Raw genomic sequence first — 71,256 nt, 5'->3', positions numbered from 1 at the left:
AATCAGTCGGAATGTGGAAGCATATATGGATGATATCGTTGTCAAGTCACGAAAAGGTTCCGACCTGCTCGCTGATCTCGCCGAAACATTTGCCAACCTCAGAAGATATGATATCAAGCTCAATCCATCAAAGTGCACATTTGGAGTTCCTGGTGGCAAGTTACTCGGTTTTCTCGTTTCCGAACGGGGAATCGACGCTAACCCAGAGAAGATTGGCACTATTCTCCGAATGAAACGCCCTGTGCGAGTGCACGATGTCCAGAAGCTTACTGGATGCTTGGCCGCATTAAGTCGATTCATCTCACGACTCGGTGAAAAGGCATTGCCTCTTTACCGACTGATGAAGAAGACAGACAAGTTCGAGTGGACTCCAGAAGCTGATGCAGCGTTTGCCGAGCTAAAAGCTCTGCTCTCCACCCAGCCGGTGCTTGCTGCTCCAATCAGCAAAGAGCCTCTGTTGCTCTATATCGCAGCCACAGGACAAGTCGTCAGTACTGTGCTTACGGTCGAGCGGGAAGAAGAAGGAAAAGCTCTCAAAGTTCAGCGCCCAGTGTATTATTTGTCTGAAGTCTTGACTCCATCCAAGCAGAGATATCCTCATTATCAGAAGCTTGTGTATGGAATATACATGACCACAAAGAAGGTTGCTCATTATTTTTCTGATCATTCCATCACAGTCGTCAGCGACGCTCCACTATCAGAGATTTTGCACAACAGAGATGCAACTGGTCGAGTGGCCAAATGGGCGATTGAACTTCTTCCCCTTGATATCAAGTTTGAGGCAAAGAAAGCCATTAAGTCCCAGGCAATAGCAGATTTCCTCGCCGAGTGGATTGAACAACAGCAGCCGACTGAAGTTCACTCGGAGCATTGGACCATGTTCTTTGATGGCTCTAAGATGTTGAATGGTTCCGGTGCTGGGGTTGTCCTGGTTTCCCCCAGAGGAGATAAGCTCAGATATGTGCTCCAGATTCACTTTGATTCCTCCAACAATGAGGCAGAATATGAGGCCCTCTTATATGGGTTGCGCATGGCCATTTCACTCGGCGTCCGTCGCCTGATGGTCTATGGCGACTCGGATTTAGTGGTCAACCAGGTGATGAAAGAGTGGGACGTGAGAAGCCCAGCCATGACTGGATACTGCAGTGCAGTGAGGAAGCTGGAAAAGAAGTTCGAGGGGTTGGAGCTCCATCATATACCCCGACTGAAAAATCAAGCAGCTGATGATCTAGCAAAGATAGGTTCCAAGAGAGAAGCCATTCCGAGTGGTGTGTTCTTGGAGCATATACACACTCCGTCAGTCAAAGAAGATCCTTTCACCGAAGAAACTCCACAGCCCAAGAGTGCCACAGATCCGACTGAAGTTGAAGTCCCAGCGGTGGTCGACTTGATCATGGAGGTTTTGGTGGTCATTCCCGACTGGACAGTTCCGTATGTCGCATATATCCTGAGAAAAGAGCTTCCGGAGGATGAGGAAGAGGCTCGACAGATCGTCCGTCGATCTAAGGCCTTTACCGTAATCAAAGGACAATTATACAGAGAAAGCGCGACTGGAGTTGGTCAGAAGTGCATAACACCAGAAGAAGGTCGACTCATCCTCAATGATATTCACTCGGGGACCTGTGGTCATCATGCGTCCTCTCGGACCATCGTGGCCAAAGCATACCGAGCCGGATTTTACTGGCCAAAGGCGAATGAGATGGCAAAAGAGATAGTGGATAAGTGCGAGGGATGTCAGTTCTACTCGAATATGTCGCACAAGCCTGCGTCGGCTCTGAAGACCATCCCACTCGTCTGGCCTTTCGCAGTATGGGGACTGGACATGGTCGGTCCTTTGAGAACAGGACGAAGTGGCTTCACGCATGTACTGGTGGCAGTCGACAAGTTCACCAAGTGGATCGAGGCTAAACCAATCAAGAACCTTGACACCGGTACTGCTGTTAGCTTCATCAGGGAACTAATATTCAGATATGGAGTCCCGCACAGCATCATTACGGATAATGGGTCGAACTTTGACTCGGAGGAATTCAGAGATTTCTGCAACTCCCAAGGCACACGGGTCGACTACGCTTCAGTCGCCCATCCGCAGTCGAATGGACAAGCAGAGCGAGCTAATGGACTGATTCTTAAGGGATTGAAGCCTCGACTGATGCGTGATCTCAAACACGCGGCTGGAGCTTGGGTCGACGAACTTCCCTCAGTGCTTTGGGGGCTGCGGACCACACCTAATCGGTCGACCGGAAGAACTCCATTCTTCTTGGTCTACGGAGCTGAAGCAGTCTTGCCGAGTGATCTTCTCCACAATGCTCCTCGAGTTGAAATCTACAACGAAGCAGAGGCTGAACAAGCGCGGCAGGACGCAGTCGACCTTTTAGAGGAAGAAAGGGAGATGGCTCTGATCCGGTCGACCATCTACCAACAAGATTTGCGTCGTTTCCACGCCAGAAATGTGAGAGGTCGAGCCTTCCAGGAAGGAGATTTAGTTCTCCGAGTGGATCAGCACAAACCACACAAGCTTGCTCCTTCTTGGGAAGGCCCCTTCATCGTCACCAAGGTTCTCCACAACGGGGCGTACCGTCTTTACAACGTCGAGCATAATATCGACGAGCCCCGAGCTTGGAACGCGGAGCTACTCCGCCCATTTTATACTTAAGTTTTATCACTCGGATGAGTTGCAATAAAGTACTTCTGTAGTTCATGGACCTCAAAATAATAGTGTCATAGTTCCTCCAAAATTTCTGTCACTTTTTATTTTTGTCCAATAAAATTCCCCCTCAGTGGGTGACTTAGCCGCGAATCCGTTTCGCCTAAGTTTGCAAAAATCCTACCGAGTGGTGAGCCAGACTCCCACTCGGAGGCTTAGCTGCGAATCCGTTTCGCCTAAGTTATCAAAATCCTACCGAGTGGTAAGCCAGACTTTCACTCGGGGGCTTAGCTGCAGCCCTGTGCTCGCCTAAGTTACAAAAATCCTACCGAGTGAAGAGCGACCCTCTCACTCGGGGGCTTAGCTGCAGTCCAAGCACTCGCCTAAGTTATCAAAATCCTACCGAGTGAAGAGCAAACCTCTCACTCGGAGGCTTAGCTGCAGCCCTGTGCTCGCCTAAGTTACAAAAATCCTACCGAGTGAAGAGCGACCCTCTCACTCGGAGGCTTAGCTGCAGTCCAAGCACTCGCCTAAGTTATAAAAATCCTACCGAGTGAAGAGCAAACCTCCCACTCGGAGGCTTAGCTGCGAATCCGTTTCGCCTAAGTTATCAAAATCCTACCGAGTGGTAGGGCCAGACTTTCACTCGGGGGCTTAGCTGCAGCCCTGTGCTCGCCTAAGTTACAAAATCCTACCGAGTGAAGAGCGACCCTCTCACTCGGGGGGCTTAGCTGCAGTCCAAGCACTCGCCTAAGTTATCAAATCCTACCGAGTGAAGAGCAAACCTCTCACTCGGGGGCTTAGCTGCACGCCCTGTGCTCGCCTAAGTACAAAAATCCTACCGAGTGAAGAGCGACCCTCTCACTCGGGGGCTTAGCTGCAGTCCCAAGCACTCGCCTAAGTTTACAAAAATCCTACCGAGTGAAGAGCGACCCTCTCACTCGGAGGCTTAGCTGTAGTCCAAGCACTCGCCAAGTTATCAAAATCCTACCGAGTGAAGAGCAAACTCTGCACTCGGGGGCTTAGCTGCAGCCCTGTGCTCGCCTAAGTTACAAAAATCCTACAAGTGAAGAGCGACCCTCTCACTCGGGGGCTTTAGCTGCAGTCCAAGCACTCGCCTAAGTTATCAAAATCCTAACCGAGTGAAGAGTAAACCTCTCACTCGGGGGCTTAGCTGCAGCCCAGTGCTCGCCTAAGTTATAGAAATCCTACCGAGTGGTAAGCCGGGCTTCCACTCGGAGGCTTAGCCGCAGCCCAGTGCTCGCCTAAGTGGACTAAAGAATAAGTCGATTGCAGTAAAGGCGCCTTGCTTTGAACCTGCAAAAGACATTTCGAGCCAAAGGCAATCGTATTCAAGCACCAAATTCAAGTTTGAATCGATATCTAAAGGAACCGAAAGTGCTCAGGCGTTAAGCCTGTTAAGGTTTATCGGTTACAATTCCACTCGGCATACCGAGGCAAATTTAAAGCGTCGAGCCAGAAGAAGTTTTTTACCCCTCCTGTGGAGGGCTGGAAGGTGCAACGAATTCATCAAGGTCAATTCCGTCGGCGATCCGAGTGGCAGCTGCAAGGAAAGTTTCCATAAAGGACCTGAAGTCGTGTTTCTTGGTGTTGGCCACCCGAAGAGCCGCCAGCTTCTCTTCTCGCGCATCTTTACAGTGGACTCGGGCCAGACACAGAGCAACATCTGCACCACACCGAGCCGAGGACTTCTTCCATTCCTGCACTCGACCAGGGATCGTGTTCAAGCGGGCCATCAGCGACTCAAGGTCATTCTGAAGTGTCTCCTCAGGCCAGAGCGTCGAGTCGATGCGAGATGTGGCGGCCTTCAGCCTTGCGAGATAGTCCACGACAGCTGCAACACGAGACTCCAGTCGGAAAACATCCATGGCAACTTCGTCGTTCACCGGAGAATTGACGGGGTCGAGGTTTGGCTCCAGCCGGCTAGTTTCTTCTTCAAAGTTTTGACAAAATTCTGCAAGGATGATCACTAAGTCAAGGGGATGGTCGAATGGAAAAACCACAATTGGAAATGTTTGCCGAGCATAGAGGTTTACCTTCAAGCATAAGAAACAGCTTCTTGGCAAGACCACTCAGGAAGGCCTCCAGATCAGTTTTCTTCCCAGTCAACTTACTGACTTGGTCGGTCAGGGCAGCTTTATCAGTTTTTAGTCGACTGACCTCCTTGTTGGCGATCCCAAGAGCAGCTTTCAGATTGGTATTGTCTTGTTCAAGCTTGGTGACTGAAGCTAACTTCTCGTCAGCAAGCTTGATCTTCTCAGCTAGTTCGAGGTCTTTCTTCTGTTGGGCCTCCCTTACCTTACCTGCAAGTTACAGCAAGATCAGATTTTGAAACAAGCAAGGGGAAAAGCAGTCGTCAGGGTCTCACCAAACATACCTTCGGTCTCCTCCTTTGCCTTCGTCAGCTTCTCCTGAACCAGCTTCAAGCTCAGCTCGAGTTGAGTGTGCTTGTTTTCCAGCTCAGAGTAGCGAGCCACAAGATCACAGGAGTTCTGCGAAGAACCAATCGACTAAATGTCAAATATAATTCACTTCCGAGTGAAAAAGGAAAAAACACACGTTTCTAAGACTACAGCCGAATACAAGCATTCGACCGTAGTCTCGGGGACTACACCCAGTGGGTGCACTCAGCGTGCCCCCACTAATCCTGTTGAAGACAAAGTCGACCAGTCGACCTCAAAAAAAAAGAGAGATGTATTCTTTAAGACTGTAATCAACTGCAAGCAGTCGACCACAGTCTCGGGGACTACACCCAGTGGGTGCACTCAGCGTGCCCCCACCGGTTTGTGAAATCCAGTCGACATAGTCGACTGACAGAAAGATTGACATCATAAAGCCTAAGGCCGACTGCCAGCAGTCGACCTTAGCCTTGGGGACTACACCCAGCGGGTGCACTCAGCGTGCCCCCGCTAACACGGAGTTTAATCGACACACCCAGTGGGTGACTACTATAAATTCCGGAAAGGAAAAGTTTTTGGTAGCATATCCAACAGAACAAACGGTGGTCGACTGACCTGAACATTGCTTTGGAGGGCAGAACTGGCGTCATAAGCTGCCTGGCTCGCATCCCGGATGGTCTTCAACTGCTCCATCATGATTCCCGCCTGGCGTATCGCCTCCTTCGCCGCGCCAGCTTGGTCCTCTGGGACGTGGTGCGTCGTGAAGAGGGAGGGCTGCTGAGCACTCGTCAATGGATCTGCGAAGGACACCGTGTGTCGAGTGGTGTTCTCTTCCTCCGCAATCAGAATCTCAGGCGCCGTCACATCCTGGGGCACCTTGCTGGCGGACGCTTTCCTACTCCTCCTGCGCTTCAGCGGTTCCTCATCCTCATCATCATCAGGGAGATTGATAACAGCATTGGGTGGAGCTACGGAGAAGAATCAGGATCAGAGATCGCGAGTCAGTCGACTAAGAACGGCGTTAAGAATACAGTACCTGGTTTCGAAGTTGCTGCGTCCTCCATCTCATGGTCATCAGCCCGGGCTGAGGTTTCAGAAGTAGCAGCACTGCAACTCCAAAGGATCAGTCGACTAACTTCAGCGTCGACCAGAGACAAAGTTCACACAAAATAAGAAGACTTAAGCAGCACGATTACCCTGATATGGTGGGGATGGACACCTTCATCTTCGGCAGGAGCTTGATCGGCTTCGACGAGGCCGCCCTGGGCTGCTTCGGCGCCTTTTCAGTCGGCACCGGAGAGGTGGTCCGAGGGCGCTTGGTCGACTGAACAACGGTCGCAACCCCCTTGCCACGTTCAGTCGAAGGGTCGTGGACAAGCTTCGACCGCCTTTCTGAGCGCGGTGGTACGACCTCCTCCTCCTCTTCTTCCTCGTCTTCAACGTCATCTTCATCACCGTCATCATCATCATCGTCGTCATCATCCTCTGCAACGTCCGAGTCCCATTCCTCCTCTTCCTGGCTCTCGCCCCCACTCGCCTCACCCTCCTCAGTCGGAGCTTGTGCCCCATTGGGCATCGAGTACAGCTCGGTGAGAGCCTAGCAGATATCAAGACAAGGATCAGTCGACCAGTCGGCAGGATAAACAGAAATGAATGCGACAAGAACACAGTGGAGAGCAGAGCAAGCGTACCTTGTTTGGATCGCTGTTGTGGTCGAGTGGAGGAATCCTTCTGGCTCCGCGTGGGTTATCCTTGTTTCCGGTAACGGCTACCATCCATCTTTCCAGAGTGACATCGTCGACTGCTTCTGGATGGACTCGAGTCTCGTCTTCAGTCCCACAGTACAACCACATGCAGTGGCTCCGGAACTGAAGGGGCTGGATGCGACGCCTAAGGAAGACCTCCAGGAGATCCATGCCCGTCACTCCCTCCCGAACCAACTGCACCACGCGCTCCATCAACATCTTCACGTCAGCTTTCTCCTCCGGAATCAACTTCAGAGAGGAGGGCTTGTTCACTCGGTCCATGGTAAACTGAGGGAGTCCACTCGACTGCCCCGGCGTCGACTGGTCCTGGCAGTAGAACCAGGTCGACTGCCAGCCTCTGACTGACTCGGGAAAGGTCATGGGCGGGAAGGTGCTCTTATTCCTCACCTGGATCCCCAGACCCCCACACATTTGGACGACTCGGGTTCTTTCATCGCCTGGGCTCGCCTTCTTCACGGTCTGAGAGCGACACGTGAATATATGCTTGAACAAACCCCAGTGCGGTCGACAGCCCAGGAAACCCTCACACATGGACACGAACGCGGCAAGATAGGCGATAGAATTTGGGGTAAAGTGGTGGAGCTGCGCTCCAAAGAAGTTCAAGAAGCCACGGAAGAAAATACTCGGCGGCAAAGAAAATCCACGATCAACATGGGTGGCCAAGAGCACACACTCACCCTCTTCTGGCTGGGGCTGCCACTCCTTCCCCGGAAGCCTCGCAGCTCCATGAGGGATCAAGCCCTCGTTGGCCATGTCGAGGAGGTCTTTTCTGTGATGGTCGACTGGATCCAGTCTCCTTGGACCCAGCCCTTCGGCAGGCGGGATCTGGACGAAGACCCGCCGCGGCTGGTAGATCTCCCCTTCGCCTTCTCCGACGCCGACGCCTTCTTCGCACGTTCCAGCGCCGCCGTCTTCTCCTTGGCCATGGTTGCCGGCGAGATGCGCGAGGGGAAGTTGTGCGGGGGCGAGAGCGAGCGCGCTGGACGGGGACGAAGGGAGCAGAGAGAGAGAGAATGCTGAGGCACAGTACAGAAATCCTCGCCGGGCGCATTTATAAGGTCCCTTCCGAGTGGATGACAGGTGGGCCCGGTCGATCTAATCATATCCAGGAACAGTTATGCAGACGGGATACGTGGCGAAGAAAGCGGCGCGGAGATCGAGGCGTCTATGTCCCGTCCCATCCGAACGCCGCGGTCCGCTCCGCTTCGCGCGCGTCCCCAAATTTCGCATCCCGCGGAATCCGCGAACAGCAGATCAGTCTGTCAGACGCGGGGTTTCCCGCGATCCGTCGCTCGGAGATCGTCGAAGCCCGAAAGATCACTCGACGAAAGAAGAGAATGGATCGAGTCGACTGAAGACAAGTTGCTCACTATCGACGAAGAGATTCTTTGGTCCAGAACAACGCACGACCAGAGCGCAAAGGTTAATCGGAAACGACATCAACTCCTTCCTCACTCAAAGCCTCAATCCATTCGGGGGCTAATGATGGGGTCATGTACCTAGGGTAGGGTCATGGACCTGATCTAAGTACCTTACCCAAGGACACCTTTAGAAGAGGTCGCCTTCCAGTCGACCAACGAAGGACTCACTCGACTGACTTGAAGGACTCGGCCACGAAGGCTCACTCGACCATCAGGAGGTCAAGAGGCACTCTGCACTGCAACGGCCTGTAATTAAGTAGGCTTTATGATAGTAAAGACACTTTATGTGGGGCGTTTCCAGTAACGCCCCAGACTTAACTCACCTTAAACCCTCTCCTGCGTGGGCTGGCTGGGGTCCTGGCACACTCTATATAAGCCACCCCCCTCCATAGGTAGAGGGGTTCAGCACCTTGTAACTCATATACTCATAATCCACTCGACCGCCTCCGGGCTTCGAGACGTAGGGCTATTACTTCTTCCGAGAAGGGCCTGAACTCGTACATCCCTTGTGTTTACAACCTCTTCATAGCTAGGACCTTGCCTCTCCATACCTACCCCCCACTCTACTGTCAGGCTTAGAACCACGACAACATGCAACTCGATAGGACCGATATGGTTAGGGTTAGGGCATAACGTAATCTCGGTGAGACTGATTACACAAACTCAATGGGACCGATTTTGGTAATAAGCTAATGAGAGAGTTGGTCAGGCAAACTCGATGAGACCGATTACACAAACTCGGTAGGAACGATTTTGGTAATAAGTTAACCAGAGAGTTTGCATTGTAATCTCGGTAGTACCGATTGCTCAAACTCGGTGAGACCGATTTTGGTAATGGACATACACAGAGAGATTACAATCCCATCTCAGTGAGACCGAGATCCCTATCGGTGAGACCGATTTGCCTAGGGTTTGTGGCAGTGGCTATGACATCTGAACTCGGTGGCGCCGGATAGAAAGAATCGGTGGGGCCGAGTTAGACTTTTTGTTTAGGACATATGTGGATGTGGGAAAGTAGTTGAGGGCTTTGGAGCATATCACTAAGCACTTTGAGCAAGCAAGCCATTAAGCACACCTCATCCCCTCTTGATAGTATTGGCTTTTCCTATAGACTCAATGTGATCTTGGATCACTAAAATAGAATATGTAGAGTCTTGATCTTGGAGCTTGAGCCAATCCTTCGTCCTTAGCATCTTGAAGGGGTTCCACATCCTTTTAGTCCATGCCACTCCATTGTTGAACTTGTCTGAAACATACTAGGTAAAAGTGTTAGTCCAACAAGAGATATGTTGACATTAATTACCAAAACCACCCAGGGTGCACTTGTGCTTTCAATCTCCCCCTTTTTGGTAATTGATGACAACATACATCAAAGCTTTAAATAAAGATATAAAGAATACCGAGTAAAGCTTTGGAAAGACATGTAACATGCATAGGCTCCCCCTACATGTGTGCAATCATGTGAATATGGAATATAGGAGCATGTGAATGCATAAGCATGACAGAGAAGGCAATGTGTTACATGTATCTTGGCTATATGCATCAGAGCAAATGATGTGAATATGGGAAATGTACCTTCATGCTCATGAGTCCTTCTTGCAAATAGTATGTACATCAGCAAGAATTCCTCATGCACATGACTCTGATGCATATACTTACCTTGTGGTCTTGAGTTGGCTTAGGATGGAACGAACCTGTGAAAATAAGGTTAGATAACACAGATGCACTTACTAACCAGAGCAAACAAAAAGAACCACAGGAGTACCAAGACTGGGATGACATGTTGAGAGTGAGTACCAAGTACCACATTGAATATAGACATGTCCCCAAAGGTAAAGATGTGCAATGAATTTAAGGAATTTCTTTCCCTTAGATGTCTTGCTCCCCTGAATCATAGACATGGGATACTGGGAGAAGATAGGGAACAGAAAATCAGAGCAAATGCAAAATCAGAGCTCATATGAAATAGGCACATATGAACATGTCTTTCCTCTCAAGAAGACATGTGGCATCTCTCCTCTTGAACACCAAGCATCTGGGATCCTTGAGGATTACTCTCTTCTTGGGTATTCTCTCCCCCTAGAGATATCTCTCTCCCCCTGTTGAAGTATATCTCTCCCCCTATGGAAGTGATTAAGCTTTGATGTGATCTCTCTCTCGCCCTTTGACATCAATTTCCAAGAAGGGTGTTCTGGAATTTGTCGTGAATGGGTTTGGTCCTTGAGTCACAGCACAAAGCAATGATAAAAATATGATCCTTGTAGAGGACAAGATTCATTGAGTGGAGCTGGATCAAAAGTAATGCGGGAATAAGTGGCAAAATGTTTTTCCTGTTGTGAAATCAGTGGCACCGAGTTGGATGCTTCGGTTGTACCGAAAGGATTCGGACGGACCAAGGGCATCAAATCGGTGAGACCGAGTTCATCACAGAGAAAACATTTTGTCACCTCAGCTCACTAGACAAGTAAGATCTCACAAGGATTTGCAAGGAATTAACTGAAAGATTTGCAATGAATTGGATTCAGGGAATGCAGAACAGAACAGAAAGAAAAGAAATCTAGATGAAGTTTTTTTTGGAAAGGGGAAATAAATATGCATGAAACAAATGCAAGAGCACAGAAAAAGAACATGCGAGAACTTCATCTAGAAATGGTCGGCGACAAAGTCACCTATGTTAGAGTATATTGACTTAGGAGTCAAGTGAGATCACTTGATCATAGGTCATACTCATCGTTTAAGCTCAAAATGGGGTTACCATTTTTCATTTAAGAATCTTGATGTATTCACATCTGAGAGGACCACGATGTCGACTAGAGGGGGGGTGAATAGGCGTTTTAAAATCTTTTACGGATTTGGCTATATCCTAATGCGGAAACAAACTAAGCGGATACTTTTCAATCACAAATCCTAAATATACTAGGCTCACTAAGTGCACCAACAACTTAGCATAAACAAGATGGGAACAACGAGGATATGAGTAAGCACAAGTAAGTCACACAAACTTACTCAATGTATATCACGAGATATGGAAACGAATAATACACACAACCACAAGTAAGCAATACAAGCTTACACAAATTGTATCACAATATATGGGATTGAATGATACAAGCAAACTCAAGTAAGTTACACAAACTTACTTGAGCAATATCGCAATATATGGAAGTGTATGACACAAGTTAGAAATTCACACTAATCACAAAGTATATCAATAGTAGCAAGTATGAATTGTGGAATATGAAGTGTAGGCCTAAATAATCTCTACAAGGAAATGGCCAACACAATATAATGAACCACCACAATATAATGAGGACAACAAGATATAGTGAATGCACGGTCAAATGACCAAAGTAAACCACAAGTAAGGAGTTAGGGTTAGGGATAACCAAAGTCACGGAGACGAGGATGTATCCCGATGTTCACTTCCTTGGAGGGAAGCTAGTCACCGTTAGAGAGGTGGATGTTACCACGAAGGCACACCAACGCCACGAAGGCTCACCCTATTCTCCTTGAGATATCACCACGAAGGCGATTCCCAACCACTAGTGGTAGACCTTGAGGCGGCCTCCAAACCTTCACAAACTTTCTGGGGGACAAATCACAAGTTGATTCCTCACCAGAGCACTCCTACCGCCTAGGAGTCTCCAACCTCCAAGAGTAACAAGATCAAGGGGGAAATGCTCAAGACTTGCTCAAATCACAAATTGCTTTGGTCAAAAGAGAGAGGAGGAGTGGTTGTATGCTTGGATGAAATCTCTCTCAAGAACGCTCACAAATCTCTTCGGGGTGTAGCACGAGAAGGCTCAAATCCCTCTCTCTCAAATCCCACCAAAAGCAACTAATGCTATGGAGGGATGGGAGAGGAGAGGAACAATGGAGGAGGTCAACCAATGAACCCTAGATCCATGGGATAGTTTTCCCCCAAATGGATTGGAGTTTTGAGGCTTGGGGGATGTGGATAGAGCTCAAAAGAATGGGGAAATCTCAAATCCAAAAAGCTCTGACTCGATGGGGAAGAAGGGTGCCTTATATAGTGCCCCACCAAATCAGCCCGTTACGCACAGAGAAACGCAGCCCGGAACTTCTGGGCAAGCCCGGAACTTCCGGGCCCCCTATTAGGCACATATGTGCAAACTTTCTGGTTAGCCCAAAACTTGGCCCGGAATTTGCCCGGAACTTCTGGCCCCGGAACTTCCGGGAGTCCCGGAACTTCTGGGCTCCCTTTGGACCAGATCTTTGCAAACTCTCTGGTTAACCCGGAACTTTCCCCAGAACTTGCCCGGAACTTCCGGCCCCCGGAACTTCCGGGCTGCCCGGAACTTCGGTCCCCGCAGAAAACAGCCAGCATACCAAAAGTAAAACATGCATAACTTTTTCATACGAACTCCGATTTTGATGATCTTGGGCTCGTTTTGAAGCTATGGAAAAACCCCAGGTCCTCACATAGAGAACCATCCAAGATCAACCAAAATGGAGGATGCCAAATATGCAAAGGTGGTATCATATATTTGTGAAACCTATTTGGCTTTGGATTTTGTTTGGTATATAGGATAGGAGTGGAATTGTGTAAAGAAGATGTTGACTTGAGCAAATCCATCACAAACCCCTTTGATCCCCTCTTAATAGTGCGGGATCCCTATAACTCAAGAATCATAAAAGAGCTACACTACATAGCTATCGAGAATCCATTCTTGAGTGTATATGTTTCTTTTTGGTGGTCATCACTCCACAACACTAACGTCAAAGGAACTAATACCTTTGACACGAGCCGGTCACTTGAGCTTGATGTTGATGTTTCTTCTTGGCTCAAGATGAAGGCAAGACATTGGTGAAGTCTTCAAGTCTCTCCCCCATACACAATGTGGGGAAGCTTTGCTTTGTATTCATCTTCACTTGTCCATCATGTGATCATCCACAAGCTTCAAGCATGTAACCCTTTGGGATGGTTATCTTGAACTTGCCCTTGTCAACTATGATCACCAATACTTGATGTCATCCTCTCATAGACACTTGAAATCTCTTTCTCGATGCGAGCCCATGAGAATCACCTAACCTTTCGCTCATGTGTTGACCATTTAGAGTTCGATCTTTGAGTTTCATCTTGGTCAACCTATATCTCTACTCCATGTTTAATCTTGACGTCTTGAAGGGTATATTGAATTCTTCACTCGAATAGCTTGCTTGAATACTTGATCAATCATGACTCACACATGAGTCCATTATGATCATATCTCTGAGCCACTCCTTAAGATACTCCAATGAACTTCATGTTGATCATCTCAATGTAATTGTTGCTTCAAAGGAGTTGTCTTCCATTATTCTTCAATCACATTCCAATGGGACTAACCTTCAAATATATATCTCAATGCAAACATTAGTCCATAAGGATTGTCATTAATTACCAAAACCACACATGGGGACTACATGTACTTTCAACATCTTGTCGAGTTGCTTTGACTCATGACTTGGAGTAAAGCTTCTCTAAGATGGAATAACATACCTTGGGTGGTGGTGTTGATCATGATCATGTAGTTGAACTTGTGTGGGTTGCTCAAGGTTGATGTAGCTCATCAAGAGTTGGGAGCACCACTTGGAATTTGAGTTCATCTTCCTACATGGGTTAGTTTTTGCAAGGAAGAGCACTTGTGTATCCAAAATGACAATCATGAAAATCAACATAGAATTTGTCAAAGGATATGTTTGAATGATTTTGTGCTTCCTTGTCTTCAACCACCGTTGTGTAGAGACTTGGCGATGTACAGATTGCTCAAGATGTGAGTGAGTTACAATCTCATGGAATTAGATTCATCCAAGTACCTACATGGGTTAGATAACATGCAAGGTGCAAATATATCCAAGCCATAAGATTATCATCATAAGAGAAATATCAAGGATTAGTCATAAGCTCATGTCTTGCATGTATCCAATAGAGTTCCTACTCCAAGTTTGAAGCATCAATGATGTTCAGTTCACCTCTTAACCTGCAAAACACTCTCTCGTCAAGTGGTTTAGTGAATATATCCGCTAATTGCTTTTTGGTGCGAACATGCTTAAGATTAATGTCACCCTTAGCAACATGATCTCGAATGAAATGATGACGAACTTCAATGTGTTTAGTTCAAGAGTGTTGCACGGGATTATGAGCAATCTTGATAGCACTCTCATTGTCACAAAGTAAAGGAACATGTTTCACATATATCCCATAATCTTTAAGAGTTTGGGTCATCCAAAGTAATTGAGCGCAACATGAACCAGCGGCAATGTATTCCGCTTCGGCAGTGGACAAAGGATACCGAGTTTTGTTTCTTGGAAGACCAAGACACAAGAGATCTACCAAGAAATTGACAAGTACCCGAAGTGGACTTTCTATCAACCTTGTCACCGGCATAGTCCGAGTCGGAGTAGCCAACAAGATCGAAAGAGGCCCTCTTAGGATACCAAATGCCAAAATTTGGTGTATGGATTAAGTATCTCACTATCCTTTTCACGGCCTTAAGATGACATTCTTTAGGAGCAGCTTGATATCGTGCACACATGCACACACTTAGCATGATATCGGGACGTGAAGCATATAGATATAACAATGAACCAATCATAGAGCGATAAACCTTTTGATCGACCGGTTCACCATCTTTGGTCAAATCAAGATGTCCACTAGTAGGCATGGGTGTAGTCATACCTTTGCATTCTTGCATATTGAACTTCTTGAATAAGTCCTTGGTGTACTTCGTTTGAGAGACAAAGGTACCTTCCTTAGTTTGCTTGATTTGCAAACCAAGAAAGAATTTGAGTTCACTCATCATAGACATCTCAAACTTCTCCGACATTAGCTTCCCAAATTTTTCACTAAAATGAGGGTTAGTAGAACCAAATATAATATCATCAACATAGATTTGGCACACAAATAGTTCTCCATTAACCCTTTTAGTAAAAAGAGTAGAATCTATTTTTCCAATTTCAAAGCCTTTTTCAATAAGGAGCTTGGTCAAGCATTTATACCACGCTCTAGGAGCTTGTTTAAGACCATAAAGAGCTTTGTGAAGTTTGTAAACATGATTAGGTTTCTTAGGATTAACAAAGCCGGGAGGTTGTTTAACATAAACTTCCTCCTCTATTTCACCATTTAGAAAAGCACTTTTAATGTCCATTTGGTACAAGGTGATATCATGGTGATTAGCATAGGCAAGTAAGATGCGAATGGACTCAAGTCTAGCAACAGGCACATAAGTCTCACCATAGTCCATACCTTTGACTTGTGTGTAGCCTTGGGTGACGAGACGTGCTTTGTTGTGAACTACTTGTCCATCTTCATCTTGCTTGTTGCGAAACACCCATTTGGTACCGATGATGTTGTGGTTGTTGTCGGGCTTCTCAACCAATGTCCAAACTTGATTTCTCTCAAAGTTGTGTAGCTCTTCATGCATGGCATTTATCCAATCCGGATCTTCCAATGCTTCTTCAACCTTCATAGGTTCAATGCTAGAGATGAATGAATAGTGTTCACAAAAGTTAGCTAAATGAGTTTTAGAGCGAGTGATTCTCCCGGTTTGGATATCATTGTAGATTTGCTCGACGGGATGATCTTTAGCAATTCTTGCTCGAACTCGTGTCAGCTTTTGCTTGGGTCTTGGTTGAACATCTTATTCATCTTGTTCTTCTTCTTGGCCTTCTTCATTGTTGGCGTTGTCATTCTCTTGTCGTGGTGGAGAAGGAGGTTGTTGACGTTCATCTTGGTGCACTTCCTCGTTTTCTTCATCTTGGTGTGTCCCGCTTGTGGATGCTTCCGGATCAACTCTTGGTTCACCTTGTCGTGAGGTAGATGCTTCCACTTGGACAGACGAGGTACTCTCCTTCACTTCCATTGGACGAATCTTGCCAATAGACAAGTCTTGGATTGCTTCCGAGGGATCTTTGTCTCCTACATCAATTGGCAATTGCTCTACTTGTGAGCCGTTAGATTCATCAAACTTCACATCTACCATTTATTCAACCTTTCGGGTGAAATTGTTGTAGACACGGTATGTGTGAGAGTTTAAGCCATAACCAAGTACGAAACCTTCATGAGACTTAGGAGCAAATTTAGAACGACGATGCTTATCAAGAATGTAGCACTTTGAGTCGAATACTTGAAAGTATCCAACTTGGGGTTTGTTACCGGTGAGGAGCTTGTATGTCGTCTTGCCGAGGAGCTTGTGAAGATACAAGCGATTTGTTGCATGACAAGTTGTCTCAACCGCTTCCGCCCAAAAGTGCTTCAACATCTTGTACTCATCAAGCATCGTTCTCGCCATTTCAATGAGCGTCTGATTCTTCCTCTCAACAACTCCATTTTGTTGAGGTGTGTATGTAGCCGAGAACTCGTGTGAAATCCCTTCTTCGTCAAGAAAGGTGTCCACATTTGCGTTCTTGAACTCCGTTCTGTTGTCGCTGCGAACCTTCTTGATCTTCACTTCAACTTGATTTTGGGCCTTCCTAGCGAAGTTTTTGAAGATCTTTTGGACCTGCGATTTATCATCAAGAAAGAACACCCACGTAAATCTTGAAAAATCATCAACTATAACTAGACCAAAAGAATTTCCACCGAGACTCTTGTAGGCGTTGGGACCAAAGAGATCCATGTGAAGTAGCTCAAGTGGCCTCCTTGTGGTCATGATGTTCTTCACGGAATGCCTTCCTCCAACCTGTTTACCTGCCTGACAAGCGCTGCAAAGTCTATCCTTATCAAATATGACAACGTTAACTCCAAGGATATGATTTCCTTTAATAAGCTTGTCAAGGTTTCGCATGCCAACATGACCTAACCGTCTATGCCATAACCAACCTTTAGAGGATTTAGCAATAAAACAAGTTCTAGGTTGAGCCTTTTTAGTGAAATCAACAATGTATAGATCACCTCTATGCACACCGGTAAAGACCATTTTATGATTATCTCTATGAAACACTTGGCAATCTACTTCAGTAAATAGGACATTGAAACCGAAATCAGCAAGTCTAGATACTGAAAGTAAGTTGTAGCCAAGAGATTCAACGAGCATGACATTTTGTATGGAGCTATCATGTGATATGGCCACCTTACCGAGGCCAACCACCTTATCCTTTGAGTTGTCACCGAAAGTGACATACTTTTGAGGACCATCATTTTCAGCAAGCTCACGAAACATGTCTTTATCTCCGGTCATGTGATCGGTACATCCACTATCAAGAACCCATTCCTTTCCTCCTGCCATATATCCCCGAAGATTTGCCATAAGACCAAAGTGTCTCATTGCATCATCAAGATCGAAGTCACTATCATCATCCTCATCATAGTATCCATGTTCAACATCGTCATGTGGTGGATCATATCCTAGAGAGGGTAATTCGTTAGAGTGTTTTTGACAATGATCTTGTTTATGAATTTTTATAGATTCGAAAATAATATCACTAATAATTCCAACATCTCCTTTGGCACGCATAAGGTTTGTAAGCTCAAATAGAAAATCACCAAACATAGGATCACTAGAATTCATCTTACTCAAGGCAATAGACTTATGAAGAATTTCATCAAGATTTTTCAGGGAATAATTTGGAAAGCGCTCCTCAAGAAATTTCCATATGGTGTAGGCACACTTAAGAGTAGGCAAACATCCAATCAAGTTTCTAGGCAAGCCTCTAATGATAAGTTCGGCAGTTCTAAGATTGTGAATCATGTCAACTGACTCATCAAGGGTAGGATGCATAGGATCAACATGAGGTGCACAATGGCTAGCAACGTACTTGTTCAAATGATATTGATTGAAAATCACAAGCATCTCATTTTTCCACTCATGAAAGTACTCTCCATCAAGAATAGGCACTCTATGTCTAAGACTCCCAATAGTATACTCATCCATCTTCCTCCAATGGTGTTTAAACCAAAGCAATGGAGACCAAAGCTCTGATACCAATTGAGAAGGATCGAGAAGACGTGTCTAGATGGGGGTGATTAGACACTAAGTACCAAAAGTTATAGTTTTTAACTTCTTTAAGTTCAAGTGGAGTTTAGGCACAAGTTTATCAATTGCAACACATATCAAGCAAGCATGCAAAGAGTATATGAGCAGCGGAAAGTAAAGCATGCAACTTGCAAGAATGTAAAGGGAAGGGTTTGGATGATTCAAACGCAATTTGGAGACACAGTGATTTTTGAGCCGTGGTTCTGATAGGTGGTGCTATCGTACATCCATGTTGATGGAGACTTCAACCCACGAAGGGTAATGGTTGCGCGAGTCCACGGAGGGCTCCACCCACGAAGGGTCCACGAAGAAGCAACCTTGTCTATCCCACCATGACCGTCGCCCACGAAGGACTTGCCTCACTAGCGGTAGATCTTCACGAAGTAGGCGATCTCCTTGCCCTTACAAACTCCTTGGTTCAACTCCACAATCTTGTCGGAGGCTCCCAAGTAACACCTAGCCAATCTAGGAGACACCACTCTCCAAGAAGTAACAACTGGTGCGTTGATGATGAACTCCTTGCTCTTGTGCTTCAAATGATAGTCTCCCAACACTCAACTCTCTCTCACAGGATTTGGATTTGGTGGAAAGAAGGTTTGAGTGGAAAGCAACTTGGGGAAGGCTAGAGATCAAGATTCATATGGTAGGAATGGAATATCTTGGCCTCAACACATGAGTAGGTGGTTCTCTCTCAGAAAATGTATGCTGGAAGTGTAGGTTCGTTCTGATGGCTCTCTCCACGAATGAAGAGGAGGTGGAGGGGTATATATAGCCTCCACACAAAATCTAACCGTTACACACAACTTGCCAAACTCGGTGGGACCGAATTGATAAACTCGTTCGGACCGATTTAGCAAATCTAGTGACCGTGAGGATTTTCGGTGGGACCGACATGCAACTCGGTAGGACGATATGGTTAGGGTTAGGGCATAACATAATCTCGGTGAGACCGATTACACAAACTCGGTGGGACCGATTTTGGTAATAAGCTAACCAAAGAGTTGGTCAGGCAAACTCGGTGAGACCGATTACACAAACTCGGTAGGACCGATTTTGGTAATAAGTTAACTAGAGAGTTTGCATTGTAATCTCGGTAGTACCGATTGCTCAAACTCGGTGAGACCGATTTTGGTAATGGACATACACAGAGAGATTACAATCCCATCTCGGTGAGACCGAGATCCCTATCGGTGAGACTGATTTGCCTAGGTTTTGTGGCAGTGGCTATGACATCTGAACTCGGTGGCGCTGGATATAAAGAATCGGTGGGGCCGAGTTAGACTTTTGGTTTAGGACATATGTGGATGTGGGAAAGTAGTTGAGGGCTTTGGAGCATATCACTAAGCACTTTGAGCAAGCAAGCCATTAAGCAACACCTCATCCCCTCTTGATAGTATTGGCTTTTCCTATAGACTCAATGTGATCTTGGATCACTAAAATAGAAAATGTAGAGTCTTGATCTTGGAGCTTGAGCCAATCCTTCGTCCTTAGCATCTTGAAGGGGTTCTACATCCTTTTAGTCCATGCCACTCCATTGTTGAACTTGTATGAAACATACTAGGTAAAAGTGTTAGTCCAACAAGAGATATGTTGACATTAATTACCAAAACCACTCAGGGAGCACTTGTGCTTTCAGATGGTCAACAGCCGACAGACGGGCAGCAAAAAAGGTTCTGGTGCTGCACACCAACAAGAACTTCGACCAGCAGAGGACCAACTGCATGATGTACCAGTACCACCTTGGGGACCTGGAGCAAGAGAAGGAGCGGGAGCTAGTCCTCTGCAAGATTTTCTACCAGACGAACACTAGGGCCATGAGTAAAAAGATTATAAGTTAGTTTGGTATTGGTAGTTGTACTACCTTATCGTCTGCAAGTTGGTATTGTTGTTAACGATCTTTTGGTATGAACTTGCATTTGCTTCCAACCATCATGCCGAGGGTCGACGTGGATATAAAGTTGAATCATTTGTTTCGAAACGAATTTTCAGGCACCTGATTTCTATTTGATGGGTAGCATAAGCACCCGCCGTTCGAATTCCCAGTTCTCCAATTTTTTCGAAACAAGTGCATGCACTTATTATCACGATAAAAAACAATATCCGTGTTGTATCCCAGTTATCAGTGTGTACTTGCAGAATTCTCTCGTTTATTGAGCACATATATTGTTTTTTTAGGTCGAGCAAGTTTCAACTGGGCTGTAGACTGCCCAGGGTTGGTTTTGTTTTTAACAGGCCCAGCCCATGATGACAACGGGGCACAAAGATCCAGCAAGTATCTACTGGCCTCTGGCCTGCTAGCGTTAGTTATATTTTGTCTTACAACATCCGCAGGCAGTTTTTTTTACTGAATCAAACACACAGCCCAGTTCTATTTTCCTCTTGAAACGCATGTCCTACATCCGTTTTCTAATCTCTACCTATAGTTTTACTAGTTCGTATACACGTATCATTATATTGAAAACACATAAAATTCCCTTTTCATATTTACATCCTTACTTTTGTTTTTTTTTCACCCAATGCTGATTTTTTTACCGCTGGTTTTCCCTTCAACCAACTCAATTGTCCCACGTCTTATTTGCTTACAAAAACAAAACGATTTTTTGGCAAATCAATAAGTTCTTAAAAAAATATTTATCATTTCAGGATTACAACAGTTCGGACTCCACCGAAATATGCAAAATAAGGTTGAACTTTTTGACCGTGGTCCTGGGCAGAAAATGGTTGTAATAAATTACTTAAGAATTAGCAAATGGGCTGCAAATTATAAAAAGTAGCAAATGGGCTTTATGTTGTCTGCCACATATTTGGAGGCTGACTTGTGGGCCTACTAAGTTTATGCGTACACAAGGCTTCTCAAAAGAGAAACTTAGTCAACAATCGACTCTACCAGCGTCAGACCGTTAGATGTCAATCTAACGGCAATCGTGCTTCTTCAGACTCTAATCTTCCTACCCCAGCCGCCCAAACCAGCGTCATCGGAACCGCCTGCTCCCGCCTCCCGTGGACGGCAATGCTACCGGGCAGGCCTCACGGCCCCATCATACTCGCATACCTGGCATGTCTATCCCTCTACACACCCACACCTCCTGTTATTTTCCGGCGACGGCAGCCGAACCAGTCAACCCTCGTACTCTCCACCGCGTGGGCAGCCACTGTCGTGTCTTCCCTGGCTCCGTGTCGTTCCCTTCGTAAGCCTCGCCGTCGTCCACCGCCCTGGTGCTCTCGGCGCGGCATGGTCAACAATGTCCATCCAACGGCCGTAGTGCTTCTTCAACCTCTGGTCTTCTTGCCCCAGCCGCCCAAAGTAGCGTCGGTCGTGCCGCATGCTCCTGCCTCCCGTGGCCGGCTGTGCTGCCGCGGAGGCCTCACCGTCCCCATACTACTCCCACTACTGGCCAGGCCATCCCTCCACTCACCCACTCCCTCTGTTATTCTGCGGCGACGACAGCCTCACACCGCAGCCGAACCAGTGAACCCTCGTACTCCTCTCCACATGGGCATCCACTGCCGCGTCTTCCCCGGCTCCGCGTCGTCCCCTTCCTAGGCCTCGCCGTCGTCCACCGCCGTGGTGCTCTCGGCGCGGTGTGGTCAATGTGGTCAACGACCGACTTCCATCAGAAGAGTACTGTACGTGGAGAGGCTGACAGCTGGGTCCACGGCAGCCGCAAGGAAGTGCCTCCTTATTATGCGCAAAATAATTATTCCTCCACCTGACAGTAGGGACCCACCGGACGGGCCACCAGTATTTCACGAAAAAAATGTTTCCCCCCTGACTGTTGGGACCCACCGGATGGGCCACCGTATTTCGTGAAAAAACATTTCCCCCTGACTGTTGGGACCCACCGGACGGACCATCGTATTTCGCGAAAAAAACGTTCCCCCCGCTGTCAGCTCGGACCCACCGGAAGTGCCTCCTTATTACGCACAGAAAAATGAATACTCCCCCTGCTAGCTGGGACCCACCATGGTGGGAGGCTGACTTGTGGGGCTACTAAGTTGACGGGGACGGAGGGCTTTGTCAACTTAGTCAATATGAACGATTCTAGCTCCAGTGACCGTACGATGTCCATCCAACGGCCGTCGTGCTTCTTCAATCTCTGCTCTTCCTGCTCCAGCCGCTCAAACAAGCACTGACGGGACTACCTGCTCCCTCCTTCCCGCGCAGGACTCACCACCCCATCGTACTCCCATCGCTGGCCTAGCCATCCCTCTACTCACCCACACCTGTTGTTATTCTCTGGCGAGGGCAGACGAACCAGTAAACCATCGTACAGTCGTACAACCCTCCGCGTGGGAAACAACTACCGAGTCTTCCCTGCCTTCGTGTCATTCCCTTCCTAGGCCTCGCAATCGTCCACCGCCCTGGTGCTCTCGGCGCGGCCTGGTCAACATGGTCAACGACCGACATGCATCTGAAGTGGACTGTACGTGGAGAGGCTGACAGCTGGGTCCACGGCCGCACGCAAGGAAATGCCTCTTTATTACGCGCAAAATAATGATTCCTCCACCTGACATCGGGGACCCACCGAAAGGGCCTCTGTATTTCGCGAAAAAAATGTTACCGCCGCTGACAGCTCGGACCCACCAGCTATATCTTCGCACGCAAGGAAGTACCTCCTTATTACGCAAAAAAATGAATACTCCCCCTGTTAGCTGGGACCCAGTATAGTGGCAGGCTGACTTGTGGGCCTACTAAGTTGACGGGGACGGAGGGCTTTGTCAACTTAGTCAATATGCACGATTTTAGCTCCAGTGACCGTACGATGTCCATCCAACGGCCGTAGTGCTTCTTCAACCTCTGGTCTTCTTGCTCCAGCCGCCCAAACCAGCGCCGGTCGTGCCTCGTGCTCCTGCCTCCCGTGGCCGGCTACGATGCGGTGGAGGCCTCACCGCCCCTACTACTCCCACCGCTGGCCAGGCCATCCCTCTACTCACCCGCACCCCCTGTTATTCTGTGGCGACGGCAGCCTCACACCGCAGCGAACCAGTGAACCCTCGTACTCCTCTACGCGTGGGCATCCATGGCCGTGTCGTCCCCTTCCTAGGCCTCACCGTCGTCCATCGCCCTGGTGCTCTCGGCGCAGCGTGGTCTACGTGGTCAAGGAACGGCTTCCATTGGACGTGGACTGTACGTGTAGAGGCTGACAGCTGGGTCCACGGCCGCAGCAAGGAAGTGCCTCCTTATTACGCGCAAAATAATTATTCCTCCACCTGATAGCAGGGACCCACCGGACGGACCACAGTATTTCGCGAAAAAAACATTTCCCCTGACTGCTGGGACCCACCAGCTACATCTTCGCACGCAAGGAAGTGCGTCCGGGCAAAAAAAACAATTCGCCCCCTGACTGCCGGGACCCACCAGCTACATCTTCGCAGGCAAGGAAGTGCCTGACAGTCGGGACCCACCTGGTCGAAGCGTACATAGCGTTGTCATTCTGGTCGTGAACGTGTGTGTACATATATACTGGTCGATGTAGAGGCGCGCACGTGTCGTAGTAGAGGCGCGCACATAGCATGTACATGTACGTACAGCGGCCAGGGTGCAAGAAAGAAAATACGACCACGTATGTGTACATATGGGTGGGGTCTCGAACGCCTACTCGCGCATACGTATGGCCAGGGCTCGTGTACATGACTGGGTCGGAACGGAGAAACAACGTCGTCGTCGTGTTCATGGGGAGGCAACGAAATGCGTCGTGTTCATGGGGAGGCAACGGAATGCTCGTGTTCATCGGGAGGCAACGGAACGCGTGGGAGCCAACAGGCTGGGTCGGAACGGAATGCGTGGTCGTATTCATCAGGAGGGCTTGGATGGAACAGGCGATGGAAACGAGGCCTGGCGTACCGCACAATGGAGGAAACGGACCTCCTACGGTCGAAACGGGGGTCCTGTTGATCAGGAGGGGTGTGGAGTACCGCAAAACGGAGGAAACGGACCTCCTACGGTCGAAACGGGGGTCCTGTTGATCGGGAGGGGTGTGGCATACCGCAAAACGGACGAAACGAACTTGTGTTGGAGCGCTACGGTCGAAACGGGGGTCCTGTTCATCGGGAGGGGTGTGGCGTACCGCAAAACGGGACTCCACGGAATATTGTTCATCTCCATCGTCGACCTCCTCCAGCCTCCACGGGCAACCGTCGACCTCCTCCAGCCACCACGGGCTCCTGTTCATCCAGCCTCCACCGTGCGCTACTCCACCGGCTACTGTTCAACCACCCCTCCACGGGCACCCCTCCACCGTCTACTGTTCATACAGCCCTCCACACCACAGGGTCCTGTTCAACCACCCCTCCACGGGCACCCCTCCACCATCTACTGTTCATCCAGCCCTCCACACCACGGGGTCCTGTTCATCTAGAGGCAACGCCACCACTCACTGTTCATCCAAACCCCCCCGCAACACTCATTGTTCATCCAATCGATCGGCTTCAGTTAGTAGCAGTAGCGAAGGAATCGCTCGATCGAGTTCAGTTAACAGCCATCGATCGATCGCTCGGGTTCAGTAATGCGTAGCCTGCAGTGCAACTGCTCGAGTTCAGTTAGAGCCCAACGCCTCGCTCAGGTTCAGTTAGAGCCAACGCCTCGCACACACGCGCGTACGTGTACGAGAGAAACGCGCATCTCGCTCGGCCCCCGACATCCCACCGTAACCAGGAACTCCCCGAAATTTTCCTCGCCCTCGCTTCTACCACGGTTTTTTCCGTCATGGACGGCCCAAAGAATGTCATGCAGCTGCATCTCCGGCCCGCCCAGGACGAAAAGCCCAGTTTCTATCATGATTTTTTATCATATAAGTAGGAGCCCACCACATCTATGATGATACCAGGTTTTGTCACAATTATCATCATAGAAGTGTCATATGTATGACAGACAAAAATTTCGTTCGGCCCAAAATGTCACAGATGTGTCTTTTTTTGTAGTGTAACCATGTGAATGACCAATTCCTGTCATGTCTCTAAATTCATATAAGTGAAGCAAGAGAGTTTGATTCTTTCTACAAAATATATGCCCACGCTCTAACAAATATAAGTGAAGCAAAAGAGCATTCTACAAATGGTGGTTTTCTATATGAAGAGAAACAGGCAATCCAAACTTCAAAAGATATAAGTGAAGCACATGAAGCATTCTATAAAGCCACACTCAAAAGATTTAAGTGAGGTGCAATGAGCATTCTATAAATCAACCAAGGACAATCTCATACCAGCATGGTGCATAAAAGAAAAAATGAAAACTAAATGCAAAAGACACTCCAAGACTTGCACATATCGCATGAAAGAAACGAATCCGAAAACATACCGATACTTGTTGAAGAAAGAGGGGATGCCTTCCGGGGCATCCCGAAGCTTAGACACTTGAGTCTCCTTAAATATTTACTTGGGGTGCCTCGGGCATCCCCAAGCTTGAGCTCTTGCCTCTCTTCCTTTTCCTCATAACGAGACCTCCTCCATTAGACACTTCATCCACACAAAACTCCAACAGAAAAACTCGGTAAGATCCGTTAGTATAATAAAGCAAATCACTACTCTAAATATTGTAGCAAACCAATTCATATTTTGTTTTTGCATTGTTTCTACTGTATTATAGCTTTTCCATGGCTTAATCCACTGATATAAATTTATAGATTCATCAAAACAAGCAAACTATGCATCAAAAACAGAATCTGTCAAAAACAGAACAGTTTGTAGCAATCTGAACATCCACCATACTTCTGGTACCCCAAAAATTCTACCAAAATTAGAAAAATAAACAATTTGTACAGGAAGACAGTGCAAAAAGAATCATAACTGTTTGGCGTTCCAGTTAAAAATGTAAAATCGCACACTACAACCAAAGTTTATGTCCTACACCGTACAAACCAATAAGCATTGTAAACATCCTAAAGGCAAACCTTGGCACATTATTTTTATAATACAATGGAATTGTATAAAGGGGATAATTATTTTTGATGAAAAGTTTCTGTAATCAAGATTCACAAAGTTTCCGTGAGCATGAACAAAGTTCAAGGAGCTCTCCCACTTCAACAATGTTTGTCTCTCTCACTTTCACTTTCCTTTTTGAAAAGTTTTGAGTTCCCCTCTTTATTTTTTTGTTTTTAAACTATATGAAAGCACTCAACAGAAATAAATGACTCTCTAAAACTTTCGGGTTGTCTCCTTGGCAGCGCTTTCTTTAAAGCCATTAAGCTAGGCATATAGTGCTCAAGTAATGAATCCACCCGGATCCCAAGGTATATCAAAGCCAAATTTAATTAATAATGATTTGTAGTTTAGTAGTGAGCACAAAGTAACATATATCATGCAACAACAAAATCTAACTCTCTCCCTATGCATCGGCATGTCATAAAAGAACAAATCATGCACACATAGTAAAGGCCAATGCATAGTATAAGCAATTTCTTGCAATTTTATTATATTGGAAACATAGAGAGGTGGAGATATAGTTCCTCTCTCATAATAATTGCAAGTAGGAGCAGCAAGCACATGCATATCACATTCATCAAAATCATCATGTGTAATAGTAAAACGCAACCCATCAATATAATCCTTAATAAGGGCAAACTTCTCCGATATAGTGTAGTCGGGAGAATTCAAAAAGATAATAGGACTATCATGTGTGGGTGCAATAGCAACAATTTCATGTTTAACATAAGGAACTATAGCAAGTTCATCTCCATAAGCATCATTCATATTGGCATCTTGGCCACAAACATAGCAAGCATCATCAAAAAGGGATATTTCAAACGAATTAAAGGGATCATAGCAATCATCATAGCAATCATCCTTCTGTAAGCACGAAGGGGAATTAAACAATGTATGAGTTGAAGAGTTACTCTTATTAGAAGGTGGGCACGGGTGATCAATCCACTCTTCCTCCTTTTGTTCTTCGCTCTCCTCATCATCTTTTTTCTTCTTCCATAGCTTCCTACAAAATATTAGTCTCTTCTTGGACAGCGGAGACTTTCTCAATAAATGCATTAATATTGTAATTGTATTAATAATTTTCATAGCAATATCTAAGTATAGCAAAAATTTCTGGTCTGTAAACTGAATCATCAAAATCGTCAAACGCTTTAAACATAGATTCAATCTCATAAGCACCCATGAAAGCAACATATTCTTCTATTTGTTCCACATCATAGTAATCATAGATACCATTAGCATAAGAAGCTAAGGTTTCATTATCATCAAATTTGCATGAAAAGGGAAGGTGTGGAGCCTTCATCCTAGAGCAGCAAGTATAATCATGCATCAAGCATAGTTGCCTAGCATACCACTTCAACATTTGAATTTGATCCCATAATAGTTTCCCTTTTTGTGTCAAGCGATAATCCCTAAAGTATTCACGTTGATCCAACGTTACTCCCATAACATAATTGAATGGGGTTTTCTTAGGATTATTAAAGTAGTACATAATTTCTTTCACATAACGAGCATCGAGGGTTTTAGGAGGTTCCCCATCTCCACGAGTAGCATCTACACCTAATTTTTTTGGTATTTCGTGTTCCTTATCCATAAATAAAGATAGAGAACAACTAAGAACAACAAATAAAAATTACTTAGTGATAAAGCACAAGCACACATGAGAATATTCACCCCACGCTATGACTCCCCGGCAACGGCGCCAGAAAAAAGTCTTGATGACCCGCAAGTATACGAGATAATTGTAGCCTCTTTCGATAAGTAAGAGTGTCGAACCCAACGAGGAGCTAAAGGTAGAACAAATATCCTCTCAAGTCCTATCTGCCACTGATACGACTCTACGCATGCTTAGTGTTCGCTTCACCTAGAACAAGTATGAAACTAGAAGTACTTTGTAGGTGTTGTTGAATAAGTTTGCAAGATAGTAAAGAGCACGTAAATAAAAAGTAGGGGCTGTTTAGATAAAGAAGCAATAAAGTAAATATAGCGAGTGTGGAAAAGTGGTGGTAGGAGTTGTGAAATTGTCCCTAATCAATTGACTACTTTACTAGACCGGTAATCACTATTGCGATTCTATTTGAGGGAGAGGCATAAGCTAACATACTTTCTCTTCTTGGATCATATGCACTTATGATTGGAACTCTAGCAAGCATCCGCAACTACTAAAGATCATTAAGGTAAAACCCAACCATAGCATTAAAGTATCAAGTCCCCTTTATCCCATACGCAAACAACCTACTTACTCGGGTCTGTGTTTCTGTCACTCACCAGTAGGACAACGAAAATCTACTCAAACATCATAGGATGGCAACACATCATTGGATAATAATATGAAGCATAAAGCACCATGTTCAAGTAGAGGGTATAGCGGGTTGCGGGAGAGTGGACCACTGAATATAGAAGGGGGAAGGTGATGGAGATGTTGGTGAAGATGACGGAGGTGTTGGTGAAGATCGCGGTGATGATGATGGCCCCCGGCGGCGTTCCGGCGCCACCGGAAGCAAGGGGGGGAGAGCCCCCCTTCTTCTTCTTCTTCCTTGACCTTCTCCCTAGATGGGAGAAGGGTTTCCCCTCTGGTCCTTGGCTCCCATGGCATGGGAGGGGCGAGAGCCCCTCCGAGATTGGATCTATCTCTCTGTTTCTGCGTTCTCGAATTCTGCCCCTTCACCATTTATTTTATATCCGGAGATCCGTAACTCTGATTGGGGTGAATCTTTCGCCCAGATTCTTCTCATAAAATTAGCTTTCTTGCAGCAAAAGAAGAGCGTCAACCGCCTTACGGGTGGCCCACGAGAGTGCCAGGCGCGCCCAGGGGGAGGGTGCGCCCCCTGTCTCGTGGCCACCTCGGGCACTGTTTCGCGTTGATTCTTACTCCAGAAAATCCCAAATATTCCAAAATAATTCTCCGTCCGTTTTTATCCCGTTTGGATCCCGTTTGATATGGGTTTTCTGCGAAACATAAAACATGCAACAAACAGGAACTGGCACTGGGCACTGGATCAATATGTTAGTCCCAAAAATAGTATAAAAAGTTGCCAAAAGTATATGAAAGTTGTAGAATATTGGCATGGAACAATAAAAAATTATAGATACGACGGAGGCGTATCAACCATCATTTTTAGCAAGCTCACGAAACATGTCTTTGTCTCTAGTCATGTGATCGGTGCATCCACTATCAAGAATCCACTCTTTTCCTCTAGACATGTAGTCTCTAAGGTTAGCCATGAGACTAAGATTCATCACAGTCTTCTCATATTCGATGGTGAAATCTTTATCTTCATCATGATAGCCATGTTCAACATCACCTATGGTGTGTTCATCATCATCACCTTGGGCATCTGATTCATCAGTTCCATGGTTATGACAATGTTCAAGAGAATGAATTCGAATGGCTTCTTAGATGATATTGCTAATGGTTCTAACATCTCCTTTAGCACGCATGGGGTCACGAAGCTCCAAAAGACACTTATCAAATTTAGGATCACTAGGTTTCATCTTATATAAAACAATAGTCTTGTGAAGAATCTCATCAAGATTCTTTAGGGAGTAATTTGGATATCGCTTTTCCAAATCTTTTTACAAGGTATAAGCAACCCAAAGTTTTGCATACAACCAAGCACAATTTTAGGTAATCCTCTGATGATAAGATTGACGGTTCTAAGATTAAGTGCAAGGGGTCAATGGGAGGCACATGGGGGCTCTCTAGTGAGAATAGGTACTCTACACCTAACACTCCCCAAAGTAGACACATCTATCTTCCTCCAATGGTGATTAAACCAAAACAATGGAGATCAAAGCTCTGATACCAATTGAAAGATCGAAAAGATAGGTCTAGAGGGGGGGGGGTGAATAGACACTTAACAAGGCAAAGGTGTAGCTTTTATTTTTTATTGACAATTAGGCAGATTTTATCACAAGTTAAGTGGCGACCAATACATCCTACACTTGCATATCTAGAGATTGAGCAGCGGAAAATGAACAACATGCAAGTGCAAGAAAGTAAAGTGAGGTAGAGATAGGAAGATAAAACGCAACAAAGACACAATGTTTTTTGGCGTGGTTCCGATAGGTGGTGCTATCATACATCCACGTTGATGAAGACTTCAACCCATAGAGGGTAACGACTGCATGAGTCCATGGAGGGCTCCACCCATGAAGGGTCCACGAAGAAGCAACCTTGTCTATTCTATCATGGCTTACGCCCACGAAGGACTAGCCTCACTCGAGGTAGATCTTCACAAAGTATGCTATCTCCTTTCCCTTACAAACTCTTGGTTTAACTCCACATGATTTGGAGGCTCCCAAGTGACACCTAACCAATTTAGGAGACACCACTCTCCAAAAGGTAATAGATGTTGTTGTTGATGATGAACTCCTTGCTCTTGTGCTTTAAAAGATAATGTCCTAAACACTCAATCACTCTCTCACAGATTTGACATGGTCGTGGGAGAAGGATTGGAGTGGAGTGCCTTGATCTCAACACAAATGTAGGTGGTTCTCTCTCAGGAAATGGATATGGGAAGTGTAGTTTCGTCCTGGTTGCTCTCTCTGGGGGTAGGTGGTGGGGGTGGGGTATATATAGCCATCACCAAAGATCTAGCCGTTACAAACTTTATGCACAACTCGGTGACACCGGATCAAAAACTCGTTGAGATCGACTAGTGTAAAAGATTCGAATGTAGGCATTTCGGTGAGATAGGATGAATCCACTCGGTGGCTCTGACATGTGATGAAGTAAGCACTTGCATCGTTTTGGTAATTCCGATCGGTTTCACTCAACAATTCCGAAATGAACACGATGGGGTACAGAAAGTTTGCCAGTGCACTTCGGTGGGACCGAATGCCATCTCGGTGGAACCGAGTTTCTAGGGTTTAGGTTGTGGCACTGTCTGGTGTATCTCGATGGGTTCGGGTGTATCTATTTCGGTGGGACCGAGAATGACTTTAGGGTTTTGGACAGATTGGATTGTGAGAATGTGGCCGAGAGTTTTGGAGCAATATTTTCAAGCACTTGAGCAAATGACTCATGATCAAAACCTCATTCACTTTTAATAGTATTGGTTTTCCTATGGACTCAATATGATATTTCATCACTCAACCAAAAGTGTAGAGTCATGAAGCTTTTGACAATGTTTGTCCTTTGTAGCTTGAGGGGTCCACATCTTCATCACCTACAAGCCTAGGTTGAACTATTCCTGAAATATACCTGATTGAAAATGTTAGTCCAACAACATGTATGTTGACATGAATTACCAAAACCACCAAGGGAGCAAATGTGCTTTCAGACATGATGGCATTAATATCTCCGATGGCAAGTTCTACCTCGGAGATGCTGGCTATGCATGTCAGCCTGGTGTTCTTCCACCCTTCAGGAAAACCGGACACCATCTAAATGAGTTCTCTGGTAGGAACTATACTAGGCCTGCACATGAATTGTTTAATTTCAGACACTTTAGTCTTAGAGTTGCGGTTGAGAGGGCATTTGGAGATCTGAAGAATAGATTTAAGATTCTGGATCAAAAGTCATTCCACACTCTCCAAACCCCAGGTTAAGCTTGTTCTTGCTTGTTGCATCATTCATAACTGGATCCTACAATGAGGTTGTGATGACCTTGTGGCGGAGGAGGAAGAGGTGATGCTTGATGATGTTGTTGGCTCCGACCATGTTGTGGAGGCATTTGAGAACAAAGCCTAGAAGAACAAAAGGATGGAGTATCCGGCAATGTGAGAAAATAAAGGTCATACAAGGATGTGAAGAAAAAGAAGCACCAGCAACAAAAGAGAAGAAGAAGAAGCAAACAGAAGAGAAGAAGAAGAAGAAGCAACAAAAGAGAAGCAACAACAGCAAAAGAAGAAACAACAACAGCAACAACTGACGAGGATGGACTTCCATCTAGTTCGACATCGATGAACTTTTCCCTATTATTGTTAAACTGCCATTTATGTTATAGTTAGGATTGAGACGATGTTGGAAAATCGTGTGTGGTAAGGTCATCACTAATGAGAAGTGGTGATCACACATTATGCCGTTCGCAACCAAACAACATGTAATTTGTCTATCGAGTGCAGCACAGGCAACCAAATGCTGGGTAAATATTGCTTCCCTGATGCAGCCACAGTAGATACAAATAATCAAACTATATGTAGATGATGGTTTTTGTTCTCAACCGGATTTAACTAAGACACACATGTAAAGAGGTAAAAAAAGTCATGCAGATAACCAAACACGCCCGTGAAAACGGAGGAGAGACCGTGGAGTGGAGGGGTGTGTCTTGTGGGCCTCGCCGGGCCTTTTAAATCGACGCACATCCGATAAGCATGGGTGGTCGCTCCTTATCAATCGACACAGGTGCCGTGTAATTCGAGGCGACTAGCCCTAGCGAGAAGCGAGCGAGAGGGTGGGGCGGCGGCCAGCGGCTGGACCTGGGGCAAGGCAGCGAGCACGGCGCGTGCACGAGTTGAGGTAGTATTTCTTCGGTAGGTATTCCACTTTCATTGTAACATGGATCCTACGGAGCAGTAGTTATATTAATTTTAGCTAAGCCTGTGAATTGCTAGGATTTCGCATCTAGGTAGCTATCTTCCCCGTGTTATCGACTCCGCCCGTCCCAAGGTTCTCCCGAGGTCCTTCGCCGCTGGGCGGCCACGTCGTCGCCGAGGTGAGGCTTCCCCTGCCGTGCCCGCCGCTCGCTTCCGTCTCCGCGCCCTTCGCTCGTGGGGAGCGATGACTCCCTGCGGTTGTTTTCGCCGATTGTTTTCGGACTTCATGGGGAACCTTATCCTGTTCCGTTCCCTCGTGTGGGCGGATTTATGGATTGGGTTTCGTGGTTCCGGGGATCGATTGGTTGGTTGGTTGGTTGGATAGTTCTAGGGGAAATTCTGCGAATCCTGTTTTTACCCCCCTCGTCGGTGGACGCAGTCGAGTGCGCTATTTTGGTAGCTGCCTGGATGTGGATATATGTTGGCTTTTGCTTGGCGCGTGTAGGCGCACGGTAGGGGCTTTCCGATTGGGGTGCTATTGTCGAGCGGATTTAGATGGTATCCTTCTCTTGGTTGGAGCAGTCACGTGTGGATAATCCTGTGTTGAGGTTGGTTGGATACATGAAACTTTTATCAAGCTTGGTAAAAACCATCGTGCCCGAATTTCTTGTAGTACTATACTGCTGTTTGATTTGGGGTCATTAGGTGTTGTTTCAATGATATGTGAATGGTTGGCGAATTCTTTTAACTTCGCTTTTGAGCTCAGATGTGGGATCTACCATCGGAAGTAGATGCCATAGTTGCTTTGCAATCATTCTATGATGTTTTTTGTTTGAGTAATGCTTTTTTCTTTGCAGGCACCGGTAAACCTGTGGTTCTTTGGTTAGTTCGATATGGAGGGGACTCTGGTTCAGTCTGCCATCGCTCCTACCGCCTACAGGACTAGCTCTACGCGGTCCCGTGTGCGCACAAGGGCCACAATGTTACGCAGTACACCAACGAGGACCCTTACTCTCGGGGGTTTTCAAGGACTGCGGCAAACAAATTTCCTGGATACAAGGTCCGTTATCAAACGTGACTTTGGCTCCATTGTAGCAAGCCAGATTTCACGACCACGTGGGTCAGGTTCAAGAATGGTCGTCCGGGCCATGTTCGAGCGCTTCACAGAGAAAGCAATCAAGGTGATTATGCTTGCACAGGAGGAAGCAAGACGCCTAGGCCACAACTTTGTTGGGACAGAACAGATTCTGCTTGGCCTTATTGGTGAGGGAACTGGAATTGCAGCAAAGGTTCTAAAGTCTATGGGGATCAGTCTTAAGGATGCCCGTGTGGAAGTTGAAAAGATTATTGGAAGAGGCAGTGGGTTCGTTGCCGTTGAAATTCCATTTACACCTCGTGCAAAGCGTGTACTCGAACTGTCACTTGAAGAAGCTCGCCAGCTAGGTATTAATTATTACTTTCATTTATCCATGAAAATCAGCTAGTTTCATGCTCTTGTTTCATCCATTTTGATCAGCTATTCTGTAATTATTACTGGACGCACATCATCAATTTTTTTTATTTACCGATCAGCTATTCTGTAATTTTGATCAGTTTGTAACCAAATCAGTCTGTTTTTATTCTATGTTCTTTTCTCAGTAACCCTGTTCTGTTTTCTTAGTCAACATAAGTTTGCTATATACTAGTGTAAATTGGTTCAGATAAGTGCACAAAACATCCGGATTTATGACTCCATTAGTGATAGAATGGTAGTCGAGGACAAGTTATCATCAGGTGTTTTGCTGGGTATGGGAATAGAGCTGCATTCCCATTCGGTGACGAGTGTGGGGAACTGGTGGTTAACTCATCTCACCTTCTGTTGAAGCAAGCACATGAATGTTCCGCCATTCCCATCCCCTGACCATCTGAGGCTAGGCCTCATTTTTTGTCATTCTATGTACTTGGCCGGACTGTGATTGACCATCTGAGGCTAGGCCTCATGAGTATTATTTTATGTGTTTCTTTATATACTCTAGTTTTATCTATTCAGTATACTGTTCTTACTTTCAGAGTCTACATTAAGTATGGATAGTGGTGTAAGATTTCATGTAGTGGTTTGATCACTAAACATGTACAATTCGTAGTAGGTGACTAATCTAGAATGATATTTAAGCAAAAGTGATCATCAGGTCCTGTGCAGAATGAGACTTTGTTCTTCTTTTACACTGGAAATTCTCCATTAGGTGATCGTGGCAGGAAATCCTGGGGAAAGCCAGTGTGCTAGCTTAAGTGATGTTTTACCATCCCTCATCCTCGACCTTCATTGCCCATCGAACGAGCAGTTACCTTTCCTCTTTTGCAAGCCAACCATGAATTCCTCACCATGCAGTGTCCTATCCAGGGTAGCTGCGGGTCCATAGGATTTGGCAGGGATAGGGACTTACTGCTATACTCCTGATACATTAAAAAAGTGAAACATTACTATGTTATCACTAAATCACTATTGTGTTGTTCATTTCTTCTTGAAGATGATGAAATTTTAGTATTTATTGAGCTCAGGTGATACATTACTATATCACATCACTATTGCGTCTTCCTTATTTTGCTGCTTCTTGAGACTATTGTTTGTTCAATAAGCATATATAAGATGTGTACTAATTTTCCTTTATGTTCATTGTTCAGGGCATAACTATATAGGATCTGAGCACTTACTCTTAGGGCTACTTCGTGAGGGTGAAGGTGTTGCAGCTCGAGTTCTCGAAAGCCTTGGTGCTGATCCAAACAACATTCGTACCCAGGCAATTTCTTCACTAATATCTTTCTTACATTATTACTTACTTTAGTCTAATTTGTCCAGACAATGAATATTTTACATGTTTTGCAGGTTATAAGAATGGTTGGTGAAAGCACAGAAGCTGTTGGTGCTGGGGTTGGTGGGGGAAGCAGTGGCCAGAAGATGCCTACACTTGAAGAATACGGTACTAATTTGACAAAGCTGGCTGAAGAGGTATTTCCTCCCTCCCATGTGTCCTTTTGCCTATTGGAGATATTTAGCAGCAAAGAGAAGAATCTAATTCTTTTTTCTTGCAGGGTAAACTAGACCCAGTTGTTGGCAGACAGGATCAAATTGAGCGTGTAACTCAAATTTTGGGCAGGCGGACAAAGAACAACCCGTGCTTAATTGGAGAGCCTGGTGTCGGCAAGACTGCTATTGCAGAGGGGCTTGCACAACGTATTTGTAATGGTGATGTTCCGGAAACAATTGAAGGAAAGAAGGTTAGCCTCGACTTTTATGTTGCCTGTGCATCACCACAGTTTATTTTGTGCTTGTAAATGAGTAGCATGAATTGCAATGTGGGTAATTTTGTTTTGCTATGTAGCACTGATACTGATGTGTATGAGAGTATCCATATCGGGGTGATGCGGGGCTTGTAAATGAGTGTATGGGATACCGATATGTGTATGAGTGTATCCACAGTTTATTTTGTGCTTGTAAATGAGTAGCATGAATAGCAATGCGGCTATTTTAATTTTGCTATGTAGCACTGATATGTGTACGAGTATCCATATCGGGTTGCTGCGGATACATGGGCATGCCATTTTTTTTTGAAGTTGCCAATACATCGATACATGAACTACTACACAAAAATGCCAATGCATATGTGCTGGGACAGAGTTGGGGCAGATAGAGCAAGAGCATTGGGACAGAGGAGGGGGAGGGTACGAGACATGGGAGAGTTCAGATAATGACGGATATGATAAAATATGCCATGTAGGTATTTGGTCTTCGATAAATGCCAGACCCCACTTATCGTCAGCAAACTACTAGTGGTATTGTACCAAATTTCTCTTAGATTTCCCTGATTGGGTTGGGTTGTATCCAGAATGTATCCCCCCCCCCCCCCCCCCCCCCCCACACACACACACACATGAAGAACTATGTATCCAATCAATTATTTTTGGTTTTTGTTTTTAATGTTAATTCATTTGATACTTGTTGAACATATCCACCGTCTATCGGACCATATCAGATACTGATACACCAGTTTTTTTCATGTACTGGTGTTAAGAGTTTTCATAGTAACATGGCAGGCCTATTTTTTGTGATTTTACTTGTCATTCTGTACTGACACTATTACTGTTGTTATTGGGATCATTAGTGAGCCTTCAGTAATTAAGTGTTGATGAAATGGTCAAAATAATAATAAATGATAAATGTGGCTTTTGTCAGTTGCAAAGGATCAAGCTTGTTTAAAAATAATTGAGTGGTATAAAGCTCCTTTTTGTATTTATGATCATGTTGTTCCAGAAAATTAATCATGATTGCTCTGTTTAGGTTATTACCCTTGACATGGGGCTCCTTGTTGCTGGTACCAAGTACCGTGGAGAGTTCGAAGAAAGGCTGAAGAAGCTTATGGAAGAAATTAAGCAAAATGATGATATTATACTGTTTATTGATGAAGTGCACACGTTGATCGGAGCAGGTGCAGCTGAAGGTGCAATTGATGCTGCTAACATCTTAAAACCAGCTCTTGCAAGAGGTGAACTGCAGGTAATGTGCCTGATTTCAAATTCCATTGTTGCCATTGTTCTGTGTTGCTCACATTTCTGGTTTAGTCTGATAAAGTCACAAAGACCTCACCTAGGCTGGATCCAGAAAGCAGTTCCTTCCAGTTGACAAGCCATGTCTACAACAAGAAAGATGAGCTGCCCCTAGTTTTAACATTTCTTATACTGTTCTATCTTTCAGTGCATTGGTGCCACAACACTGGATGAGTACAGGAAACATATCGAGAAAGATCCTGCTTTGGAGCGAAGGTTTCAACCAGTCAAGGTTCCAGAGCCCACTGTTGAAGAATCAATACAAATCTTAAGAGGACTTCGTGAGAGATATGAGCTTCATCATAAGCTGCGATACACAGATGATGCTTTAGTTGCTGCGGCGCAGTTATCATATCAGTATATCAGGTTTGCATTGCATCATACCTTAATTAATTTGATTGATGTTTTTTTTGGTATAGTATTGTGTTAATACCAATTCTGGTGCAGCAATTATTTCTTAGGTATTAGCTGTATATATGTACTCCCTCAGTCCTGAAATACTTGTCGGAGAAATAAATTAAATTGGATGTATCTATAACTAAAATACGTCTAGATTCATCCTTTCTCCGACAAGTATTTCCGGACGGAGGGAGTATAATATTGTGAATGTGTCTGATTTTGACATCTCTTGTGGTTTTGTTGTCTGAATTGTTCGCTGATGTGTAGCATCAGCTTTATTACCTTTTTATTGGATAAGTTGGGTAGACGAGGGGATTGCATTGGTGTATCTCATTATTTGGTTATCCATCATGAAAGGGTTAATTATACTGGCTTTTGCTTAGGTTCCCAATGTGCTTCACACTCCCATTCTTCTAGACTTTCGCTAAAAGTGTTATAGGAGGTAGTATAATACTGCCGTTTCACCCTTAATCTGCTAGGGTGTCATTGCCTGCACAACGATAATTAAATTGCAAGAAGTCTTGACTGTAATTTCTTGTTATCCTTGACATTGGTTGACTCTACACATGCATGGTGATTATTAGCCCTCCTATAATGAAAATCTTGGTTCTAGTTATATATTTAGATTATATAGACACTGTATATTTTCCACTTTATATTTTTGTAGTAGAGCCAATAATCTGATTTGTCACTGTAATGAACATGTGTTATTTTTGCTGTTTCTGTAGTGACCGCTTCCTGCCTGACAAGGCTATTGACTTGATTGATGAAGCGGGGTCCCGTGTTAGGCTCAGGCATGCACAGGTACTGACTATGAACAGTTGTGATCCCAGAGAGCCTGCTTCACTGCCTTGTTTTTGTTTAACCATTATCCCTTACATTACAGCTACCTGATGAGGCCAAGGAGCTGGACAAAAAACTTCGCCAAATAACAAAGGACAAGAATGAGGCTGTGCGTGGCCAAGATTTTGAGAAGGTATACATAGATTCTGGAGTTTTGTGTGAAGGTTCCTAAATGGTTTGCTTTAGTAGGATGCTAATGTTGTCTTGGTTGCAAGTTTATTGGTTCATTTGGCTATATTTACATTGTTGAATTACTTGTAAGGTGCCTCTAATCATAGCCTAGAAGCCAGCCTTTTCTTCCTTGTTATGTTTATGCAACTAAAATTAACCATTTTTGTTTCTTCCGTGTTATCTTACTGTTGTTGTTTATTGGCAGGCTGGGGAATTAAGAGACGAGGAAATGGAGTTGAAGGCCCAAATTACAGCCATTATTGACAAGAGCAAGGAAATGGTTAAAGCAGAGACTGAATCCGGCGAAGTTGGTCCTCTTGTCACAGAGGCAGATATTCAACACATCGTCTCATCATGGACTGGTATACCTGTGGAGAAAGTCTCATCTGATGAATCTGACCGCCTCCTTAAGATGGAAGAGACTCTCCATACTCGTATCATTGGTCAGGATGAAGCTGTCAAAGCTATTAGCCGTGCTATCCGCCGTGCTCGTGTTGGCCTCAAGAATCCAAATCGGCCCATTGCTAGCTTCATATTCTCTGGACCAACTGGTGTTGGTAAATCAGAATTAGCAAAGGCTCTGGCATCCTACTACTTTGGCTCAGAGGAAGCCATGATCAGATTAGATATGAGTGAGTTTATGGAGAGACATACGGTGTCCAAACTCATCGGATCACCTCCAGGTTATGTTGGCTACACCGAGGGAGGTCAACTAACAGAAGCAGTCCGCCGCCGTCCATACACAGTTGTTCTCTTTGATGAGATTGAAAAGGCACATCCAGATGTCTTCAACATGATGCTTCAGATCTTAGAAGATGGGAGGCTGACAGATAGCAAGGGACGGACAGTTGACTTCAAGAACACTCTGCTGATCATGACATCGAATGTCGGAAGCAGTGTCATCGAGAAGGGAGGCCGGAAGATTGGGTTTGACCTTGACTCTGACGAGAAAGATACCAGCTATAACAGGATCAAGAGCTTGGTGACCGAGGAGTTGAAGCAGTATTTCCGGCCAGAGTTCTTGAACAGATTGGATGAGATGATTGTGTTCCGGCAGCTGACAAAGCTGGAGGTGAAAGAGATCGCTGATATTATGCTCAAGGAGGTGTTTGACAGGCTCAAGGCAAAGGAAATCGACCTCCAGGTAACAGAGAAGTTCCGGGATAGGGTTGTCGATGAAGGTTACAACCCGAGCTACGGTGCCAGGCCTCTGCGACGTGCCATTATGAGGCTTTTGGAAGACAGCCTGGCGGAAAAGATGCTGGCTGGCGAGGTCAAGGAAGGTGATTCTGCTATTGTTGATGTGGATTCGGATGGTAAGGTGGTAGTTCTCAACAGCGGGGGTGGTATTGCAGAGCCGCTGGAGCCTGCTCTGAGTGCCTAGTTGGGTACACCATCTTCTTATTTCGTTATCTCAGCTTGGTGTCCTGGTGATGGTACCTAGATTAATATCACTGCCCTTTCAGTTATGTGTTCTCCTCTTCTTTTTTTGTCTCTCTCTTCTTTCACTCTCTTGAAGTTCGAAGTTTGAAGCGAGGCACTAGAAATTGTTATGTAAACGAAACAAACATAGATGCATGTACGAGCAAGCTGTATGCCAGTATATCTTTTGAGTTTTTTCTTTTCTTTTTGAGAGAGTAGTTGCTCTGTTTCTGAAGAACAGTCGAAGGCTTCATCTACCTGCAGTTACTTGCTTTGTACTATCTCCGTCTCGGTGAATAAGTCTAGGTCGGCGATTTAATTATTTAATTATGTATTATATGTGATAAAAATATATATATTTTAGAAACTACATCCGTGTAGAAATCTAGTGATATAATTTTCATGACATATAACACATATTTAATTCTTCTAGATAGAGGTAGTACTGTTTTGTTTAGGTAGCGAGTAGAGAGCTAATTGACGCCGTGCATTTCCCAGTCTACCAAAACAAATCATCTCCGTGAAACGACAAACAAGAAATAATAATGAAGCAGCTTCCTGTCAAAACAGCTGGCCTGTGAAGCAGGGAATGGTCATCCTGGAAGCAGGGGTGTTTGCTCATTTAATCCGAAAGCGCCGTGGTTTAATCGCTCGCTCTCTGCAGCCTAGAAGCATCAATATGGACTTGCACGTCCACCCTAACCATACAAATTTAAATTTATCCTCTGATATTTTCTTGTTCCTTCCTCTTTCGTCTCTACATATACGACCCTTCACGGTTCTGTACCCGAGAACACTACTGCTTCAGTCGTGTCAGATCAATAAGATCATGGGCGTCTTGGATCACCTCTCCGATTTGTGCAGCATGACAGACACAAAGGCAGCCCTCAAGCTCAGGAAGAGGCGGCCGATGCAGGTGAGGCTTGTGGAATTCATTTTTTTTTAGTACGCGTGTGCTCTCTTGTTTTGCTTGGAAACAGTTTCAACTTCTCATCTCATGAGATGACCTGTTTTTTTTTTTTTTGCCATTTCGTTGTTTTATATATACACGTGATTAACTCGAGTAGTTTGTGATCCGCAGACGGTAAACATCAAGGTGAAGATGGACTGCGAGGGCTGCGAGAGGAGGGTCAAGAACGCCGTCAAGTCGATTCGGGGTACACACATACATACTCCTACATACGTAGCGATATCCAGAAATGAAACAACATCAAGCAATCTAAAGTTTTCGTTGCGAATAGTTTTGTGAAGTTAAATTCTGCTGATGAACGTTTCATATTCTGTACATGTTGATGCCAAAGGTGTGACGGCCGTGTCAGTGAACCCCAAGATGAGCAAGGTGACGGTGACGGGGTTCGTGGAGCCGAGCAAGGTGCTGGCGCGGGTGAAGAGCACCGGGAAGGTGGCCGAGATGTGGCCCTACGTGCCGTACTCGCTCACCACCTATCCCTACGTCGGCGGCGCCTACGACAAGAAGGCGCCGGCGGGCTTCGTCCGCGGCGCGCCGCAGGCCATGGCCGACCCCGGGGCGCCGGAGGTCCGGTACATGAACATGTTCAACGACGAGGACGTCAACTCCTGCGCCATCATGTGATGATACCGACCCATCTTGACGATCTCCACCCTAGCCAGCCGGCCAGTCACCTAGAGACCACACGGCCTAAGATACCATCGCAGTCATAGTAATAGTAAATCTACGCGTGTACGATTTTGTGTGGCTTGTTTTTCTTTTGGTAATGGGTAAAGTAATATTATGAGTTTTTTCTTATGAAGTACTTCCTTTGTTCCTAAATATAAGTCTGTGGAGAGATTTCACTATGAACCACATATGGATGTATGTAGATGCATTTTAAAGTGTAGATTCACTCATTTTGCTCCGTATATAGTCCATAGTGAAATCTCTACAAAGGCTTATATTTAGGAACGGAGGGAGTAATATAAACTTGTTGCCAATTTCATGGTGAAAGGTAAACTATTACTATGAGAGGTTTTCCGGATGAAGTAATATGAGCTCGTTGCTAATACTGTAGAGCATCTCTTAGCATGTCGATATTTTAGGGCATCTCAAAAGCTAATCACCAAATGAACATCATCAAATGTCCACAGACATGTCCTGGCATGTCTACGAACTGGAAACTTGAAATTAGGTGCCAACGCACCAGACGCGACAATCTCATCACTCACATGCACCACTAGCCTGATGTTCACGGGAGAGTGAAAGGCAGTAGTAGCCAAACCTCAATGATTCATCGAAGCATCTCTAGCAGACCACTTATATCACCCCGACACATAAAATAATCGTCAGTTACAGTTTGGCATGAAAAAATGACCCGAACAGACACCATAAACGCGCACGACCCTTAAATTTTTTTGAGGGGCACGATAAATTGCCCTCTCCGACCCGCGAAAACCCAGCCCCCCCTGCCCCGTCGGTGCCTTGTATCCTGCAAAAGCGGTTGGCGGGAGGGACATTTCAGCATGTGCGTTCCCCACATCCTCTCCCGCAGCCGCCCGCCACCGTCGCCGCCCGCCCGCAGCTTGCGATTCTGGCCATTTCCACCGACGGAATCACGCCGCCGGGCCGCACTACACCCTGGTCCACTCGCCGGCGCCCCGGGTCGCCACCACCCCGGATCGACCGCCATCGAGTCGTTGCCCGCCCCGGATTCGCCGAGCCGCCCCCGGGTTGCCGCCGCCCCGGACCGACCGAAGCCGGTGAGCCCCTTTTTTGTCCCTTGTAGATCGGCCACCGGTGATGAAATTTCGTTGACGCAAACTCGGTCGCGGTTTTGTAGATGGATTTGAGCCCTTGCGAGCAATTTTTGCTCGAGGATTCGTCCTCGTCCGATGACTCGGGCATAGAGTCGATGCTCGAGCGCCATCGGCAACAGATGGTGGGGCCGGTCCTAGCCATGAAGGAGGCCGAGGATCGGAACCGCAAGAGACGGCGAGGATCGACCGTCGGTCGTCTTTGCATCCCTCGTGACCACCACCTCGGAAACACGATGTTGATGCAAGACTACTTCGCGTACAATCCTACCTATCCGCCGCACCTCTTCCGGAGAAGGTATCTAATGCGCCGATCCCTCTTCGTAAAAATAGTGCAATCTTGCGAGGCCAATTCTCGGTCTTTTACTCAAAGGAGAAACGCCGCGGGCTTGTTGGGTTTTAGCGCATATCAAAAAATCTCGGTAGCTATGCGAGTGATTGCATATGGCATTCCGGCTGATTATGCTGACGAGTATCTTCGCATTGGCAAAGATACTACAATTGAGTCAGTGCGTAGGTTTGCCAAAATGATCACCCGCGTCTCTGGTCCTGTCTATCTTCGTGCACTCAACGAGGAAGACACTAAAAGTTGATGGCAGCAAATGAGAAGCGAGGTTGGCCCAATATGCTTGGAAGCGTTGATTGCATGCATTTGACTTGGAAAAACTGCTCGAAGGCATGGCACGGGCAATATTGTGGCAAGTCTCGTGATGCAACAATTGTGCTAGAGGCCGTAGCATCCGAGGATTTATGGATTTAACATTTTTTTTGGTATATGCCGGGTACTCTCAATTATATCAATGTGTTGCAACGGTCTCATTTGTTTGCTAGACTTGCCAGTGGTGATGCTCCTGCTTGCAACTTCATGGTGAATGGACATGAACACACAAAGAGGTACTATCTTGTAGATGGTATCTATCCTTCTTGGTATACATTTATCAAGAGCATAAAAAGTCCAAAACTAGGAAGCATATTGAATTTGCAAAGGTACAAGAGGCTGCCCGAAAAGAGATTGAAAGAGCCTTTGGGGTTTTGCAATCTAGATTTGCCATTGTTCGTGGTCCTGCTCGTTTTTGGGACAAGCAAACCCCTAACAACATCATGACATGTTGTGTGATTCTTCACAACATGATCATCGAAGATGAGAGGGACATGAACTTGGAGTTCTTCTATGACAATGTTGGTAGCCGCGTGAAGCTAGCTAGAGACCCTGACCGCATACAAGCATTCCTTTAGACATACCGGCAGATTGAAGACGCAAACACCCACCATCAGCTTGAGGAGGATCTCATTGAGCACCATTGGCAAAGGCATTGAGCACCATTGGCAAAAGCACCGGCCAATTTTACATTCATTTCATTTGATTAATGTGTGATCGTTATCATTGTTGTATTCAGGATAACTGTTGTATTGAATTATTAGTTTAATTCGGTGATTTGAATAATTATTGTAATTTGGATGCATAATATTCACATTTTATGTTATACTGAATTCATAATTCTTTGTAATATATGAGATATGTGTCAAATTCAAAAAAAAAAAAACGTGTTTTGGGACTGGCGCGGGCAGCGGCCGAACAGCCCCGCATAGCGGAACTGTAAAAGAGAATAATCGGAACTGTAAAACAGAATATTATTCTCTTTTACAGTTCCGCTATGCAGGGCCTATTCAGCCGCAGCCTGCGCCAGCATGCAAAACATGTTTTCCGTGAACTGTAAAGGGTCCGCGATATAAGGGGTCCGCTAGAGATGCTCTAGTGGTGGTCGAGAGGGCGTCGTGGCCACCGCTAAGGCCACAAGTGAGCCCACCTCCGGAAGCACCAGATACAAAGTGGGCTCCCCACATAGCCCATGCAACTTGGACATGATCTGCAACACACAAGCCATGATTTACAATGATGGCATAGTGGATACATATGCCTCATGACAAAAAAGTAGCTTCAGGCATCTATATTGATTTTTTCTCTCCAACTCAAGGTACTACTAGTGGACCTCATTATATAATAAGAAGTAGACCCTTACTACATATGCATCCCTACTCTTCACTTCAACATTTTCAGCTTTTTACACCGGACCACATATTTTCTTTCCAAGCAACCACTTCTTGCAGAGGATCCTGCTTCCTATCCGAACCTACTTTTTCTGACATCCGATACTACATGGCACACAGGGCATCACCATGAGGCTATGTATTGTACATGCCCTAAGAGCAGAGTAGCTCGACCTGCTCCATGTGGACGGGCTGCAAAGACATGTCAAACGGGGTTGTATCGTCAGCGGGTGCAGGCGGTGGGGGAGACGGTGGAGCAGAGCAGGCGTCGTAGTCCGTATATGTCATCTGATCTAGAGGAGGTTTCAGAATTCGGCAAGAACGACTATAAATTTTCTAGTCCAAACACGAATGACATAACATGTTTTGGGTAAAAGAGTGCCTTGTAGATAATCTTAGTCAGAGTCATGCCTTGCATATGTTTTTTTTGGCAACATGAATCTACACGTACGTATTTGATTGTACACAGCAAAACATGCTCCTAGTAAATTTTAGTTGCGCGTTACAATTTCATTTTCATATGTTACTTCCGTCCCGAATTACTTAGCTTACATCTGTCTAGATATGATTAATTTTGGACAGCGGGGGTACTTTTTTCCCGGTACGACAAACCAAAGGTAACAACTTAGTAAATTTTCGAAATTCCCATACATTTCCAGTGCACCTCCACGCCTTGCGATATATTCTCTCCGTTCACTGTTATAAGATGTATGATTAATTATTATTATTTGAATTGAATGTAGGTAGACGTGTTTTAGAGTGTTTGTTCACTTATTTCAGTCTGTATTTAATGTATATCGAAATATTCAAAACTTCTTATAATAGTGAAATGGGGGAGTAACTGATTACACTTGCGAAGACCTTTTTGATTAGATTTCCAACCTTGAAAGGTGATTGACGCATGCACTCTTAGCTACTACTCCTAGATAGTAGTACAAGAACACGAACTGTCTCTTGAGTTGAGGTCAGGTCACTCGAACGATTCCGGCAGCGGCCGGCTGGCGAGGAACGCCCTGAAGAGCACGAGGGACCTCTCCGGCTGCGAGAAGGGCGCCTCGTGCGACGCGCCCCGGATGGTCGCGAAGGACAGCGCGTCGCCGAACACCTGCGTCCATCCACCAACCTGCACGTCCGGGAGAAGATGAGACGAGAAGAACGCTTCAGTTTCAGTTTCACCACCCACCATGGCTTGAGCTTGACAGGAGTGGAGCTGAGCTGACGATAACGACGGCCAGTATTGTACTGTAGGATGGAGATGGACCGGAGCTCACCTGCTTCCCTTGGAACCAGACCCGGTACGGCACCGTTGCGTTCAGCCGGAGCCTCTTGGCCAGGCGGTGCACCAGCGTCCTGCTGCCCGTCAGGGGGATCACCGAGTCCTGATCACCGCTGCGGAGAAACACCCACGAGCACAGCCATCAGGCCACGTTCTAAACTGACATGCTTGCTGTGGCGAGTTCTTTACCTGTAAACTAGCACTGGGATGCCAGACTTGACGAGCGCGCCGACGATGTTAATGGTCGGGATCTGTAGGTCCAGCTGTTTGTACTCAAGAACACTGGATTGGGCAAAACACTCGGTGAAATCGCAACCTTGCTGAAGGAAATGCAACTATAATACTCCTAGTAGATACAGATAGATGCTCTAACAGATGGGCAAATCCACACCTGCTGCAGACCGTCCACTTGGGCACGCCGTTGAGCTGAGCGTGCATTGCCTTTTGCACATCTTTTCGGTTGAGGTAGTTCATCGTCTCGTCCTCGACGCACACGTCGAGCGCCCTGTTCAATTGCTCGGTAGACTGCAAAAAATTGTCCGTCAGTGACAGGGTTACATACATCTCCTTAGCAGAGATAATGCTGAAGAACGATACATTTGGGCTTGGGGTGAGCACTTGGGACTGCATCAACACCGAAGAAATGCAGACGTCCAGGGTGACATCGTACTTGTCCACGAATCTGCTCGTCTCTCTCGTCACTTGGCTCATCACCCTGTCGCACACCGTGCTGATGGAGCCTTGGTAATACTCGCTCACATACCGCGAATAGTTGCAAACCGTCGTGAAGATGTTGTAAGTTGAGTCCGATATCAGCCCGTGTGACCAGAAGAACTCGGCTCTTGAGTTGAAGTCAGTTGAGAATTCGAGGACAGGATTGCCCAACTGTTGGATCAATGAGGGAAAGAGAGAGCAATGTACACTATAAATTCACCAAGTTTTTGTAAACATATTTTTGGTAAGCTTTGTAAATGGGATACTTACAGCAATGCCTTTCAGATTGAACAGCTTCTCCTTGTCGTCGAATTCAACCATGCGCTGCGCTAGTTGCGGAACATAGTGGCCTTAAAAATGATCATCATTGTAGTTAGAACACCAAGGGATGAATTCAGAATTGAACAACGAGGTGAAGAAGCAGAATGGCTTTACCAGCATAGCTCTCTCCTGCGATGTACAAGTCCCTGCCCTTGTACTGTGGGAACTTGGCAAACCAGACTTCCAAGAACCTTAAATTGTCCCTGGCTTCAAAATTTTATGGAAAAATAAAATTAAACCACTCAAAAAGGAATAATCGTGCAGGTTAATCCTACACAGAAAATAATACTGATACAAAACTTTTCAAGCATGGAGATCACACCTGTCATGCTGTCACCAACACCCCCATAGAATGAAGGATCAGTGGAGTAGGAGAAGCCCACCCCTGCAGGGCTCTCCAGATAGAGCATGTTGGCCTCTGAAACAAGCCAACAGACCAAGAAGAGAAATTCAGTTGTGGTAAAAATTCCTGTGAGCTTTCTATTTTCTTGCACCAAGGAAAAGAGGACCAACAAAAAGAGGACCAATCAAAGGCACCTAGAGGTTGCTTTTGTGGATGCAACTTTTACAAGAGACAAAATGCCCACCTTTGTTCCAGCTATACTCATTGCTCACAAGGGCATTGTCACTGGGCCTGAATGGCCCATTCTCTGAGAATGCTCCCACCCCCACAGATGAACATCCGGGTCCTACACAAAACACACATGCATAGACATCATCAGAACTCCTATCCTATCATAGAGAGACAAAGGAATCTTGGTAGTAATAAATCAGGTGAGATCCTCCCCCCCCCCCCCCCCCCCCCCCAACATTAATACCATTTCATTAGATTATGCAGTCAGTCCTACTCCTAAAAAAACACATTTTACTGCAAGGACATCAAAATTTAAAGGTAAAAAGTCCCCTTCCATCAACAGTTGGGACACTTCGTATATCTTCTTTCAAGAATCCAATTAGGAAAAGTATCTTTTTAATGTATGATCCAAGTAAAAGTCTGCTGTAGGCGCATTTGCACAGAAAATCTACTCTCTCTCTCTCTCTCTCTCTCTCTCTCTCTCTCAACATTTGTTAATTTCCTTTCCCCTCTGGCTCTGGCCTTTTCACACTGTTCCTTCTCCTGTGATGTCCCCAATACCAATAATGCAATAAGACGAAACAGTGGGAAGCTTGTGGCAGCCACTAAATTTACCTCCATTTAGCCAGAGGACGAGGGGCTTGGTGGCCGGATCTAGCTCTGCCTCAGCGAAGTAGTAGAAGAGCGACCTCTTCCTCGCGGCGTCCACCTCCACGTATCCGGAGTATTGCGCGAAGCTCACCGGTGGCTGCCCCGGCAGTGCTGTGATCTTGTCCTCCACCATGGCCATGGAGAGGTAGCCATTGCTGATGAGCAGCACAGCAGCCGCACAGACCACCGCAGCTACGGAGGTGTCCGGGTGCATGCTGTTGCCTGAGAGAGAGAGAGAGAGAGAGAGAGAGAGAGTTGAGTGAGTGAGTGAATGCTGCAAGGTGTGGGAGGTGAGAAATGGATATGGGTGGCAATAAATAGGTTTGACAGTACTACATGTGACGAGGTGTGGAAATTGCTTAGTTAGGCAAAAGCATGAACAGGTTCAGTGCTCTTTAGTTATGGGTATTGCTTAGGCAAAAACATGAATACGTTTATTCATTTAGTTTTGGGTACACTTGTATATTTTGACTTGACTCTCTTCAAATGGGCAGGTTTGCGTGCGTCAAGCTGATATCAGTGTGGATGTTTGGTCTTTTTCAAGGGACTTTGGGTTTGTGTCCGGAAAGTTACCTTTCGACAAGCACGCAGTGATCTTGAGAATGTACGTGCCAGAGCATTTTCCGGAGTTGGATCTCTCTAGGTGAGTGATAGGCGTCGGTCGACCGGCTGAAATTTTAGCCGGTCGGACCACGCATTGTTCGATTCGTGAAATACTAGCCGCTTCTTGTTGTTGTTAGAGAGAGAGAGTGTTCGAAAGAGAGAGAGAGAGTTTTCGCTGCCAACCGTCGCAACCTTCTATTTTATGTTATTCCTTAGCTTAATAGGATTACATCCGAGTGCGAACTACCTCCCGGCGGGCTGCCTTGATTCGTATCTGTCGCCTCATCCAGCGACTGGATCACAAGCGAACGGCAACGACCGGGAGAGGAAAACGGAAAGAGTTAGGGGCAGCCTCCAACTACGTGCATGCGCAGGTCACATCCCGACCATGCACAACATTATTGTTTAAACAGAAAACTATGCTCATACGCTTGCATCCATGAGATTGAACTAGGCCTAACACTTCTCCCCACTTATCCTTTCCCACCTTCACACCACTTTCACTCCGTTCTCTGAAAAAATCCATGACGAATGCCCTCCCGCATGCAGACGCCAGCCAACAGCTTGTCTAATCGCCCTACCCTGGCTTGCCTTGTCACAGACGGTCGATGCCTTGTTGTCGATGCTCGCCGACGCCGCGGGTAACAAATTCCGCGTCAATTACAACAAAAACAGGCCACTGTAGAAAGTTTTTCAGCAACGTCGTTCAGCCGTGGTAGCGTCGTCGTCGCCGGCCATTGCTCTACCCCACGTAGCAAATTGTGATGCCGGTCCCAGCAAAACGGGCCACCGATTTAAGCTTTCACAGTAAGTCGCCGATATAGCATGTCGACGTGGTAGCACCATCCGGTCGTCGACTGGTTCCAGCACCGGTGATGGTTGGTTCATCAACGGAGATGGTTGGACTCAGCATTCCGATAGCATGGTTCCAGCACGGTGTCGCACACCGATTCCAGCACAGGGCGCGCTGGTTCCAGTAGCGGGATGGTTTGTTCCAGCATCGGAGATGGCTGGATCCAGCATTCCCATGTCCTGGTTCCAGCATGGGGCCGCGCACCGATTCCAGCACGGGGCCTGCTGGTTCCAGCACTGGAGATGCCTGGCTACAACACGGTCGCGCATCGGTGGCAGCACCCATGTGTGCTGGTTCTAGCACGTGTGTACGTCAGTCGTAGTTCCCAGCTTGTAGCTCCTCTGTCCGCCGGTTGCAGCTCCCAACGTGTCCGGTGATAGCTCCTCCATCCTCTGGGTGTACCTCCTGGCTGGCAAGTTGTAGCTCCTCTGTCCGCCGTTTGCAGCTCCTGGTGTGGCTGGTAGTAGCTCCACCATCCGCCGTCCGTGGTTCATCACTAGGCGAGAGGGGGCGTCGGGGAGCTAGCGGAGGCCGGCACATGGAGCTATGAGGGCAAAACAGGGGGGTGGGGATTCGTTGGAGAGGAAGAAATAGGAGGAGAGGGAAGTTCGATGGTGGTGGGGCTTGCAAGAGCTAGGATCCGACGACGTGAGCAAGAGACGTGGCAGGCGATGCGCGAGCGAGAGGACGGGCGCTGGATGAGATAAAAGCGGTGCTAGAGATAAGGATGTGTGTGGTGTGCGTGGTGGGCTGATACGTCCCAACGTGTCTATAATTTTTGATTGTTTCATGCTATTATATTATCAACCTTGTAGGCGCTATATGCAATTTTATATCATTTTTGGGAACTAATCTATTAACTCAGTGCCCAGTGCCAGTTCCTGTTTTCTACATGTTTTTTCTAGAAAATTAACACCAAACGGGGTCCAAACACGATAAACTTTAGCGTGATTTTTTATGGACCAGAAGGGACCCTAGAAGCTTCGGGAGGAGGCAGAAGATCTATGAGAGGGCCACAAGCTCAAACGGCGCACCCCAAGGGGGCGCGGATGATGACATAGACCTAGGGTAGGGTCATAGGCCTGACCTATACACCCTACCCAAGGTCACTACCCTAGAAGTAAAGACATTCAAGGGACAACAGAGAGTATCAATTGAAGTCGTCGAGTGCAATCCACTCGACCAGTCATATCACTCGGGTACCCCTCCCTCCTGGTATCACTCGACCAAGACGAAGCCATTCGACTATACGAGAAACCACTCGACCTACAGAAGACCAGGAGTCACTTAGGACGGCAACGGTCAGACGTTCACTCCGTAGTCTTAAAGGTCATTAAATACACTTTATAGCTGGCGTTATCAGTAACGCCCTATCTTTATGTACATTGAACCCCTGTAATGGAGGGGAGCTGGGTCCTGGCGCACTCTATATAAGCCACCCCCTCCTCTGGGACAAGGGTTTGCACCCCCTGTAACACACACTCCCATATTCCAGTCGACCGCCTCAGGGCACCGAGATGTAGGGCTTTTACCCTCCTTCGAGAGGGCCCCCAACTCTTAAACTCTTGCGTACAATCTCGCCGTAGCTAGGACCTTGCCTCCTCATACGTACCCCCTATTCTTACTGTTAGACTTAGTACCACGACAGTTGGCGCCTACCTTGGGGCAAAGCGTCTTAGCGACTTCCGGCGAAGTTGCATTTTCTTCGATCTTCATCAACATGGTTTTCGGCGGCGGTTTGGTCATGGGCCACGAGTTCCGACTCAGCGCGCTCACTTTCGTCGCCGACGACTCCGCCTGGCTCCAGGAGGCCCCCTCGACGTCGAGGCTCTCCTGATCCGTGGTTCGCCGCACTTCCGCGCGAGTGCCTACAGTGTCCTCCTTCGGCAGCCGTCGACCCCGTATCAGTCGGTCCTCGTGCTATCGTCTCACTCGGCTGGACGCCGCCGCAAGCGGTCTGGTCGATCGCGGCTCCAGTGGTGGGTGAAGCATGCGGTGGCTCATCAGGCGTTCACCCCCAAGTCATGGCGATCGAGCCCGAGGCATTTCTCTGCGGTTTAGTCGACCCGTCGACTGATTTCGCAGACACCTTTTTTGAGAGCGGGAGTTGTGACCCCGCGGTGGAAGTCCTCATGGTCGACTCCCATCGCAGCCCACCTGGTTTTTGTCGCAGTGCTGGCAATGGTGGCGGCGACGGCCCGTCATTCGGCCATGAGGAGTATCAGCCCCAACCCCTCAGCTCGCAGCAGAGGGAGGAGATGCACCGCCACAACGTGGAGGCTCTCTAGACCCCCATCATAGGGGAAACCGTCGAGGCTCGTGCCTTGGAAGCAGTGCACCTGGCCACGCTGGCTGAGCGCACTCGTTTGGAGAATCACCAACATTCTCTCGATGAGCGTGCCCATCGACTGATCCCCGAGTCTAGTGGACGTCCATGATAGTTGTTTCCACCAGAAACTCAGGTATTCTACACACCGATTCAGAATCTTGCAGCTGCTGCGCGTATCGTAGAGTCCATTTAGTCGTCCCATTCAGAGGCTGGAAGAGGCTTAACAGATCAGGGCGCTACTCCGAGCAGCGGGAGACCAGAACTCCGCCGTGTCCCAGTCGCAGAACAGAATCCACAGCAGATCGGTAAGGACAGGCACCGTTCAATCGGCACACAATCCTAGGTCGCCTTTGCGGCATGGAGATCGTGATCACCACCAAGATCGGCACCTGGGAAGAGCTCATGGAGAGTATGATCGTGAGTACGCCCGCGACAACCACCGCCGAGCGCCTTCGCCCCTTCCGAGGGACGGGTCATACGCGCCCCGATGGTATGATGATAGGCGTCCATATGGAAATGACCGCAGAGTTCCAGTCGACTCCAGAGAGCCTGGCTTCGACGCAAGGTCAGTCCTTGTGCAGGGTTTGGTCGACCGAAACAGAGCATACATAGAAGGGCTGGATAGAGACAGGCCCAGTGGAAGTAGGGTCCACATTTCCGGCCCAGAGTGTTTTGGAAGAGCCATTAGAGCCGCTGAAATCCCTCATAACTTCAGATTGGCGACTGGCATCAGTAAGTTCATAGGAGAATCAATGCCCGACACTTGGCTTGAAAACTACCAAGTGGCTGTGCACATTGGTGGTGGCAGCGATGAGGTGGCCATGAAGCACCTCCCTCTGATGCTTGAAGGTTCTGCCAGGGCCTGGCTGAATCAGCTGGCCCCTCGGAGCATTTCGAGTTGGGGATGAGTTGGCCCGAGTGTTTACCAGAACATTTGAGGGCACCTGCAAAAGACCTGCTAGTCTACTAGAGTTGCAGCATTGCGTGCAAAAACCGAATGAAACCTTGAGAGATTATATCCAGAGATGGATCACTCTGTACCATACAGTGGAGAATGTGTCAGATCATCAAGCAGTCTGTGCCTTTAAGGAGGGCGTTCGCTATAGAGAGCTCAATCTGAAGTTCGGTCGGACCGGAGATATGTCCCTGACTCGAATGATGGAGATTGCCACCAAGTACGCTAATGGCTAAGAAGAAGACCGACTCCGGAGTGGTAAGAATAGACCAGTTGCCCAGGACACCGGAGGAGGAAATTCCAGTCGGAAGCAGAAGCGAAAGGCTAAGGCAGCAGGTCTTGCCGAGGCAGCAGTGTTGAATCAAGGAAAGTTCAAGGGGAAGCCCAAAGGGCCTTGGATCCCTAAGAAAGTGAAGGACCAAGCAGGAAATGATGAGATGGATTTGCTGTGTCATATTCACACCAAGAAGGATGAGGAGGGGAACCTGATTCTCCCCAAGCATACGACTCAACAATATAGACTCCTAATCCAGAGCTTTCGAGAAAGCCAACCCAGTGAAAAGGACAAAGAGTCCGATAAGGAGGAAGACAAAGATGATGATGGTGGTTACCCCAATGTCAATCCCACCTTGGTGATTTTTGCTGATCTCGAGAGGAAAAGTCGACTGAAGGTCATTAACAGAGAGGTGAACATGGTTGCTCCGGCAACACCAAAGTATTTGAAATGGTCAAAAACTCCTATTACATTCGATCAGTCCGACCACCCGCCACACGTTGCTACCCCTGGGCGGCAAGCGCTGGTGGTCGACCAAGTCGTTGGGGGCACCCGACTGACCAAGGTTTTGATGGATGGTGGCAGTGGTCTGAATATCCTATACACTGAGGCCCTCAAAGGAATGGGCATTCCGATGTCCAAACTCAGTGAGAGCAACATGCGATTCCATGGAGTCATCCCAGGAAAGAAAGCCGACTCACTCGGCCAGATCACTCTTGACACGGTTTTCGGTGATGAGAAGAATTCCCGCAAGGAAAAGTTGATGTTTGAGGTTGTGGATTTCTAGAGTGCCTATCATGCCATTTTGGGCAGACCTGCCTATGCTAGCTTCATGGCTCGACCGTGTTATGTGTACCTCAAGATGAAGATGCCTGGCCCCAGAGGCGTGATAACGGTCTCCGGTAACCATCAAAGAGTAGAAGACTGTCTTCAGGACGGTTGAAAGGATCGATATGGTTGACTAGAGGGGGGGGGGGTGAATAGGCAACTAACAATTTTTAAGCTTTTCTTTACCAAATTAAACTTTGCAACAAAAAGGTTGTCTAGATGTGCAACTAAGTGAGCAACCTATATGATGCAATAACAACTAGCACACAAGCAAGCAAAGGATGTAAAACAAGTAGGCTTGCAAAAGTAAATGCACGAAATAACCAAGAGTGGAGCCGGTGGAGACGAGGATGTGTTACCGGAGTTCCTTCCTTTTAAGGGGAAGTATGTCTCCATTAGAGCGGTGTGGAGGCACAATGCTCCCCAAGAAGCCACTAGGGCCACCGTATTCTCCTCACGCCCTCACACAATGCAAGATGCCGTGATTCCACTATTGGTGCCCTTGAAGGCGGTGACCGAACCTTTACAAACAAGGTTGGGGCAATCTCCACAACAATTGGAGGCTCCCAACAACACCACGAAGCTTCACCACAATGGAGTATGGCTTCGAGGTGACCTCAACCGTCTAGGGTGCTCAACACCCAAGAGTAACAAGATCCGCTCGGGATAAGTGAGCGGGATCAAATTTCTCTTGGTGGAAGTGTAGATCTGGGCCTTCTCAACCAATCCCGAGCAAATCAACAAGTTTGATTGGCTAGGGAGAGAGATCGGGTGAAAATGGAGCTTGGAGCAACAATGGAGCTTTGGGGGAAAGAGGTAAGTCAACTTGGAGGAAGAAGACACCTTTATATAGTGGGGAAACAATTCCAACCGTTACCTCACTGTACATCCCCGCACAGAGCGGTACTACCGCTGGGGCAGGGCGGTACTACCGCTGAGAGCGGTACTACCGCTGAGAGCGGTACTATCGCTCCCTACTCAGCGGTACTACCGCGCTGGCGAGGAAGACAGGCCACTGGCCCCAGAGCGGTACTACCCGGGAGTAGGAGCGGTACTACCGCTTGGAGCGGTACTACCGCTTCTAGTGCCGCAAAACCCGACACAAGAAAACACCAGTCTCGAATCGAGGCGGTAGTAGTGCGGAACAGCTGCGGTACTACGGCCGAAGCCCGCAAGCGGTACTACCGCCCTGCGGAGCGGTACTACCGCTGAGAGCGGTACTACCGCTTCGTGGAGCGGTACTACCGCTGGAGGGCTTCGGCGGTACTACCACTGTAGACCGCGGTACTACCGCTGGCACAAGACGAAGCAGGTACGGAAGAGAAGGGGGCAGCTCCAAAGGTGCGAAAGGAAGACGATGGGTGTGAAAGGGATGTGTACGTGTTGATTCCACCCTAGTCTTACCAAAGCGGATCCCCTCTTGATAGTATGGTGACTCCTACGAAACTAGTCCACCAACAATGAAGCGAAGGAGCTACACTGTCTTGAATAAAACACCGAGGGGAGGAAATCGTCTCGTGCCAATGGATGAATCTCTGAAAGAACTTAACACACACGATTAGTCCGCAAAAGCATTGTCATCAATCACCAAAACCACTTGGGGATAAATATGCCCTTACAATCTCCCCCTTTTTGGTGGACTGATGACAATACGGGATTTGCACAAGCATGATATAGAGTAAGCGTACAAACCCCACCGTCCTAAAATGTAGATGGGCTCCCCCTAGATGTGTGCTATCTAGATAAGTGCTTTGGACTGCACGGCACACATACTAGGATCAACGCTCCCCCTACATTTTAGAGACCAACAATCTAAGCAAGGTATATGAGAGCAGCATAGATGATTTAACAAGATAAACAAGCAACTCAAGCTAGATAAGTGACATAGATTAATAATACTGGAAAGATAAGGTAGCATATGTCTCACACCATATGACTCAAACTTAGGTCTCACAGACAAACCAACCAAAGCAAATACGAGGAAAACACGAACACAAAGACGAAAGACACAAATCGCAAATCCCTAAAACTCTCTCCCCCTTTGTCATCGAGACACCAAAAAGGAGAGGGAGTGTTGCTACGGCTCCAAGTGAGAGCAAACGAGGGACACACACATCAGAGCCCAGCGGGATCATCTGCGCCACCGTCGTCAGTCTGGAAGTGCTCTGCATCAGAATCGGTCCACGGGCAGTGCTGCTGAATCCACTCCTCCTCCTCAGTAAGCTGGTCCTCAGATCCACTGTTGACTGTAGCACCCAACTGACGCATGAGCTCCTTGTGGCGACCTCTAGCCTTCTTCTCAGCCACATGAGTCATGTACTGACCATGAGCCTCCATGCAGAACAACTTCTTCATCTTAGACTTAAGCTTCTTTGCCTAGGAGAGCTCTGCCTCAGAAGGCATGTAGTCATCATCATCATCATCATCATCAGCTCCAGTCTCCTCCTCGGTCTCCATGGCAGTAGAAGATGAAGGAACTCCAGTCCTAGGGGCCTGAGTGCCCCAGTTATCCTTCTTCCTCAGACGCTTGACATCGTGAGAGATCAACTCTCCAGTCTCCAGTGGCACCTTGGGGTAGACATGATCCCAGGCCTTCTCAATGAGCAGCATGATGAACGAACCATAAATCGGGCACTTGCGCTCGGAAATAGCAGATAGCAGCTCAGACCATATAACATGAGAGATATCCAAGGACTCTCCGGTGTGCTGTCCCTTCTCATGCTGGCAGAAAAGAAGCATGCCCACGAGATAGGAGTGAACCTGGTCCAGATTCCCGATACGAGGGAAGAGAGTCTCTCTGAAGATGCGGTGAAGAATATCCAGATAGGCAGGCAGCTCATAGGTTTCCTTCTTTGTCTCATGGTTGATCTTCAAAGTGCAGTAGGGCCAGAGAGCTTGCTTGTGAGTGGCATTGGGGCGGCCGTGAGGGCGAAAGCCGACAGAAGACTCAAGACCTAGATCTTGCACCCCAACCAACTCCATGAATGCTTTCCACTTGACTGAAAGCAACTTGCCATTGGTCATCCAGGTCAGTGTCCTATCCTCATCAGTCCCAAGGTGAACCGTGGCATAGAATTGGGCCACAATATCAGCATCATAGTCCTTGTTGAATTTCATGATCCCAAGAATGTTCAGTTGAGTGCACATGTGAAGAGCTTCACCAAAGTATTCAGGATCTTGCTCCATATGGTCGGTGTCGATGGAGTGCACATTGACATAGAGGTTCTTCTTGGCTTTGAGAACATCGAAGAAGATGGCAAACTGGAACCTGTTCCAGAACGGACAGTTGACCAAAGTGGGATCTTGGTCAGCCTCATATGGCTTGTGGCGGCGCCTTGCCCAGAACTCCTTTGGCTGCATGTCTGGCACGGTTTTTCCTGGCTTTGGCTTGACCCCAGGCTTGTTCTGGAGTTGAGGTGGAGGTGGAGCACTTGAAGAACCTCCGGCAGGCTCGGTGGTGCGGTAGCGCTTGGATGTGGCACGACCGGGGTTGACACGACGAGCCTGATGCTCAGGGACCTCATCACCTGGAACCACACATATGAACACGCAAACAACCAGAAAGACCAAGCATAAGCCACAAAACACGAACAAAAAGATCACTGAAAGGTAGGAATATGGTGGAAAGTGGTAGAGGGCGGTAGTACCGCGACCTCCGAGCGGTAGTACCGCTCCAGGCGGTAGTACCGCTCTCGGGGAGCGGTAGTACAGCTCGAGGCCGGGAATCAGCCGGTTCCAACTGCCGTGATCAGATCCGGTACTACCGTCCTACCAAATTCAAAAATACTCCAACCAAACACTAATCCACAATGTCTAGAAGCATTCTCCATCCTACTCAAGCCTAGATCTAGCCAAAAATCTAGAGATGCAACTGCTATTTCCCCTAAGACGCTAGATTGGAAATCTAGACAAAAAGAAACAGGGAACGGGGGCAATACCGGCATCCATGGCAAGAGGACAAGGTGGGGATCGTCTCCACCGAAGGAAATGGAGAGGGACGCCCCGGAGAGGGAGATCCGCCGGAGCCCTCCCACGGCGCCGGTTACTGGAGAGAGAGGAACTGAATGAGGGGGCGAGCGAATGGGTATGGGGGAGAAGAAAACTCCCCCTGCCCCAATATAACCCCCTGCCCGCGCCTCACAGCGGTAGTACCGCGCTGGAGGGCGGTAGTACCGCTTGGAGCGGTAGTACCGCTCGCCAGCAGCGGTAGTACCGCCAGCAACCAAAAAATGCCTCTAGACGAAAACACAAGCACAACGAAAAGAACGGGAAAGCAAGGTCAAGAAAATAAAAGACCAACAAGACAACACACACACTAACAAAGATCCGGAACCCACTCCTTCAAAACAACCACACGAAAGAAGAGCGAGCTCTGGCCCCTCCCAAGAGAGGGCGGTGGCCGGAGCCACCTATGTTTGAGTCAATTGGTATGGCACCGCGAAGAATTATCCTTGGGCCCATGACCAAGACTCGTCTTTGAAGCACAAGTACCATCAAAAATGGCTAATGTGAAAGAGTTGATCGTTTTATGCATAATGGGGGGAGGGAGAGTTCATTGAGAGAACAACACCCCCCTATGTCCATGCCTACATCTAAACTAGACAACAAGATGAGTGTGGTGGGGGGTGCAAGGGTTCAAGTCACATTGCTCGAATCAATGATATTTAGCTCATGCCTTAACTCGCGAAATCTTGCTTCATCCAAGGGCTTCATGAAGATATCTGCAAGGTTATCATGAGTGTTGACATACTTGAGCTCGATCTCCCCTCGCCTAATGTTATCCCGGATGAAATGATACCGAATCTCAATATGCTTCATATTGAAGTGTTGCACCGGGTTGAGAGAAATCTTGATGGCACTTTCGTTGTCACACCAAAGAGGCACTTTGTCACAAATGACACCATATTCCTTTAAAGTTTGCCTCATCCATAAGAGTTGTGCACACCAACTACCGGCCGCCACATACTCCGCTTCGGTAGACGAGAGAGACACACAACTTTGCTTCTTGCAAGACCAACTTACCAAAGAGCAACCAAGAAATTGGCACCCTCCGGAAGTGGACTTCCTATCCACTTTGTCTCCCGCCCAATCAGAATCTGTGAAACCTTCAAGCTTGAAGTTTTCTCCTCTTGGGTACCATAAGCCAAAGTTTGGGGTATGAGCCAAATATTGAAAGATTCGCTTGACCGCCACATAGTGACTTTCCTTTGGTGTGGCATGAAAACATGCACACATCCCCACACTCAACATGATATCCGGTCTAGATGCACAAAGGTAAAGCAAGGAGCCAATCATGGAGCGATATACCTTTTGATCCACCGCTTTACCATTGGGATCGATGTCAAGTTGGCACTTGTTGGGCATTGGAGTAGTAGCCGGCTTGACATCACTTAGCTTGAATCTCTTAAGCATGTCTTGAGTGTATTTGGCTTGGTTGATGAAGGTTCCTTCTCTTCTTTGTTTGATGTCAAAACCAAGGAAGAACTTCAACTCTCCCATCGAAGACATCTTGAACTTGGAGGTCATGAGAGCGGCAAATTCCTCATTGAAAGCTTTGTTAGGAGAACCAAAGATAATATCATCAACATATAGTTGGCATACAAACAACTCCCCTTTGACCTTCTTAGTAAGAAGAGTGGGATCGATTTGTCCTACTTCAAATACACGATCTTGTAGCAACTCGGTAAGGTGGTCATGAAGGAAATATGCCCTAGAGGCAATAATAAAGTTATTATTTATTTCCTTATATCATGATAAATGTTTATTATTCATGCTAGAATAGTATTAACCGGAAACATAATACTTGTGTGAATACATAGACAAACAGAGTGTCACTAGTATGCCTCTACTTGACTAGCTTGTTGATCAAAGATGGTTATGTTTTCTAGCCATAGACATGAGTTGTCATTTGATTAATGGGATCACATCATTAGGAGAATGATGTGATTGACTTGACCCATTCTGTTAGCCTAGCACTTGATCGTTTAGTATGTTGCTATTGCTTTCTTCATGACTTATACATGTTCCTGTAACTATGAGATTATGCAACTCCCGTTTACCGGAGGAACACTTTGGGTGCTACCAAACGTCACAACGTAACTGGGTGATTATAAAGGAGTACTACAGGTGTCTCCAAAGGTACATGTTGGGTTGGCGTATTTTGAGATTAGGTTTTGTCACTCCGATTGTCGGAGAGGTATCTCTGGGCCCTCTCGGTAATGCACATCACTATAAGCCTTGCAAGCAATGTGACTAATGAGTTAGTTACGGGATGATGCATTACGTAACGAGTAAAGAGACTTGCCGGTAACGAGATTGAACTAGGTATTGGATACCGACGATCGAATCTCGGGCAAGTAACATACCGATGACAAAGGGAACAACGTATGTTGTTATGCGGTTTGACCGATAAAGATCTTCGTAGAATATGTAGGAGCCAATATGGGCATCCAGGTTCCGCTATTGGTTATTGACCGAGAATAGTTCTAGGTCATGTCTACATAGTTCTCGAACCCGTAGGGTCCGCACGCTTAAGGTTTCGATGACAGTTATATTATGAGTTTATGAGTTATGATGTACCGAAGGAGTTCGGAGTCCCGGATGAGATCAGGGACATGACGAGGAGTCTCGAAATGGCCGAGACGTAAAGATCGATATATTGGATGACTATATTCGGAGTTCGGAAAGGTTCCGAGTGATTCGGGTATTTTTCGGAGTACCGGAGAGTTACGGGAATTCGCCGGGGAGTATATGGGCCTTATTGGGCCATACGGGAATAGAGGAGAGAGGCCGAAAGGAAGGAGGCGCGCAGCCCCCCTCTGGTCCGAATTGGACAAGGGGTGCGGCCCCCTTTTCCTTCCTCCTCTCCCCCTCTTTCCCCCTTCTCCTACTCCAACAAGGAAGGAGGGAGTCCTACTCCCGGTGGGAGTAGGACTCCCCTTGGCGCGCCCCCTCCTAGGGCCGGCCTCCTCCCCCCTTGCTCCTTTATATACGGGGGCAGGGGGCACCTCAGGCACAACAACACAAGTTGATCTACGGATCGTTCCTTAGCCGTGTGCGGTGCCCCCCTCCACCATATTCCACCTCGGTCATATCGTCGCGGAGTTTAGGCGAAGCCCTGCGCCGGTAGAGCATCATCATCGTCACCACGCCGTCGTGCTGACGGAACTCATCCCCGAAGCTTTGCTGGATCGGAGCCCGGGGATCGTCATCGAGCTGAACGTGTGCTGAACTCGGAGGTGCCGTACGTTCGGTACTTGGATCGGTCGAATCGTGAAGACGTACGACTACATCAACCGCGTTATCATAACGCTTCCGATTACGGTCTACGAGGGTACGTGGACAACACTCTCCCCTCTCGTTGCTATGCCATCACCATGATCTTGCGTGTACGTAGGAATTTTTTTGAAATTACTACGTTCCCCAACAGTGGCATCCGAGCCTAGGTTTTATGCGTTGATGTTATATGCACGAGTAGAACACAAGTGAGTTGTGGGCGATACAAGTCATACTGCTTACCAGCATGTCATACTTTGGTTCGGCGGTATTGTGAGATGAAGCGGCCCGGACCGACATTACGCGTACGCTTACGCGAGACTGGTTTCACCGTTACGAGCACTCGTGCTTAAAGGTGGCTGGCGGGTGTCTGTCTCTCTCACTTTAGCTGAATCGAGTGTGGCTACGCCCGGTCCTTGCGAAGGTTAAAACAGCACTAACTTGACGAACTATCGTTGTGGTTTTGATGCGTAGGTAAGAACGGTTCTTGCTAAGCCCGTAGCAGCCACGTAAAATTTGCAACAACAAAGTAGAGGACGTCTAACTTGTTTTTGCAGGGCATGTTGTGATGTGATATGGTCAAGACGTGATGCTATATTTTATTGTATGAGATGATCATGTTTTGTAACCGAAGTTATCGGCAACTGGCAGGAGCCATATGGTTGTCGCTTTATTGTATGAAATGCAAACGCCCTGTAATTGCTTTACTTTATCACTAAGCGGTAGCGATAGTCGTAGAAGCAATAGATGGCGTAACGACAACGATGCTACGATGGAGATCAAGGTGTCGCGCCGGTGACGATGGTGATCACGACGGTGCTTCGAAGATGGAGATCACAAGCACAAGATGATGATGGCCATATCATATCACTTATATTGATTGCATGTGATGTTTATCCTTTATGCATCTTATCTTGCTTTGATTGACGGTAGCATTTTAAGATGATCTCTCACTAATTATCAAGAAGTGTTCTCCCTGAGTATGCACCGTTGCGAAAGTTCTTCGTGCTGAGACACCACGTGATGATCGGGTGTGATAGGCTCTACGTTCAAATACAACGGGTGCAAAACAGTTGCACACGCGGAATACTCGGGTTAAACTTGACGAGCCTAGCATATACAGATATGGCCTCGGAACACGGAGACCGAAAGGTCGAGCGTGAATCATATAGTAGATATGATCAACATAATGATGTTCACCATTGAAACTACTCCATCTCACGTGATGATCGGACATGGTTTAGTTGATTTGGATCACGTGATCACTTAGATGACTAGAGAGATGTCTGTCTAAGTGGGAGTTCTTAAGTAATATGATTAATTGAACTTAAATTTATCATGAACTTAGTCCTGGTAGTATTTTGCAAATTATGTTGTAGATCAATAGCTTGCGTTGTTGCTTTCATATGTTTATTTTGATATGTTCCTAGAGAAAATTGTGTTGAAAGATGTTAGTAGCAATGATGCGGATTGGATCCGTGATCTGAGGTTTATCCTCATTGCTGCACAGAAGAATTATGTCCTTAATGCACCGCTAGGTGACAGACCTATTGCAGGAGCAGATGCAGACGTTATGAACGTTTGGCTAGCTCAATATGATGACTACTTGATAGTTTAGTGCACCATGCTTAACGGCTTAGAATCGGGACTTCAAAGACGTTTTGAATGTCATGGACCATATGAGATGTTCCAAGAGTTGAAGTTAATATTTCCAGCAAATACCCGAGTTGAGAGATATGAAGTCTCCAACAAGTTCTATAGCTAAAAGATGGAGGAGAATCGCTCAACTAGTGAGCATGTGCTCAGATTGTCTGGGTACTTCAATCGCTTGAATCAAGTGGGAGTTAATCTTCCAGATAAGATAGTGATTGACAGAATTCTCTAGTCACCATCACCAAGTTAGTAGAACTTTGTGATGAACTATAGTATGCAAGGGATGACGAAAACGATTCCCGAGCTCTTCGTGATGTTGAAATCAACGAAGTTAGAAATCAAGAAAGAGCATCAAGTGTTGATGGTTGACAAGATCACTAGTTTCAAGAAAAAGGGCAAAGGGAAAGAAAGGGGAACTTCAAGTAGAATGACAAGCAAGTTGTCACTCCCATGAAGAAGCCCAAAGCTGAACCAAAGCCTGAAACTGAGTGCTTACACTGCAAAGGAAATGGTCACTAGAAGCGGAAATGCCTTGAATATTTGGTGGATAAGAAGGATGGCAAAGTGAACAAGGGTATATTTGATATACATGTTATTGATGTGTACCTTACTAGTGTTTATAGTAACCCCTGAGTATTTGATACTTGTTCGGTTGCTAAGATTAGTAACTCGAAACAGGAGTTACAGAATAAACAGAAACTAGTTGAGGGTGAAGTGACGATGTATGTTGGAAGTGGTTCCAAGATTGATATGATCATCATCGCACACTCCCTATACTTTCGAGATTAGTGTTGAACCTAAATAAATGTTATTTGGTGTTTGCGTTGAGCATGAATATGATTTGATCATGTTTATTGCAATACGGTTATTCATTTAAAATCAGAGAATAATTGTTGTTCTGTTTAAATGAATAAAACCTTTGATGGTCATACACCCAATGAAAATAGTTTGTTGGATCTCGGTCGTAGTGATACACATATTCATAATATTGATGCCAAAAGATGCAAAGTTGATAATGATAGTGCAACTTATTTGTGGCACTGCCGTTTGGGTCATATCGGTGTAAAGCGCATGAAGAAACTCCATAAAGATGGATTTTCGGAATCACTTGGTTATGAATCATTTGATGCTTGCGAACCGTGCCTTTTGGGCAAGATGACTAAAAACTCCGTTCTCCGGAACAATGGAACAAGCTACTGACTTATTGGAAATAATACATACCGATGTATGCGATCCAATGAGTGTTGATGCTCGTGGCAAGTATCGTTATTTTCTGACCTTCACAAAATGATTTGAGCAGATATGGGTATATCTACTTGATGAAACATAAGTCTGAAATAATTGAAAGGTTCAAAGAATTTCAGAGTGAAGTGGAAAAATCATCGTAACAAGAAAATAAAGTTTCTACGATCTGATCGCGGAGACGAATATTTGAGTTACGAGTTTGGTCTTCAGTTAAAACAATGTGGAATAGTTTCACAGCTCACGCCACCTGGAACACCACAACGTTATGGTGTGTCCGAACGTCGTAACCGCACTTTATTGGATATGGTGCGATCTATGATGTCTCTTATCGGTTTTACCACTATCGTTTTGGGGTTGTGCATTAGAGACAGCTGCATTCACGTTTAAAAGGGCACCATCTAAATCCGTTGAGACGACACCGTATGAACTATGGTTTAGCAGTAAACCTAAGCTGTCGTTTCTTAAAGTTTGGAGTTGCGATGCTTATATGAAAAAAGTTTCAACCTGATAAGCTCAAACCCAAATCGGAGAAGTGCGTCTTCATAGAATACCCAAAGTTAACTATTGGGTACACCTTCTATCACAGATCGGAAGGCAAGTTATTCATTGCTAAGAATGGATCCTTTCTAGAGAAGGAGTTTCTCTCGAAAGAAGTGAGTGGGAGGAAAGTAGAACTTGATGAGGTAACTGTACCTGCTCCCTTATTGGAAAGTAGTTCATCACAGAAATCTGTTCCTGTGACTACTACACCAATTAGTGAGGAAGTTAATGATGATGATCATGAAACTTCAGATTAAGTTACTACAGAACCTCGTAGGTCTTCCAGAGTAAGATCCGCACCAGAGTGGTACGGTAATCCTGTTCTGGAAGTCATGTTACTAGACCATGATGAACCTACGAACTATGAGGAAGCGATGATGAGCCCAGATTCCACGAAATGGCTTGAGGCCATAAAATCTGAGATATGATCCATGTATGAGAACAAAGTATGGACTTTGATTGACTTGCTCGATGATCAGCAAGCCATGTTAAATAAATGGATCTTCAAGAGGAAGACGGACATTGATAGTAGTGTTACTATCTACTAAGCTCGACTTGTTGCGAAATGTTTTCAACAAGTTCAAGGTGTTGAATACGATGAGATTTTCTCACTCGTATCGAAGCTTAAGTCTGTCTGAATCATGTTAGCAATTGCCACATTTTATGAAATCTGGCAAATGGATGTCAAAACTGCATTCCTTAATGGATTTATTAAAGAAGAGTTGTATATGATGCAACCAGAAAGTTTTTGTCAATCCTAAAGATGCTAACAAAGTGTGCAAGCTCCAGCAATCCATCAATGGACTGGTGCAAGCATCTCGGAGTTGGAATATACGCTTTGATGAGTTGATCAAAGCATATGGTTTTATACAGACTTTTGAAGAAGCCTGTATTTACAAGAAAGTGAGTGGGAGCTCTGTAGCATTTCTAATATTATATGTGGATGACATATTGTTAATTGGAAATGATATGGAAATTCTGGATAGCATGAAAGGATACTTGAATAAGAGTTTTTCAAAGCAAGACCTCGGTGAAGCTTCTTACACATTGAGCATCAAGATCTATATAGATAGATCAAGACGCTTGATAAGATTTTTCAATGAGTACATACCTTGATAAATTTTTGAAATAGTTCAAAATGGAATAGTCAAAGAAGGAGTTCTTGCCTGTGTTACAAGGTGTGAAGTTGAGTAAGACTCAAGACCTGACCATTGCAGAAAAATAGAAAGAGAATGAAAAGTCATTCCCTATGCCTCAGTCATAGGTTCTATAAAGTATGCTATGCTGTGAACCAGACCTATTGTATACCTTGCTCTGTGTTTGGCAAAGGAATACAATTTTGATCTAATAAGTAGATCACTGGACATGGGTCAAGAATATCCTTAGTGAGGACTAAGGAGATGTTTCTCGATTATGGAGGTGATAAAAGAGCCCGTTGTAAAAGTTACAACGATGCAAGCTTTTACACCATTCCAGATGACTCTAAGTCTCAATCTGGATACATGTTGAAAGTGGAAGCAATTAGCTAGAGTAGCTCCGTGCAGAGCATTGTAGACATAGAATATTTGCAAAATACATACGGCTCTGAATGTGACAGACCCGTTGACTAAACTTCTCTCACGAGCAAAACATGATCATACCTTAGTACTCTTTGGGTGTTAATCACATAGCGATGTGAACTAGATTATTGACTCTAGTAAACCCTTTGGGTGTTGATCACATGACGATGTGAACTATGGGTATTAATCACATACAGATGTGAATATTGGTGTTAAATCACATGACGATGTGAACTAGATTATTGACTCTAGTGCAAGTGGAAGACTGAAGGAAATATGCCCTAGAGGCAATAATAAAGTTATTATTTATTTCCTTCTTTCATGATAAATGTTTATTATTCATGCTAGAATTGTATTAACCGGAAACATAATACATGTGTGAATACATAGACAAACATAGTGTCACTAGTATGCCTCTACTTGACTAGCTCGTTAATCAAAGATGGTTATGTTTCCTAGCCATAGACATGAGTTGTCATTTGATTAATGGGATCACATCATTAGGAGAATGATGTGATTGACATGACCCATTCCGTTAGCCTAGCACTTGATCGTTTAGTATGTTGCTATTGCTTTCTTCATGACTTATACATGTTCCTGTAACTATGAGATTATGCAACTCCCGTTTACCGGAGGAACACTTTGGGTGCTACCAAACGTCACAACGTAACTGGGTGATTATAAAGGAGTACTACAGGTGTCTCCAAAGGTACATGTTGGGTTGGCGTATTTCGAGATTAGGTTTTGTCACTCCGATTGTCGGAGAGGTATCTCTGGGCCCTCTCGGTAATGCACATCACTATAAGCCTTGCAAGCAATGTGACTAATGAGTTAGTTACGGGATGATGCATTACGTAACGAGTAAAGAGACTTGCCGGTAACGAGATTGAACTAGGTATTGGATACCGACGATCGAATCTCGGGCAAGTAACATACCGATGACAAAGGGAACAACGTATGTTGTTATGCGGTTTGACCGATAAAGATCTTCGTAGAATATGTAGGAGCCAATATGGGCATCCAGGTTCCGCTATTGGTTATTGACCGAGAATAGTTCTAGGTCATGTCTACATAGTTCTCGAACCCGTAGGGTCCGCACGCTTAAGGTTTCGATGACAGTTATATTATGAGTTTATGAGTTTTGATGTACCGAAGGAGTTCGGAGTCCCGGATGAGATCAGGGACATGACGAGGAGTCTCGAAATGGTCGAGACGTAAAGATCGATATATTGGACGACTATATTCGGAGTTCGGAAAGGTTCCGAGTGATTCGGGTATTTTTCGGAGTACCAGAGAGTTACGGGAATTCGCCGGGGAGTATATGGGCCTTATTTGGCCATACGGGAATAGAGGAAAGAGGCCGAAAGGAAGGAGGTGCGCAGCCCCCCTCTGATCCGAATTGGACAAGGGGTGCGGCCCCCTTTTCCTTCCTCCTCTCCCCCTCTTTCCCCCTTCTCCTACTCCAACAAGGAAGGAGGGAGTCCTACTCCCGATGGGAGTAGGACTCCCCTTGGCGCGCCCCCTCCTAGGGCCGGCCTCCTCCCCCCTTGCTCCTTTATATACGGGGGCAGGGGGGCACCTCAAGGCACAACAACACAAGTTGATCTACGGATCGTTCCTTAGCTATGTGCGGTGCCCCCCCTCCACCATATTCCACCTTGGTCATATCATCGCGGAGTTTAGGCGAAGCCCTGCGCCGGTAGAGCATCATCATCGTCACCACACCGTCGTGCTGACGAAACTCATCCCCGAAGCTTTGCTGGATCGGAGCCCGGGGATCGTCATTGAGCTGAAGTGTGCTGAACTCGAAGGTGCCGTACGTTCGGTACTTGGATCGGTCGGATCATGAAGACGTATGACTACATCAACCGCGTTATCATAACGCTTCCGCTTATGGTCTACGAGGGTACGTGGACAACACTCTCCCCTCTCGTTGCTATGCCATCACCATGATCTTGCGTGTACGTAGGAATTTTTTTGAAATTACTATGTTCCCCAATAGGTCATACCACGCACGTGGGGCTTGTTTAAGGCCATAGAGTGCCTTATCGAGTTGATACACATGATCCGGGAAGTAGGGGTCCACGAACCCGGGGGGTTGCTTGACATAGACCAACTCATTGATAGGACCATTAAGAAAAGCACTTTTCACATCCATTTGTTGCAACTTAAAGTTGTGATGGGAAGCATAGGCAATCAACAAACGTATGGATTGAAGACGAGCAACGGGAGCAAAGGTTTCACCGTAGTCGATACCCTCGACTTGGGAGTAGCCTTGTGCTACCAATCTTGCCTTGTTGCAAACGATGTTCCCATGAGCATCTTGCTTGTTCTTGAAGATCCATTTGGTCCCAATGACGTTATGGTCTCCCGATGGCCTTGGCACCAATCTCCATACTTTGTTGTACTCGAAGTTGTTGAGTTCTTCATGCATGGCATTGAGCCAATCCGAGTCTTCGAGCGCCTCATAGACCTTTTGGGGTTCAACACAAGAGACAAATGCGTGATGTTCACAATAGTTTGCTAATTGTCTACGAGTGCTTACCCCCTTTCTTAGGCTTCCAACCACATTTTCCATGAGATGGCCTTGGGTGGTGAGCTTGGAAGCAATCTCCGCGGCACGACGCTCTAAATCCTCCTCGGATGTGGAAGGAGGAGGGTTGACTTGATCATCTTGAGCGCCGTCTTGAGCTTGTTCTTGATCTTGAGCTTGCTCTTGGTCTTGAACTTGCTCGAGGGGGAGAACTTGACCTTGGGCATCATTTAGAGGTTCACCACCATCTTGAGGTTGATCTTGCCCTTGGTCTTGTTCACGTGGTTGAGGGCCTTCACTTTGTTCTTCGGAAGCGTGTGGGTCTTGGTGAGGTGATGGCTCCACTTGAGTGGAGCATTGTCCTTCTCCTTCGGCCACAAGGGGTTCCTCAATGGGTAGAATTTGACCAATACCCATTCTTCTTATGGCTTGGGGAGGAATTTCATCACCTACGTCACAAGTACCACTTTGCTCCACTTGGGAGCCGTTATTTTCATCAAACTCCATGTTACACGTTTCCTCAATGAGTCCGGTGGACTTGTTGAGAACACGGTAAGCATGAGAGTTTGTAGCATAACCAACAAATATGCCCTCATGAGCTCTAGCCTCAAATTTAGACAAACGAACACCTTTCTTGAGAATGAAACACTTACAACCGAACACCCGGAAGGACTTGAGGTTGGGCTTGTTGCTGGTGAGAATCTCATAAGGGGTCTTGTTCAAGCCTTTGCGGAGATAGAGCCGATTGGATGCATGACATGCGGTGTTGATGGCTTCGGCCCAAAAGTTGTATGGAGACTTGAACTCCGCCATCATGGTCCTTGCCGCATCCATCAACGTCCTGTTCTTCCTCTCCGCTAAACCATTTTGTTGAGGGGTATAAGGTGCAGCATATTGATGCTTGATCCCCTCATCACTGAGAAACTCATCCAAGGTGTAGTTCTTGAACTCGGTGCCGTTGTCACTTATTATTGTCAAGATCTTTGCATCATGTTGACTTTGAGCTTCATTTGCAAAGTCGATGACGGTTTGTTGAGTCTCACTCTTCCCCTTGAAGAAGTATACCCAAGTGTATCTTGAATAGTCATCCACAATCACCAAGCAATACTTTGTTCCTCCAAGACTATCAAAAGATGGAGGCCCAAAGAGATCCATGTGAAGGAGCTCCAAGGGTCTCTTCGAGTAGATGATTGTTGATCGAGGGTGAGCCTTTTCATGAAGCTTTCCTTCGATACAAGCACTGCAAGCACGATCTTTGGCAAAACTAACATTTGTTAGTCCACGGACATGGTCCCCCTTGAGAAGACTTTGCAAATATCTCATATTGACGTGGGATAAACGGCGATGCCAAAGCCATCCCACGTCAACTTTAGCCATTAGGCATGTCGCGGTCTTAGTGGGTCGCTCCGAAAAGTTAATCACATAGAGACCGTTCTCGACATGCCCAACAAAGGCTACTTTAAGAGTCTTGCTCCACAAGAGGGCCACGGTATCAATGTCAAAGAATGTAGCAAAACCCATGAGTGCAAGTTGACGAACGGAAAGCAAATTGTATGCAAGGGACTCAACAAGCATGACTTTCTCGATCGTTAGATCATGAGAAATGACAACCTTGCCGAGACCCAATACCTTAGAATGTGATGCGTCACCCCACTCGACATTGGTGGGCATAGATGGAATTTCTTGCACGTTCACCACCAAGTCCTTGCTCCCGGTCATATGATTTGTTGCTCCACTATCAAGCAACCATGACCCCCCACCGGAAGCAAACACCTACAAGAGATCAATGCATGGTTTTAGGTACCCATTTAGTAATGGGTCCTTTGATGTTAGTAACAAGGGTCTTGGGAACCCAAATAGACCATTCAATGTACTCATAAGGAGAACCAACAAATTTAGCAAAGACATGTCCATCACTAGCACGGCACAACACATATGACGGGTTAAAGTCGCCGGCTTTGTTTGAGGAAATGCTTTTGCCCTTTTGGACATCAACTCCCTTCACTTTTTCCTTCTTCTCCTTAGGAGCACCCTCTCCCTCTTTCACAAACGTTTGTTTGAGAGGAAGAGGACGTTTGGTCTTGTTGTTCTTCTTCTTCTTGCTCTTGGACTTGGGTGCAAACCCAATTCCTTCCTTGGCCACAACTTCCTTTTGATTGCTCAAAAGGTCGTTGAGGTTCTTCTCACCTTCAATGCAAGTCACAAGGCCTTTCT

At 46.4% G+C, this 71,256-nt stretch overlaps 3 protein-coding genes across 7 annotated transcripts; 2 read left to right on the top strand and 1 right to left on the bottom strand.

Annotated features, from left to right (window-relative positions):
* Positions 1 to 32,367: 32,367 nt before the first annotated feature.
* LOC123045336 (chaperone protein ClpC1, chloroplastic) lies at positions 32,368 to 40,245 on the top strand. Of its 4 annotated transcripts, none has more exons than XM_044468337.1 (11): positions 32,499 to 32,622; positions 32,704 to 32,804; positions 33,483 to 34,068; positions 35,287 to 35,402; positions 35,489 to 35,611; positions 35,695 to 35,880; positions 36,941 to 37,156; positions 37,355 to 37,572; positions 38,334 to 38,409; positions 38,492 to 38,581; positions 38,825 to 40,245. In XM_044468337.1, the coding sequence occupies exons 3-11, from the start codon at positions 33,519 to 33,521 to the stop codon at positions 40,001 to 40,003; spliced, it is 2,754 nt and encodes a 917-aa protein (XP_044324272.1). In that variant the 5' UTR covers positions 32,499 to 32,622; positions 32,704 to 32,804; positions 33,483 to 33,518; the 3' UTR covers positions 40,004 to 40,245. The 4 variants fall into 4 exon arrangements, with proteins under 4 accessions (XP_044324273.1, XP_044324271.1, XP_044324272.1 ...); XM_044468339.1 differs by having other exon boundaries at positions 32,591 to 32,608; XM_044468338.1 differs by lacking the exon at positions 32,704 to 32,804 and having other exon boundaries at positions 32,368 to 32,608.
* A 252-nt stretch (positions 40,246 to 40,497) lies between these two features.
* LOC123045337 (heavy metal-associated isoprenylated plant protein 20) lies at positions 40,498 to 41,798 on the top strand. The gene is made up of 3 exons (XM_044468340.1): positions 40,498 to 40,957; positions 41,123 to 41,198; positions 41,343 to 41,798. Exons 1-3 carry the CDS (start codon positions 40,631 to 40,633, stop codon positions 41,633 to 41,635), a joined length of 696 nt encoding a protein of 231 aa, XP_044324275.1. The 5' UTR covers positions 40,498 to 40,630; the 3' UTR covers positions 41,636 to 41,798.
* Positions 41,799 to 45,654: 3,856 nt separating this feature from the next.
* LOC123045335 (serine carboxypeptidase-like 45) lies at positions 45,655 to 48,681 on the bottom strand. 2 transcript variants are annotated; one of them, XM_044468335.1, is made up of 10 exons: positions 48,360 to 48,681; positions 47,758 to 47,859; positions 47,493 to 47,588; positions 47,285 to 47,377; positions 47,120 to 47,199; positions 46,754 to 47,020; positions 46,527 to 46,660; positions 46,325 to 46,417; positions 46,131 to 46,248; positions 45,655 to 45,982 (listed from the first exon to the last, which is right to left on the bottom strand). In XM_044468335.1, exons 1-10 carry the CDS (start codon positions 48,607 to 48,609, stop codon positions 45,830 to 45,832), a joined length of 1,386 nt encoding a protein of 461 aa, XP_044324270.1. In that variant the 5' UTR covers positions 48,610 to 48,681; the 3' UTR covers positions 45,655 to 45,829. The 2 variants fall into 2 exon arrangements, with proteins under 2 accessions (XP_044324270.1, XP_044324269.1); XM_044468334.1 differs by having other exon boundaries at positions 46,733 to 47,020; positions 48,360 to 48,678.
* Between the last annotated feature and the right edge of the window lie 22,575 nt (positions 48,682 to 71,256).

The sequence above is a fragment of the Triticum aestivum genome, chromosome 2B (assembly GCF_018294505.1).
Source record: "Triticum aestivum cultivar Chinese Spring chromosome 2B, IWGSC CS RefSeq v2.1, whole genome shotgun sequence".
NCBI lineage: Eukaryota > Viridiplantae > Streptophyta > Magnoliopsida > Poales > Poaceae > Triticum > Triticum aestivum.
This window is presented reverse-complemented; position numbering and strand designations above follow the sequence as displayed.

Bases quoted from the DNA above. Each gene is read 5' to 3' on its own strand.
- LOC123045336 (XM_044468338.1), top strand. From the start codon at position 33,519: ATGGAGGGGACTCTGGTTCAGTCTGCCATCGCTCCTACCGCCTACAGG. The intron at 35,612-35,694 runs GTATTTCCTCCC...TTTTTCTTGCAG, and splicing joins TGACAAAGCTGGCTGAAGAG to GGTAAACTAGACCCAGTTGT. The intron at 35,881-36,940 runs GTTAGCCTCGAC...TGCTCTGTTTAG, and splicing joins AAACAATTGAAGGAAAGAAG to GTTATTACCCTTGACATGGG.
- LOC123045337 (XM_044468340.1), top strand. From the start codon at position 40,631: ATGGTCATCCTGGAAGCAGGGGTGTTTGCTCATTTAATCCGAAAGCGC. The intron at 40,958-41,122 runs GTGAGGCTTGTG...TGTGATCCGCAG, and splicing joins GGAAGAGGCGGCCGATGCAG to ACGGTAAACATCAAGGTGAA. The intron at 41,199-41,342 runs GTACACACATAC...TTGATGCCAAAG, and splicing joins CGCCGTCAAGTCGATTCGGG to GTGTGACGGCCGTGTCAGTG.
- LOC123045335 (XM_044468334.1), bottom strand. From the start codon at position 48,609: ATGCACCCGGACACCTCCGTAGCTGCGGTGGTCTGTGCGGCTGCTGTG. The intron at 47,589-47,757 runs GTGGGCATTTTG...GGCTTGTTTCAG, and splicing joins TGAGTATAGCTGGAACAAAG to AGGCCAACATGCTCTATCTG. The intron at 47,200-47,284 runs GTAAAGCCATTC...ATCATTTTTAAG, and splicing joins CGCAGGAGAGAGCTATGCTG to GCCACTATGTTCCGCAACTA.